This window comes from Eucalyptus grandis, chromosome 1 (assembly GCF_016545825.1).
Source record: "Eucalyptus grandis isolate ANBG69807.140 chromosome 1, ASM1654582v1, whole genome shotgun sequence".
Taxonomy (NCBI): domain Eukaryota; kingdom Viridiplantae; phylum Streptophyta; class Magnoliopsida; order Myrtales; family Myrtaceae; genus Eucalyptus; species Eucalyptus grandis.
This window is the reverse complement of record NC_052612.1, coordinates 20,736,457-20,808,545: the sequence shown is the minus strand read 5'-3', so window position 1 is coordinate 20,808,545 and position 72,089 is coordinate 20,736,457. Positions and strand designations below refer to the sequence as shown.

General features: G+C 37.4%; 2 protein-coding genes across 9 annotated transcripts; both read left to right on the top strand.

The window, feature by feature from the left end:
- Window positions 1–9,488: 9,488 nt before the first annotated feature.
- On the top strand, window positions 9,489–13,076 carry LOC104433146 (protein N-terminal and lysine N-methyltransferase EFM7). 2 transcript variants are annotated; one of them, XM_010045803.3, is made up of 7 exons: window positions 9,489–9,624; window positions 9,730–9,800; window positions 10,411–10,544; window positions 10,853–10,998; window positions 11,409–11,480; window positions 12,356–12,457; window positions 12,538–13,076. In XM_010045803.3, the coding sequence occupies exons 1-7, from the start codon at window positions 9,564–9,566 to the stop codon at window positions 12,693–12,695; spliced, it is 744 nt and encodes a 247-aa protein (XP_010044105.2). In that variant the 5' UTR covers window positions 9,489–9,563; the 3' UTR covers window positions 12,696–13,076. The 2 variants fall into 2 exon arrangements, with proteins under 2 accessions (XP_010044105.2, XP_010044103.2); XM_010045801.3 differs by having other exon boundaries at window positions 12,535–13,076.
- A 5,269-nt stretch (window positions 13,077–18,345) lies between these two features.
- On the top strand, window positions 18,346–39,061 carry LOC104433145. Of its 7 annotated transcripts, none has more exons than XR_005550169.1 (3): window positions 18,347–19,043; window positions 21,489–21,624; window positions 38,598–39,061. XR_005550169.1 is itself a non-coding variant. In XM_039309988.1 (2 exons), the coding sequence occupies exons 1-2, from the start codon at window positions 18,455–18,457 to the stop codon at window positions 38,756–38,758; spliced, it is 750 nt and encodes a 249-aa protein (XP_039165922.1). In that variant the 5' UTR covers window positions 18,346–18,454; the 3' UTR covers window positions 38,759–39,061. The 7 variants fall into 7 exon arrangements, 4 of the variants coding, with proteins under 4 accessions (XP_039165922.1, XP_039166949.1, XP_039166203.1 ...); XR_005550271.1 differs by lacking the exon at window positions 38,598–39,061 and adding an exon at window positions 27,054–27,627; XR_005550273.1 differs by lacking the exon at window positions 38,598–39,061 and adding an exon at window positions 21,816–22,257.
- Window positions 39,062–72,089: the final 33,028 nt, after the last annotated feature.

Here is a 72,089-nt window from a genome sequence, read left to right as displayed (position 1 = left end):
ACTTGATCCCACTATCATGAAGTGGTCTCTCCATAACCTCTACATACACCCTATTTAAAGGATTTTGCAGCCTACACTCCTAAGCATAATCCCACAACTGTCCATATTCACTGCTGTACTAACCAATGAGTATCTTCATCACATTTTACTTCGATTTTTTGCATTGATTCTTAGATATATTGATGCATACCTACTCATTCACTAGCATCCCGAACTCAGTACTATTCATCTGAGGCATTAGCTTAATCAGATCAAAGAAGTACTTGGACAACCATGCACTTGTTACCTTATTTTCAAAATTAACTAAACAAATATGTTTCTCTTGGTAGGCTTTAATCTAGAAGGATCCACTTCTCCTAACAAATGCAACATATATCTTCCATGGACAATTTTGCTATGAACACTTAGCTCTTACAAAGGTATTAGTGTTTCTAATGAAATCAATATTCCTTGGTGCATCAATGGAGTTTTTCAGTATAGCTTCCTTAAATTGTTTCGCATCTTGAAATTTCATATCTATCGACAAAGCGGTAGAAGCAACGGATGTATCATAATAAGGAAACTTACTTTTTCTTCTATGCACAGCTCATTGATCTTCTCCAAGCTCATCCTAGGAAGTAGCATTCTCGACGCTTTCTTCATAATCAGTCTCCTCACCAACAGCACCAGCATTTGTAGGGCCTTCGACCCTGTTTGGAATTTCATCAACTACTTGCAAAGCTACAAACTCATATGTCAAAAAAATCCATTTATTTTTTTCTTGATTGTACAAGCTCCTCGTAATTGTTATCACTTATAAAATTTTCAGCATGCAACCCTTCATCATCATAATCACTTGATTCGGCTACTTCTCAATCTAATCTAGTGATTGTGACATCACCTATGTCATCATCACTTTGGTGAACCGCATCTGCGCTCTTCTCCTCTCCATCATGTATATCTTGCCCTCCTTCAACCCTAACCTCAGTACTACCTTGAATACCATCTCATTCTTGTCCTACTTAGGCACTCTCTCCATCATCATCTTCGTCCTCACTTTTACTATCGTACTCAACGTATACTTTTACCTCTTCGCCATGAAGATAATGATATGGAACATCCCTAAAGCCATTATCATCTTCTAAGCATTTCAAACCATCTCTTAAGCTTTTCCTAGAAACACAATATATCAACTTCTGAACTTTACAAAGCAAATAAGTTATCATATCCATAACAAATTCTATATAAGATACCTTCTTTATATCAATAAAGATGGTGCCCTCATTTCCATCATCATACTCCCACCCATCCTCCCCAATTACAAAATCCCCACTGTAGCAAATCATGACAGCAACTAATCCTTGTCATAAGCCATTTCTACACCAAGAAAAAAATAATTAATTTTTGGGACCACATCCACAAAGAACAACAGATAATTGCACATAGGAGTCCTCCCATTCTCATAGACTTTATTAAAGAAAATGGAAGTGGGAAGAGATGCACATGTTAGGCCATTTACTAGAAAGATACCATCTACGACAAAAAGAGGTCCCAACACTGACAATACGCCCCTACATGACACTTTGATTATTTGTCTTCCCCTCCCTTAAAATATTAACCAAGAAACAAAGGTCCCTACGACAAGCACAAGTCCTCACGATAATCATTTCAACACTTCAATTTAAAAAAAGTGACCAGACGTTCCCACAACAACCACTCTGATGAGTCAAAATTGCTGCTGCACATCACATTTCACATCTAAACACTAAAAATCACTATCGCACATCACAATACCACATCCAAGCTCTAAACACACATCACAATAGCACCATTCTAAATCACACATCACAATAACACCAAATCTTCAAGGTTGAGCCTTAATTTTCCCCTCATCGAACCCTACATTTCGAGGTCAATCCCTAAATTGCCATTCCAAACCCCCATTAGGGTTCTAGTACCGCTTCTGACCCCTAAATCGCACATCAAAGTACCATCCAAGCCGACCTCTACATTTCCCCACCGAGCCCCAAATTTTCCATCGGAGCCCTAATAAAAGAATTTAAGCCCTAATTTCATCACAAGGGAGGGGGAAAAGGGGCCGAACGTAGAGGAGTGATGATAGTGAGCGGCGACGACGACTAACAACGGCAACTGATGATGGCGACCAATGACTACCTTTGGGCATGAACGACGACGGAGAGAAGGGCCTGAGGTCTAGTGTGAACGCGAGTGAACAAGGATGGCCATGTCTACTTAAGCCAAAATAACCTAAACAACGTCGTTTAGCACCAAGGAAAAACGACGTTGTTTAGGTCGGCTCAGTTAGTGTGGATGGTCGACATTGTTTTTGTCGTCCACATGTGCTTTTTTTTTAAAAAAAAATGTTTGCCACCTCAGTAAAAGATATCACCGGAAAATGCCATGTATGCAATTTGGCTGGATTTTCTCGCTAGTGGCACTCAAGTGATCCATTTTACTCCGATTTTGGCATTTAAGTATCACTTTCGTAACTTTTGGCACTTAAGTGTCCATGCCAACTTTTGGCACTTCAAGGGTCCGGGCGTCAATAAATTAATGCACTCTATTGAAAAACCAAGGGAAATTTGTCCAAAATATCCTAAATCCATTATACAATGACTAATTCAGTTCTAAAATTTTTAATTTAACTAATTTAGTTATAAATCTTTTAACAATTCAACAGTATGGTTGTTTCGGTTAATTTTAACAAAAAATTATTAACGTGAATGCCAGCCGTTTGACTCAAGCATTTACAAGGATAATTTTCGCAGTTTTTTTAATTTTTTTTTCCTTTTTCATCTTTTATTCTTATTTCCCTCCTTTGGCCATGGCCTTGGTGAGGGTATCACAACCCTCGCCTATGGTTGGCAACCTCTATCGACCATAGCCAAGGTTGCAAACTGGCAAAGGAAATAGGGAAAAAAGAAAAATAAAAGGAAAGAAAAGGATAAAAAAAAGGAAAAAAAACATTCATAAAATTTTAAAAACTGCAATAATTACCAATGTTAGTGTTGATCATGTCAAGTAGGATGGCCAATGTCCATATTAGCAATTTTCAAAAGGACTACATTGACAAATTATTAAAAAGTTTAGGATTAAATTTGTCAAATTGAAAATTTTAAAATTGAATTGGCTGATATATATGATATGTTTATGACATTTTGGACAATTATCCTAATATTTTGAAACTCATTTTCTCCATTGATAATCGATTCTCCGTCAATCAACATTTAATTGCATTGATATTGCATTGGCCTGGTAAGTTTCCAACAATTTTTGTTTAATTGATTTCTACACCTTAAATAGTCGGGTTCTTATCACATCAGTATAAGTTTGGGTGTTTTGGTGGCACACTAAGAAGTTTGGGCTATATAGTTAAGGATTCTCGATGAATTTGAGTTAGTGTCACAATGAACATAGTTTAGATTTTTTTTTAATGTTATTTACTTGCTTTTTTCAAACATTTTTTAGAGGAAAAAATTATTAATCTTGGTGTACCTGAATGTAAAAGTAGGGCAAAAGAACGCTTCAAGTGCCATAACTTGACACAAAGGGACACTTAAGTGTCATAACTTATGAAATGTACACTTAAGTGCCACTCCAGCCAAAGATTAATGCAGCATTTTTCCGACGAAGCGAGCCCAAAACAACGCCGTTTTGCACGCTGATGTGGCCAAATAATGTAAAAACGGCGTCATTTTGGGCTGACGTGATAAAAAAATGTTGGATGGTGGCTGAGGGTTAGCCGCCGCCGCCGCCTCCCCACCGTCGCCGGGAAAGGCCAGCGATGGAAGGGGGAGGGTCTGTCGGGGTCGCCAGCCCCTGGCCAGGGGTCGGCGACCCCAGCCGATCGACAGCAAGGCTCGTGAGCCCTCGCCCTAGATCGAGGCGAGGGTTCCAGCCCTTGCCCAGATCTAGCGAGTGGTGAGGGGTCGCGACCCTCGCCCGGCCGAGCCAAAGGGCTGCTCGGCGGGGTCGCCTCGACGAGCGGTGGCCCTTGGCCCGACTGAGCGAGGGCTGCTGACCCTTGCCAAATCTGGGCGAGGGCTGCAACCCTTGCCTCGATCTAGGGCGAGGGCTCGCGAGCCCTTGCCGTTAATCAGCCGATAACCCCAGCCAACCCTTCCCCCTCTGTCGTCGGCCCTTCCCGGCAACGGTGGTGGCTGAAGGCCGAGCCCTCAGCCACCGCCCGACCATTTTCTTTTTCTTTTTTTTTTTTAAAAATTTTAAAATTTTAAATGATTATTTTTTAATATTTTAACTAAATTTAATTTAATTATTTTTTATATTTTTTTTTTACCACGTCAGCCCAAAATGATGCCGTTTTTGCATTATTTGGCCATGTTAGCGTGCAAAACGGCATTGTTTTGGACTCACTTCGCCGAAAAAATGCCACGTCAGCCTTTTGGCCGGACTTTGGCCGGATTGGCACTCAAGTGATCCATTTGCTCCAATTTTAGTACTTAAGTGTACCTTTTGTAAGTTATGGCGCTTAAGTGTCCAGTTTTGCCAAGTTTTGACACTCTAGAGGTCCGTATGTTTAAAAGTAGAGAATGTGAAGTACGGGCACTAATTTTTTGTTGGCCCTAGGAACCATTTATATCTTGAAAATTGAGTGAACATACGTTACAAAATACTGTTTTTGGTTGATGAAGTGTAACCTTGTGGATATAAATAGTGGTTCACTCCCTATGTTTGATGGCGACACATATTAGTAATTGCACCACAAGTGCTAATTGTTATGCATGATATGCAATCAAGTCATAAATCTTCTAATCAATTCATTCAAATCCTATTCCTTTTATCAAAATATGTAATCAAGTCATGAAACTGGATTCTATTAAGTTCGAGATTCTAATAAACTTTTTGGATTATAAAGTCTTCATTAATTTGTAATGACCATGGATGAATGTCATGCTTTTGATTTCAAATTCATGTCAATTTTGGAAAAATCATCCCTATATCTTAAACTCTATCTCTAAAGAGTAGGAGCCCTAAGTTCAAACATTTCTAGACCACTTATTTGTCTCGCTTTTATATATTTTCACTCTTTTAGTCTAAGGCTAAAGTTCAACCTTTGAGGGAGTTGTTAGAATATTGATATTAAATTACGCATTTATCTAATAATTTAAGTTTTTAGAACAGTTGACAGTATATCTATAAATTCTTACATAAGATGATAAAGAAGACGTTTTAGAGGATTAAATGGACAAATTTGGGTTATGGAAGCCAAAGAAATTGATCTGAGCCATCTTCTTTTTCCTCAATCCCCATCCACATGGTTGAGCGAAATCCACAAGTGATGGCTACAAGCTGATTTGATCCTTAACTCAAATATTCTAGTTCAAATCGCTCGTTATGTCTCAATAGACACCACCTAATGTACTTGCTATTGCAAATATGTCCATGTTGCCTTTACTACATATTTCATCCAGCATATCACACATCTCTGCACAAGCCTCGGCTTCATTCAAGTTGCAAACTGTTCACATAGAAAGTGAGAAATTATGGTGCGTTTGATAACATTTTTTTTATGAGGAATAAATTTTTTTCAAAAATAATATTTTTATTTATATTTCTAGAAACAAACTATGAGTAAAAAAACGTATTTTGTAACTATACAAAATTTATATTATAGGAATAGAAAAAGAAGAAAAATGCGTTTGGTATGAACCATAATTTTTTTTTATAACATAGAATTTCTTTTAATTTTTTAATAAATTTTTTAGATTTTTCTTTTTCCTCTCTTCTTCTTCTTGCTCCTCCTCTAGCCGGCGGTAGTGGCAGTGGGTAGTAAGGAAGAAGTAAAAAAGAAAAAAAAAACAACTTATTTCTAAAAATTGTTCTCAAGAATAAGAAATTACTTTTTCTTATTTCTTATTTTGGTTTCAAATGTATGACCACTTTTCTATTTTGGAGAGCAAAAGAACAAAAGAACAAAAAAAGAGAAGTGTTACCATGCTGGCCCTTTTATTAATAGATTTTCTTTTGGTCCTTAGGTTTCTGTCATGTTGAGAATAAGGTTTCCCAAGAGCATTTCTCGTGCATAGATAAATCCATAGTTGGAGCTTCGCATTGAAGGGAAGATCGAAGCATGAAGACATTGGACCGATTGAGCTGAGACATTTCTTGTTTCTTGTCTCCATCGAACTCTCTCACGTGCAAAACTGAACTGTGCAACTGCTGCCTTGAAGATGGAGCTTTTATATATATATATATATATATAAGAGTTGGGGCTTCATCTAAGTTTTGCAGCAGTTTGTCTAGTAAAATATATGGCAAAACAATTTTTTGGGTTGATGAAGGTATGAACCCTTTTAACTGGTTGAGAATGTTTTCAATAATTTTAAAGTGGGTATAGAATGCAAGTATAAAGAAAATTATTGCATATACAATTATAGAAGGTACATCACGGATGGGAATTAAAAATTTATGACAACAAATCTACCACCATAAAGGTAGATTGTTTACAAATTATACACGAACGTTACGAACTAATTTCATGAACAGACGAGGTATTTTATGAATCCAAACATAATTTACAAACTTTAATAGTAATTATGATTAAAGACAGAGAATTAGCACTATCAACAAACCTCTATGTAGCATGGAATTTACGAAATGAATAGGTCATCTCTGAACAAAAATATGTTACATGCAAAACGGTAACTTTCCATGTAAATTTTATATCAAGTTTAAAAATTATGTTTATCCTTATATTTAACTTCTTCATTGGTCATAATTGTCCTTTACACTTCCTATCATTCTTTAAATGATAGTAAATTTTGTAATATTGATTGAGTTTGAGGAAGGGAAGGAGGTGGCTACGGTAGCCACTATCACCGATGGTCCCTTTTACTATCCCGCTTAGTCCTATTAAGCCCTCCCCAAGGTTACACGACCCAAGCAAGGGTCTCGCGCAGCCAAATTTTGCCTTAGTCGGGGCAAAGAGATGGGGCACCTATTTTCAGTCAAACTAAAAACTTTTTAAAAGGATGGTCGGTTCTAAGGTGGTAGATTTCAGATCTAGATTTAAGATCTTGAATTTGAAATCTATCTTATTAGTGCCATTTCCTATATTTGGAACGAAAAATCGATCCTATTGACCCCCGCCCCTCAAATCGAATCTGCTAGCTCAAGCATGTTCTAAGGTCTACCTAAGAACCAACCAATTTTTTTTTCTTCTTTTTATTTCCACTACAATCTACAATTGACAATAACTCTAGATGAGAACTATGGCTTGTATGTTGATAATAAATTAAACATAATTAAGTTATAAGTGTAGTTCGCATATTTAAAACTTCAATTGACATCTCAGATTTAGAAAAACTTAGAAAAAACTACACTAGTATGATAAAGTTATAAGTATGCGACAATAATCATCAAAGTTAGTCCATTCACTTCTGATAGGGCTGGTTCCTAGTTCCCAAATTTGGAACTCAGAACCAATCCTAGAGAATCTAGAACTAACCTACAAATCTAACCTGTCAGCCGAAGCTGTTTTCGAGGTCAACTTAGGAATTGACAATTTTTGTCTTTTAGGTGGTTTCTACTACAATTTGTAGTTGACAAAAACTTTAGATGAGAACTATGGTTCGCACGCTGATAACAAATTAAACATAATTAAGTTACAAGTATATAAGTATGGTTGGCATACTTTAAGACTTCAAGTGATATCACAATTTTAGAAAAACTACGTAAGTATGTTGAAGTTATAAGTATACTAATATAATCATCAGACTTATTCAATCCACCCCTTGTTAGGATCGGTCTTTAGAACTAAAAACCTATTTTGTTGACCCTAAAATCGACACTCGGACCGAACCTATCAGCCTAGGTCCTTTTCAGAGTTAACTTGGGAATTGGTCGATGTTTTCTCGTTTTTGGTGGTTTTCACTACAATATGCAGCAAACAACAACACTGGATGAGAACTTTGGTTCGCAGATTGATAACAATTTAGACCTGATAAACTTATAAGTTTTTAAAGTATTATCGGTGTACGTAAAACTTTAATTGACATCTCAGATCTAGAAAAAAAAAAACCTATGTATGATGAAGTTATAAATATGTCGCTATGATAATCAAACTATTCCATCCACCCCCTTGTCCCGTCCGATTCCCAGTCTTGGAATTGAGAAATGATCCTATTGACTTTAGGACAAACCCTCAAATTGAACCTGCCGACCTGGGTTGATTTTAGGTTCAATCGACGAATCGGTTGATTATTTTCCCTTTTGGTTGTTTCCTCTACAATTTGCAGCTGAGAACAACTTTGGATGAGCACTATGGCTTGCACGCTAATAACAAATTAAAATCATGGAGTTATATGTAGAATTGGCACACTTAAAACTTCAATTGATATATCATATTTAGAAAAATTGGGAAATATTATAAAAGTACGATGAAGTTATAAGTACGCCACTACAATCATCAAACTTATTTCATCCACTGCAGGTGAGGTTCGGTTCGGTTCCTAGTCTTGGAATTGAGAATTGATTTTGTTGATCCTAGAATCGACCATCACACCAAACTTGCTGACCCGAGCGGATTTCAAGGTCAACCGAAGAACTGGCTGATTTTTTCATTTTGGTTGTTTCCTCTACAATTTGCGGCTGACAGCAACTCTGGATGAGAACTATGGCTCGTATGCGGATAAGAAATTAAACATTATGAATTTAAGTATATAAATATAGTTGGCATACGTAAAACTTCAATTAATGTTTTAGATTTTGAAAAACTTACAAAAACTATGTACATATAATAAAATTATAAGTACACCACTATAATCATCACACTTATTCCATCCACCCTTGTTAGGGACGATTCCTAATTTTGGAATTGAAAACCGATCATGTTGACCTTAGAATCGACCCTTGACCGGAATTTGCTGGCCTCGGCCGATTCTCAAGTTGATCTAGGAACTTGATGATTTTTTTTTTTTTTTTTGTTGCTTTTAGGTGGTTTCCGCTACAATCTACAGTTGATAGCAACCCTAGATGAGAAATATGGCTGTCATGCTGACAGCAAATTAAACATAATGAAGTCATAAGCATATAAGTTTAGTTGGTATACTTAGAACTTCAATTGATATCTCATGTCTATAAATACTCAGAAAAACTATATAAGTATGATAAAGTTGTAAATATCTCACCATAATCATTAGACTTATTCCATCCACCCCCATCAAGGTTGGTTGTTAGTTTGACTGATCATGGTAATCCTAGAACCGACTCTTAAACTGAATCTGCTGACTTGGACCGGTTAGGGTCAATCCAAGAAGTGACCGATTTTATTTCATGATTACCCTACAATCTATAGCTAATGGTAACTTTGGATGAGAATTATGGCTTCCACGCGGATGACAAATTAAACATGATGATATTGTAAGTATATAAGTATAGTTAGCACGCTTAAAATTCAATTGATATCTCAAATATGAAGAATAATGTAAGTATAATGAAGTTAAAAGTATGCGATTGTAATTTATAAGACATTCCAACTCCTCCTGCCGCTGCTCGTCCGAGGCGAGATTTGGTCGTGCAAAGCCCCCCCAGCTCCCCTGAGGATGGACATAGCTCTCTTCTCGCCGTCTTCTCTCTTCGCCGACCCTGACGACTCTTCCTCTGGTTCTCTCTCTCTCTCTCTCTCTCTCTCTCTCTCTCTCTCTCTCTGGGCTTCTCTGGTTCAGCATCATCATCATCGATTGACAAGCTGCACAATTCGTGTCGCAGAGGAACAGCATGAGTCCGAGTCCGAGACTCCGCAGAGCTACGCGGAGAGGACGCACCGGTTTCCTGGAATGGTCGTACCTTTCGTTCTTGATCGCCCTTCTGGTGTTTTGACAGTTTTTGACCTCTCATGTATGAATCTGAGTGAAAGTTGGGTCCGTCAGCTCTTGCTCGGGGGCACGATTGCTCGACGGGATTATAATTTTTGTGGGTTTTATATTTGCGGGGGATAGAGATAAGCATTAGCAAGAACGGTCCGATTGGTGCCGGACTGCCTCATTGTGCCGGTTTGTGGATAGGAACAGAGATATGGTGGTTGTGGTTGATATGTTGAACAATTCTTTGGGATTGGGAAAATATGAAGGTTTCTGAATGATGGGCAAACTGGTTCTCGAGGCAATTTCTCTGATGCAGAAGTTTCTTATTGCCATTGGTGATGGGTCTGGGGGTTGTAGTCGGTATATGGAATAACTCGTTGGGATTGGGAAGATATGAAGGTTTCTGAACAATGGGCATAACGGTTCTCAAGACAGTTTGTCTGATGCAAATTTTTCTTATTGCAATTGGTGCCAACTTTTTGTGGACTCTATGCTCCTTGTTCTTGTTTTTGTTAGAGCGCTCTTTTCTGCAGCTTGCGAGGGTTTTACAGTCTTGAGCAGTTCCTCATGTGCATTGCTTGTGCAGGATTTGGTCATCCGGGAGTTTTCGTTCCACCAGCTGAATGCTAATCTTTTATGGCCAGGGACATTCGCATTTGCTGAATGGTTAGTTCAGCACCGGACATGGATAGAAGGACGGCACATCATTGAGCTCGGCAGGTGCATATTGATTGTCTTGTTGTCTAGACTATGTGGTTGCCATAATGAGCGAGTCTCTGAGCATTAAATCTTCATGTAACAAAATTGGTGATAATTGGTGCTTCTAATTCCCTAAAGTTCTGAGTTCCTTCATTATTTTCAAGAAATAATTTTCTCAAGTATCCGGGCAGTGTCCTGAGCTGTTGGTTTAGTATCCTTTGATTTTGTACCTGCAAATGATACAGCTGCTTTTGGTACTTTACATCTTCATACATACTCCAACACAAGGAGCTTTGGTTTTAGATCTTAATTTAGCGACTCAATGGCAGTGGAACTGGAGCTCTGGCCATCTTTCTGCAAAAATCTTTTAGTCTTGACATCACCACATCAGACTATGATGATCTGGAGATTGAAGAGAATATAGCGCATAACTGCAAGATTAACGGAATTACACCTGTCCTTCCTCATATAAAACGTGAGTGTCCCCTATCGAACCCTCAACAAAATTTCTACGTTTATCTTAATGGCTGTTAACCAGCCTTCAGAGGAAGTTATAACCTGGCATATTCTGACAGATAATGATTGTTCTGGGTAGCCAGTTTCTTCGTGCAAATTAAATTATTTATGCATGAATGCCCCCATTCTGTAAGTTCAGGAAAATTTATATCTGTTAGTGAGTTCTTTGGTTGCGTACTTTGATCATCATAGCTTTCTGTAAAGGAGATGGATTTGGCTCCCTGCCATACTCATCCTCTTCTCTCTTGAAAAAATTGTATGGAAGCTTCTTTTAGGCTCGCAATGCTGATACTCCTTAGATGTGATGCATCTTTTTTTTATCGGTTTCCATTGTTTCATTGAGGATGATGAATATGCTTTACATTTCAGATTCATGGGGAGACACCTTTCCTGTTGGTGAACCACATTGGGACCTGGTCATTGCTAGTGACATTTTGTTATGTAAGTTTCTAAGCTGTCTTTCATTAGGTAGTGGCTCTGTGGTTGTCATAATGTTGAATATATATGCCAAATGAAGACATGATGTAGCTATCAAGGTTAAGGGGCAAAGAGTATGGAGAAACCACCGCAAAGAGTAAGGGTTCTTATTTTTATAATTGATGGGAGCTAGCAGATGTGGCAACATTTTGCAAAGCAGGCTTGAGTTCTAAGTTGTTTTTTGCAGTTGAATGATCATCGTGTATTTTGATACTTGACTTTAGGGTTGGTTCAAACTGTCCAAATGCATGATAGGAACTTCCTAAGATGGTACAGCCAATCTGGAAATGTAGCATTCCAATTATATGTCATCTTGGGGAATTCCGTTTGATAAGCCACTGCCATGCCCTTTTGGCATTGACACCTGCAGCCCTGCTCATCATGGCTTCTCTTTCCCTTGTTTTCCATAAATTTGAGAGGAACTTAAAACTTCATTCTCTGGCGTACTTCTCCTTCCTGTAACACTGTAGTTTCGTGTTTAGCATATATGTGACAATGAAAGGTTCTCTTGGCTTATGAAATACCAACTCACTTTGTGATTGCGAACTATCCTCTCCCTTATATCTGACTAGAAGATTTTGTCTGTATCTTTTTCTCTTTTTTTTCCCCTAATTCATGGAGGAACATTGTCTTTACATCTGCAATTTTTGGCTTTAAATTCTTTTGATTCTAAAAAACCAGCAATCAGAGTATATCTTCCTAATTCACTGTTGTTTTATCTCTTGGGATAATTATTCTAGGGAAAATGTTTTTATTATCAATAGTGAATTATGAGCATTTTCCTGCACATTATTCAATACTACATGTTCAACCTATTTACTTTTTATGATTCTCTGAAGATGTGAAGCAGTACCAGAAACTGATAACGACTCTCTGCTTTCTCCTGAAAAATTATAAGCCAAGAGCTGACAGGGCTGATGTCATGGAGACCAGTCAGAAAGGTAATTATGCACATGCCTCTTCTGGTTTTAGCTGGGGTGTCATTTTTTTTCACTGGTTCTTCTGCATTTTTTTCCAGCAGGATCTTATGTTGGGATTCCACAGCCAGCATTTCTTATGAGTTGGCGACGCAGAATTGGAAAAGAAGATGAGTCTCTCTTCTTTAATGGTTGTGAGGATGCTGGACTAGAAGTGGAGCATATTGGCTCCAGGGTATACTGTATCAAACCTAGAGAATAGAGAATCAAAATAGGCTGAGGTTGACAGTTAATACTTGATAGACATGTATTGACAGGCAATACACTCAACGTGACTAGGTAGTATTTTGAGCACAAACAGCACCATTTCATGGATATTCTTTGACATTGGACACAGTGGGGACCTACTTTGCCCTTATGTTTACTAGCTTAGGACCAACGCGGAATGGTCTGGAGTTTTTGCACCTCCTAAGATGAAATGGAAAATCATGGGAAGGATTGTGGTTTACAAACTTTGGGCAATTTTTAGCTGTTAAAAGGAACTTTTGAGTCCTTTTAGTTTGTGCCTCTATCCCACTATTGAAAGATGATGGATAGTTATGTAGATATCATTTTTGTTTCTATTTACAGCATCTTGGCATTGCTATTGTGCGCAGAAAGGGCCATGCTTTTGGACAGTATTTAATATAACAGGAGGAAGAAGATAACAACGCAGCTGAATCTGGAGGATGGATCACAGGTTAGTCTCTACTGAGAAGAGGTGTGTGGCATTTTACTCTGTCGGCACTCAGGTTCTCAGTGTGGCTTAGTGTCGTTGAGTATAGTTACTTGGAAAAATGCCCCACTCTATATCTAAACATTTTCAGCTCTAAAGGGATGTGTGTGTGTGAGGATGCAAGCCTCGCCACTCTGCTAGCATACATTTCTTGTTAAATTTTACTGATGATCCTACGAAGTGTGTGTTTGAGGATGCAAGCCTCGCCACTCTGCTAGCATACACTTCTTGTTAAATTCTATTGATGATCCGACGAAGTTCCAAAAGATGGAACTGAATGAGGTCGGGTTTGATTAATGGGGGGCACAGACTCGAAGGAGTTTATGGGTGCTGCGTTCTTCTTTCTATGTTTCCTGTAACAAGTAAGTGACGCCTTGAACAATATTTTTCTTGTTGCACTGGTTTTTAAACATTTTAATATATAACGAGGAGGAAATACGGTCATGATAGTAAGCATGTACCCCCAAGAGATGTGGGAGTGAAAGTAGGCCTCATTAGCAAAGTCAATTGAATGTCATTCCTTGGGGGAGAAGAAAAAGAATATACTCTCCTCCACACCATGAACGGACTAGCAATTCCTTGGATAGATGTGAAGCGCGTTCTGTCTTGGTGTGACCTTTATCTCACGAGGAAATAATTTCCTGTCGAATTGTCTAATTTCGGCATCGATACATTTAGTCTTTATGATAACGATGGTGATAATCATTCTTCCTTTTATTCGGAAAACAAAACTTTGTTTCATGTCTACGTAAGATGGACAGTCTAATGCTCGGGACACCTTTGCATGTCTTCCTCCACATTGAGATCTAAAGTTCGAACACCCGACCTCCTTTCTTCTTGCTTGAGATCGAGTTAGATAATGGCCTTTTTGGCTTCAATGACAGTTCATCTGATTATAACTCGAGTCCGGCCTCTAAATGTAAATGAGTATCCGAGTCTTTATAGAGATACTAGTTAAAACTTTAGTGTGTTCGAAGATCCACTGACTCAATCCATGGATCCATACATCATAGTTTGCCATGAATTTTGTCCAAAAGTCCTAAATTAATTATATGGCAAACAATTCAATCCTAAATTTTCAATTTAATTAATTTAGTTCTAAATCTTTTGACAATTTTTTAATGTAGTTTTTACGATTAATTTTGGTCAGAAATTATGGACGTGGATGCCAATCGTTTTATGTGGCATGTTAGTTGGCATTAACGTGGACAATTGTACAAAAAAAAAATTTAGGTTTTTTTTAGAATTTTTAGAATTTTTCAATTTTTTTTTTTTCGTTGTTCATTTTCCGAGAAAGGCCGATAGGGGTCAATGGTCTACATGCTCTCACTTAGGTTTCGTTCGTTTCGCGGAAAATAATTTTCGAAGAAACGTTTTCCGGATTTTTTGGCATTCGTTTCACGGAAAATGAATTCCTTGAGGAAAATGTTTTTATTTTTGAAAAGTGGGAAACATTTTCCTCATTTAATCTCTCTTATCTCATACTTCTACAAATCCTCACTTCCTCCTCCCATTTCTTCTTCTTCTTTTCTTTGTTTATTCGAATTATTTTTAATTTTCCTTTTCTTTTTTAATTCAAATTATTTTTAATTTCCTTTTTCTTTTCTATTTCTTTTCTTTTTCTTTTCTTTGTTTCCTATCTTCTTCTTTCTTGGCTAGTCATCGGCCGTTGCTAGGCGAACCTCGAGCTCGTCGATCTCAAGCTCGCACTCTGCATTCTTGCTTATCATTTTTCTTTATTTACTCTACCCTATAGTTATACATTGCTCAAGTAAATGGATCTACATGTTTTACTTCTTTTTTCTTTTGTTTATTAGAACACAAAAGACGTGGGGGGAGAACATACCACTCAATTGGAAAATTCTCATTAGGGCTGACATGCTTTGCTTCTTTTCTATTTTGCTTCTTTTTAAAATCCATACGAATATTTTTTAGAATAGATGAGTGTTTGGCGACAATGAGGGAACAAAGATACGAAACAAGTTTGTTCGGATTTAAAGGCAAGTTCATATTTGATGGATTTATAGGTCGGTAAGTGATACGTGCCTAAGTGATGAAGTTTCAGAAAATATTTTCCTTAAAATATTTTCTGAAACATTTTCAGTTTTTAACCAAATACCAGAAAATATTGTCATTTTCCTGAAGAATGACTTCTAAAAAAATATTTTCCGGAAATGACCCATTTTCCGCAAAACAAACGAACTCTTAGATCTAAACAAGGCCCCCTGCCCTTACTCACAACTAGACCCATCAAAATGGATCATAAATTTACTCCTTTGACCCATATGTGATGGGCTAAGTTGTTACATGGGTTAGTTGTATTCAATATATGAGTCATAAATGGGTAAAATCAACTCTCTGATTCATAAATAGATTTAATACGGGTGTTAAATGGGTTCATAACTCATATTTATAATTCTTTCTCGTCCTCCCTCATCTTGTGCTCATTCATTCCATGCTCTTACATCAATTTGGGTATGCATTTTCCTAGATTGGCTTAATTTGCTCAATCCATAAATAAGATAAAGAATCCTCTTCCTCAGGAAAAAACTTCCTCTTAAAAAAGAACACATGATCCTAATGGCCCAACTAGAGACCAACCTCCCTTGTATCAACAACACCATCACTTCCTACTTCTACAGCATGAGCTTACACAGAGTCTTCTTCCTAAGATAAGGAATGGTAAGGCTGTATAGACTAGTGCACCTACGATTATAATCAAACTCACCCACACTAGCTGGACCATTAGTTTGAGTCTTTCCTTCTTGTATTGCTCCGACAAGTCCTCCTCAAGGAAAAAAACAAAAAACAACATTTTTTGGTCGAGAAAATGATTTTGTTGCGATCGAAAACCCTAATCTCAACATTTTACCTATTATTAACGCGTTTGTTAAAAATCCTGTATCAACTCATTTGAGTCCTAAAATTTGCAAAAAAATATAATTAAGCTCTAAAATTTATTAAATTGGTTCAATTGGGCCTTCCCGTCAACTCCATCCAATTTGGCTAACAGAAAATATTGACATGACTTATTTTATTTTATTTTATTTTGAAGACATGGCTAAAATGAAATCGTTTGGTCTAAATGTGATTTTTAATACAACTTTCATTTAAATTAAAATTTAAAATATGGTAAATTAAAAAAAAAAAAAGGATAAAGGGTGCAAGTCCTCACTACCGCCGGTGAGGGTGGGGGATGGTCGGTGGGGGACCCTGGGTCGCAACCGGTGGCTAGCAACTCTTGCCGATTGGAGGCAAGAGACGCTATTGGTGTGAACGATTCTCAGTTTTAGGATTTAATTAGCTAAATTGAAAATCTTAGAATTGAATTAACATCCGTATAATAATTTAAAACATTCTTGGTTATTATCCCCGACATTGTTCATAGTCGTAAATGCTTAAATATTGCCGACACTCGAGCAATTATATATTCACATATGATGCACGACTTAGACGCCACCTGGCTCTTATCAACGAAGTTGTTAAATCACTTAAGTTAAAAGATCCTCCTTCCTTTAACATGTCTCTATCTGCTCTGCATAGGTAAAAGCGGGTATGTGTTAGCATCGGCACGGGACGCGCTTCGAAGTCAAAGATCAGCATCTTGATGTAGAAGATCCACAAATTGCCTAAACACTCGGATCGAATTCTAAAGCCGATGGAGACAACAAGAAAGAAGAGAAAGAAGAATTAAGAGAAATATCAGACGGAAGTACGCAAGTACAGCTTCCACAACTTTCTGGCGATCTCTTTCATTGTCAGCCTGAGATACATCTTTGGGTGGTTGTGCCGACGGCATAAGTGATGGTCACGACCTCACGCTAGGACCGTCTTCCGATTTCAGCTCTATCCTACGAAGATTCGAGGAAGGGGCACTTAAATAATTCATTCATGACACGACAAAGACGTATGTAGAATGAAACACTTTTATTTTATATGTAAGGTTAATCGCAACTCTATATTCGAATGATTTGAGACACTTTGGCTCATTCGTATAAACTTGTTTGTTCACTCATTTAGAATCAAGCATACTTATAGATCCTATGGTCGTATTTTACATATTTCTCACGCACTTGGGTATTTTTTAAAGACATCACTACAAATCTTTACTATTCTCTCACATTGTTTTGGTTAGGATCCTATAGAGATCTAACCATCTAATTTTACCTTCACATGCTTGAGGAATATCATTGACAAGGGGCATTAGGAGTCTCCCATGAACCTCGAAAGGTTAGACTATTTAATAGAAAAGCTCTCACTTCACCGCATAGTGTGAGGTCAATAATAGACGCCCGTTGGCATTCAAGCTTTCCTTCTTTCGAAGCCCATTCTGACTATTATATAGAATAGAAGAAAAACAAAGAAAAGGTCTTGAATGGAAAGAGAAGCTATCAAACCATTTTGAAAGGAGAAAATACTATAAAAAAAATCTCAAACTTCACACAAATATCCCAATTTTTTTTTTTTTATGTTAGGGAAATTTAAAATTTTTACACACCTTATCACGTTTGTCACACTTGTATAAATTTGAAATTAAAATTAAGATATTTATATCACAGTAGATAACTTTTAAAATTTTAAGTGACACAGAAACATCTCAAGATATTTGTGTTAAAACAGACATGGTTTGGAGTTTGTATTATTAATCTTTTTTAAAAAATATTTCCAATTTGAAGAGCGTGTCACAACGATCAAGGTCAAACAATGCAGCTGAATTTGGAGGATGGATCACAGGTTAGTAGTCTCTACTGAGAAGAGTTGTGTGGCATTTTACTCTGTTGGCACTCAGGTTCTCAGTGTGACTTTGTGACATCCAAAATTTTGGGTTTTAATTTCTACTGGATAAATAAGGCCATTTTCGTTCAATTGAAGCCATGGATTATGAAATGGGGATGCAAGTGGGGCTACATTGGTAAGGGAAAAATACCAATTGGAATGATGAGGTGTTGGATAAATTAATGGGGGCCAATTTGATTTAATTCAAGAGGAATTAAGGCTCAATTGGAAAGAAAACCTAGCAAAATTCGTATGCCACCTCTACCCCCACATTTTGGCCTATCTAAAGCTTCCAGAAGGGGCATTTTTGGCAAGGAAAAGAGAGTGGAAGACAGCTGGTTCGGCTGACCTAAGAGAGAGAGAGAGAGTGAGAGAAAAGAAAGGAAAAATTGAGTTTTCTTCCTCCCTTCTCTCCTCCTCCGTCGACGGATCCCCCCCTTTCTTCCTCTTCTCTTCGGTTGCTCGGCACCATGGAAGCCGAAGAAGCCGAAGAAGCTCCGCCCGTCGCCGCTTCTCGCCGCCGTCGTTGCCCACCGAAGCCGGAGCCGCCGCCGCTGCTCCACGGTCGTCCGCGCATCTCAGCCCTCTCTCCTTCCTCTGGTTCGAACAGAACCGATCAGCAGGAGCAGAAGCAACGATCGGCGTTGCTTGAAGGAGCTGCAGTCGCGCCGCACGCCACCTCGCCGTTCCCGGCCCGCGTCGCCTCGCCGTTCGCCGTCCCGTGCTCTGCTTGCCTCGGCCTCTCCCTCGCTCAGCCCTCTGTTTCAGCGAAGTTTCAGATTTGGTGGAGCTCCGCCGGAGCCGTCCACCCCTCCTCCGGCCACCGTGAAGCCTCACCTTGGTTCGGTTCGGCCCCTCCGTCCATTTCCGACCCAACCCAGCTCCGGATCCGCCCTCATTCGCCCTTAACCAGCCGCGCACAGAGAGTGCAGGAAATGGGTTTCCAGCTGGTTCGGGCTCGTTTTGGGTCGTTTCCTGGCCCCGAACCCGAGGCCCACTTTGGGAACAATCGTTTCTCGCGTTGCCGCCGTCGGATTGATCCGATTTGCGCGCGATTTGGTGAGTAATCTCACTAATCCTGAATTAGTTGGCTAATTATGCTTTAGGTTGGTTTAGTTTTAATTAATTATGTGTAGGTTGTTAGATTAGAATTAATTAGCAATTATTAGTCAATTGTGATGCAATTTAGATAAATTGATTGCGTAATTAGCAAGTAGACGTGGTCTACTATTTATTGAAGGCATCTCGGGAATTTTCGGACCCCTAATTGAACTTCAATTTGGTGATTCGGGCCTAAGTGAGATTTTTGGCATTTAAATATTAATTATCGGAATTAAATTAAATAATTATTTATTTTCCGAAAATTTGAGGGAGATGGTCTGGAGCCGGAATATTATGCTGATGATCGTGGCGAAGTTCGTTTATTTGATCGGACTTTATTTTAAGCTAAATTGAATTTTTAATATTAATTAATTTCGAAAATTAATTAAATAATTATTTATTTCTGAAAATTCAACCGGGATGGCCGTGACCAGAAAATTATGCTGATGACCGTGGTGAAGTCCGTTTATTTAATCGGGCTTTATTTTGAGCTAAATTGAGTTTTTAATATTAATTATTTAATTCTAGAAATTAATTAATTAATTATTTATTTTTCGGAAATTAAGTTTGAGATGGCCGATGACCGGAATTTCATGCTGATTGTCATGGTGTGGTTCGTTTATTTATTCGAGGCTTAAATTGTGAGAAATTGATTTATTAGTGATTTTAGGATTTATTCCTAAATTGAATAATCTTTGGTTATTACTTGAAGAATAACCAGGGCATCGGTTGATAATGCCAATATATTGAAAAAGTTGCCGAGTGGGGCCGTGATACCACTACATATGATATTCCGAGTGGGGCCGTGATGCCACTACATGCCGAGTGGGGCCGTGATACCACTACATATAGCATTGCCGAGTGGGGCCGTGATGCCACTACATGCCGAGTGGGGCCGTGATGCCACTACATGCCGAGTGGGGCCGTGATACCACTACATATAGCATTGCCGAGTGGGGCCGTGATGCCACTACATGCCGAGTGGGGCCGTGATGCCACTACATATAGCATTGCTGAGTGGGGCCGTGATGCCACTACATATGATATTGCCGAGTGGGGCCGTGATGCCACTAAATCTAAGAAAGTTGCTTGGTGGGGCCATGATTACCACCTATAATTAAGTTGTGTCCTAAGGACCGTGATTCATAATTGGGATTTGAATTGGAATAGTTGAAATGACCTAGGAAGTGGTCTTGTTGATATGTAATCGACTAGGTCGATTGATCATTGCTTGATCTGATGTTGTGAATGGGCAGATTGATTGGAAATGACCATGAGATGGTCTGATTGACTTGTAATCGACTAGGTCGATTGATCGATTATTCGATCTCGAGTGTGACTTGATGTGATTCATTGCCTTGGTTGGATGTTGTGAATTGAATGATTGAATGGAGATGATCATGAATGGTCTTCCTGGCATATAATCGACTAGGTCGATTTGATCGATGCTTCGATAAGTGATCGATTGCTTGGGTGCCTATTATGAATTGTACTAACTCGCGGGTGGGATATGAGGCCAAGGTACGTCTTCCGCCCTATGCGTGTATAGGCGAGTCTATAGTATAATAGTTTACTAATTGGGCTTAGTGGGGTAGAACTCGCGAGACGTAGTCTCATCCCGGTTTGGGGAAAAACATTTCGGGACCCCGTTGAGGAGTTGAGGAGGAATCGAGAAGGAGAACTCGGAGGTGAAACCCGAGTAGAAGGACTTTTGGAAGAAGAAGATAATACCGAGAGAGATTTTGAGTATGACTGAAGGGATTGAGATTTCATCTTCTTTTGTGAACTCCAATTGATGTGAATAGTTATGAAGTTCTTTAGTGGATGTCATGTACAAAAGTTTGGTTATAAATTTCAATATGAAAAATATGACCCGCTTTTCTATCCCATCGTTTTATTGTCGGGGATTTTAATCGCTTCCGCATGTGCTAAAAAAATGAAAGGGTCGGCGATACATTGTCCTGGGATATCGCATTATAAAATCGACCAAGTGAGACGGATGTGTGCGTGCCTGAGGATCGGGGCGTGACAGACTTAGTGTCGTTGGGTATAGTTACTTGGAAAAATGCCCCCCTCTATATCTAAATATTTTCAGCTCTAAAGGGATGTGTGTGTGTGTGTGTGTGTGAGGATGCAAGCCTCGCCACTCTGCTAGCATACACTGTAAGAGTTTTTCTGATGTAGGCCACATTAATTGATATTGTAATTTACCATTTTATGGTTACTGTAAAACGAGGTTTGGTCTAAGGTGAAATAAAACGTTTCTTAATAATTCTAATATGGGGCTGGCTAGTGTGAGCCGAGTTGAGCCTGGCCCGTAATGAGAGGGCATGATTGGAAATTATATAAATAGTGTTCAAGTCTCTCATCTAACCCTAATTCTTATATGTATTCTCACATAAGGAGCGTTAACCTAATGCTAAAGGTGAGGGAGGCCGTCTCATTAAGCCAGTGATACGGAGGGCAACAGAGGAAAATGACTTGCATGTGGAACATCAGTTTCCGCTTCCGCTTCAAGAACAATGGATCCCAAAAACAGGTGCATTAATCTTTCTACTCAATTATGCATGTTCTTGTTCAGGTTATAGAGATCTTGGGATTGCACAACTGTGCATCCAACATGTGGTATCAGAGCAATCATAACCCTAGAACTCGAATGCATAGAATTTTTGCCCTAATTTGTGATTTTTTGTTCAATGAAAATAAAATTAAATCACAAATTCGAACTAGGCTCATCGAGACGAGCAAGACTGTGGATAGCGCGTCATCGGAGGAGATCGCACGCACCTCCACACGCCGCCAAGGCGTCGGAGACGCACCCCATGCACAGTCACGCACCCTCACGCGCGAGGCGCGACTCGCGTGTGCGACGCACACGTAAGGCTGACATCATTGATCAACCCGTGATTGTTAACTAACCCGACCCCATCAACAGTTGGTCGGACCGGACGGTCGAGCCGGGAACCGGTTGGACTGATCCTGGCCGGACCAGTTTTAACCGGTCAATTTCGTTCATGCGTGAGCTCCACACGCCGCACACTTAGGCGGCGCGTGCAGGCATGTGGAAGCTCCGATGGGCTTGTGGCTAGTGACGTTGTACTTTTATGGCCGTTCTCTATCTTGTGGTGTATTTATTTTATATTTTGTTGGTTTTATAGATGTGAAAATACATACAAAACCCTAAATACTTGTATTTTTAGTGTATTTTTCTTGTATTTTCTATGATTTTGGAAATACAAGTGTTGGGTTACAGGTATGTTATCACATAAATATTATAAAGATGTGATCATTAATTAAAAAAATAAACTTTATTACGAACTGTAGCTGACTTAATGAAATACAATCATTATGAGATAGTAATTGAACTATATATTGAAGTGATAAGAATATGAAACTTTTGTTGTTCAAGCATACTCCTTTACACGCTGGTAACCTTTAATGATGGACGTCTATAAAACTCGTAACCAAACTGATTATACTAATTAACACATCTGCTAATGTGGGTAATGCATGTCAGTTAAATTGAATATTGTACTTAAACTCATATGGTCACTGGTTAATGTTTATCAAGTTGAACATTTTTGTTCATGGTTAAGAAGTATGACAACATTTACACAGAGCAATAGTATCTACTGTTATAGTTTAGATATTTGGTTCTGTATTTTGACTCAATTTATAGGTCACTAGTTGATGCAATGATAATTTGTTACTTAAAATTGGCTAATATCAGCTATTGGCCTTGGAGTCATGTTTTGCCTTATGAAACTCATGAGCTATAGTGGATTAGCTGTCAAGTGTGTCGATCTGTGGTACCATGTGTTGCTATTGATGTTAACTTGTGAGAAATTCTCTAGATCAGCATTCTTTTATGTTGTTCTGGTAATCTGTAATCGAGGTACATAAAGAGATGTTTTCTTCTCTGTTATGAAAAGTTTCTTGTGTTGTTATAATCGGTGATCTCATTGAAGTATGTCTTTCAGATTCTTTATATATATACATATGATAGATTTTTATAAATGAATAAAGTAATGTAATTAGCATGATATGTTATTTTAGTGATTCACTGCCCCTATCACTAAAGTTAAAATCACATGTATATGGTATATGTGAGAAATAAAGTTTATATCCTTGGTATGAGAGAGTTTCAAGGATTCAATTGAGTAGTGACCGTTAAAGTGGCACGCTTGATTGAGTTTGAGAAATATCGGTCTTGTATAATGATTGGGATGTCTCCTGGTCTAATGCGTGGTCATACTCCCATAAAAGGTTATTGTGTATTAGTTTATGGATGGATACATGATGGTGTGGTGGAGAAGTGACTAATTCTAGTGGTTCATATGCCCAAAGGTAATGAATTCACGAAGATTAGAATATATTCTCATAAACGCTATCATGTGGGGAGTATACAACTGCATGTCATGGATTCTGCCCAAAAGTGATTATATAATTATGCTTGTAACTCTCTGGATGTGTACTTGTACGTTAAGTTACACAGTGCTCACATGATGTTAATTATATACATTGCTTGTTTTTTCAGTCACATTTTCTGTAATTAATAACTCCATTATTATTGAGATTTTTACTACTTCAAATTTTAAGTAATTGACATATGATTTGCTACTTGAAAAAAGAGCAATAAAATTTGCTTACTATCCATGAAGCGTTCCATTTAGGAACACTTGAAAAGTGGTTTGCCTGCAGGCTGCACTATTAGGCATATGATAAAAGCCTTAGTGGCTTGAAATTATGTCTTGTCTAATACCGAAATTATGACACATCTACAAAGATTGTGCTTAAGTCCTAATGATATATGTCTCATATAAGGTTGAAAATGTTGTTTCCACAAATTTTTGTTTAAGGAATAATTAAGTTAAATGACCAAAGTAAAGAATAAATTGGTTAAACTTAGTCTTAAAGGTGGTCAGGCTTAATAATGATCGTGCGTATTTTGACAAGTATGACAATGTGGAATAGCTTAAATGGTCATTTGTCGAATACTAGATAAATTATAGGGTAGTAAAATAATTTACTATGCTTGAAAATCTTAACAAAATGATTTTGCCTAAAGGCATAATTGCACATAATTAACACGGTGATGAGTAAGACTAATTTATTGGTCTACTGTGGATTGATATTTTGAAAGTAACATTTTCACATACAAAAAGTATTTCCTACAAAAGTTGTTCCCTAAACTTCTTTTGAATTATGGATTGAACATAATTTTAACTTAAATCATATTAAATTTAGAAGTGTCATGCAGAAGTGAGGTTATCTAATCCAATATTAAGTATGTTAGAATTTAGATTCACTCGGAATTATTTTGTATCTTACATAGATTGTTCAAAGGGGTATTGATTTTATGATCCTAAAGAATATACAATAATTATGAAATCACATACTGTAAAGTTTCTACAGTTCGATGTAATTGTAGAGGATAACTGCTCTCAGACTATTAAGGATGATAGTACGATGGAAAATCACTGTGTTTTTGCCTTTGCCTATACAGATAATTGCAGTACAAACAATTATGGAATCTCCTATACCATAGACTAAACTTGTTGAGGTTTAAGGTACTATTCTTGATATGGTTTATGATGAAATTTCCCAAACCTCTCAGTGCAAAACGAAGTGGTTGTAGCTTTATTCATAAGATTTGCTAGGGAAAAATGGTTAGTTATACCATCAGACTATATAGTCTATATGTGAGAGCATGACTGCAATATCCTCTACATAATTGATTTATCGACATATATATAAATGTTGTACCTTATCCTCAATGAAGTATGTGATTAGATGCCATAGAAGGCAATATGCAATTTATGAAACATTGTTTGGAAACTTACTGACTTACCTAAAGATCACAAGTTCATTAGTTCCAAATAGGCGTACAAAACTAAAAGGATTTCAAAGAAAGATTGTGGAGTTTATAACTAAACAAATAGTTAAAGTTTTCACTCTGAAAGAGGGGTAGATAGTTTATAGTGAAGAAATAATTATTTCTTTCTAATATTTTTAAAGATTATGTCAGAGTGAACGTGGTATTAATAGCTCTTATTGTTATAGACTTACGCTAAATAGATATAAAATCTATATAGTGCAACTAGAGGACTTTACAACAGATAATTTAAGTAAAATTGTGTGTAGATTGAAAAGTCGTATTCATGGTCTTAAGCAAGTTTCCAAACTATATTATTAAAGTTTCATAATGTTGTTGTTTTGTTCAATTTGAAATTATATATATACTGCGAGGTCAGTTGGAGGAAATTTTTTTTTTCATACTCTATGTACATGATATTTCGCTCTCTTATTCTTTACACTGCAATCCGTAAGGATTGTTCTCATCATATTTTATTAGATTTATCTCAGAGGACATTTGCTTATCGTATTTTGGAAATATTCAATATACATCATTGCAAGCTGGGAATTGCTCCTGTTGTTAAGGGTGATGGACTGAATCTATCACATTGTCCTTATTTAAATATTGAAAAAATGGTGTACCTTGTGTCAGTGCACTTAAAAGTATAATGTATGCTCGAATTTGCACTAAACTAAATATCGTCTTTGTGACAAGACTTCAAGGCAAATATCAGTCAAATCTAAGACGTGATCACTAGGTTGCTGCCAAGAAGGTTTCAAGGTATTTAAAGAGGACAAGGGATTATATGCTAATTTACAGACATGTTCAATTCGTGCAGTTAGTAGAGTATTTAGATGTAAACCGTGCTGGCTGTTATGATGACATTAGATCAATAACATAATACATATTTATGTTAATAGAAAGTACAATAAATAAAGTTATATGCCATCTTCGACTATGTAAGCAATGTTAGTAACATTATTTTAGGTTATTACTTGGGCTATAAGGCTCCGGAACCTTATGAAGGAGTTGACCGTTTTAACTTTATAGGTAGACCCATACGGTTGTATTGAGATAACAAATTTATAGTATTATTTATTCATTACAGAAGTCTCAAGGGGTCTAAATATATGGCAGTCAAAATTTTTGACTAAAAGGCAACGGTACAAAAAAGTAACGTAATAATATAACATATTTTCATAGATGATATGGTTGCAGATCCACTAATTAAAGGCCTACGCCCATGTGTGTTTGAGCGACATGTCATTAGCATGGGCCTAAAAGCATCATAAGATGATGGTGTTTAGTGGGAGCTATTTTGGCTTTACTTTGATAAATGTTTCATCTGTGTTCGTTACACTTTGTAACGGTTTGATATGTATTAACTTTTGCATTCAATAAAATATTTTTAATGTGTTGTTATTATGTTGAATACATATTGATAAAATCTTAAGATACTGTATAAACCTTGAGTGAAGGCTAGGGGTATCTGATTATTAGTCTTGTGCATGTGCCTTATTATACATAAAGAAATGTTAACTGTAAGGACAAGGCATATGTGGGTTCATTGGAACCATAAAGACATTCTCTAATGGTATAAGTTTTTGTGACACTTAAGGTAAGAGAATGGTGACTGACAAATAAGATATCTTTATGAGAGATATTATCAATTTGCCACACTACCATATTGAATCTATATCAATAAAATTGAGAGCACTCGTGACCATAGAAGGCTCTGTGTATATACATGAAGTTACCGCTATGATTCGGTGTTTGAGACTTTATGGGATAGGATTGACTATTAAGAATTATCTTTAGACCAATGTGCGCAGATACGGTACAATTTCAATTAATATAGCATAAGTGGGAGAATGTAAGAGTTTTTCTGATATGAGTTACATTAATTGATATTGTAATTTACCGTTTTACGGTTACCGTAAAACGGGGTTTGGTCTAAAGTGAGATAAAATGTTTCTTAATTAGTATAATATGGGGCTGGCTAGTGTGGGCCGAGTTGAGCTTGGCCCATGATGGGGGCCTGATTGGAAATTATATAAATAGTGCTCAAGTCTCTCCTCTAATTATAATTCTTACATGTATCCTCACATAAGGAGCATTAACCTAACGCTAAAGGTGAGGGGGGCCGCCTCATTGAGCCAGTGATACAGAGGGCAATAGAGGAGAAGGACTTGCGCATGGAACATCAGTTTCCGCTTCCGTTTCAAGAACAATGGATTCCAAAAATAGGTACGTTAATCTTTCTACTCAATTATACATGTTCTTGTTCTGGTTATGGAGATCTTGGGATTGCGCAATTGTGCATCCAACATACACTTCTTGTTAAATTTTACTGATGATCCGACGAAGTGTGTGTTTGAGGATGCAAGCCTTGCCACTCTGCTAGCATACACTTTTGTTAAATTCTATTTATGATCCGACGAAGTTCCAAAAGATGGAACGGAATGAGGTTGGATTTGATTAATGGGGGGCACAGACTCAAAGGAGTTTATGGGTGCTACGTTCTTCTTTCTATGTTTCCTGTAATAAGTAAGTGACGCCTTGAACAATATTTTTCTTGTTGTACTGGTTTTTAAACATTTTAATATATAACGAGGAGGAAATACGGTCATGATAGTAAGCATGTACCCCAAGAGATGTGGGAGTGAAAGTAGGCCTCATTAGCAAAGTCAATTGAATGTCATTCCTTGGGGAGAAGAAAAGAATGTACTCTCCTCCACACCACGAACGGACTAGCAATTCCTTGGATAGATGTGAAGCGTGTTCTGTCTTGGTGTGACCTTTATCTCACGAGGAAATAATTTCATGTCGAATTGTTTAATTTCGGCATCGATACATTCAGTCTTTATGATAACGATGGTGATATGTTGGACGCAAATTGCGTAACCCCAATATCTCCATAACTAGAACAAGAACATGCATGATTAAGTAGAAAGATTAACGCACCTGCATTAGGATCCATTGTTCTTGAAGCGGAAGCGGAAACACAATGTTCCACGCGCAAATCCTTCTCCTCTATTGCCCTCTGTATCACTGGCTCAATGAGGCGGCCCCCTCACGTGTAGCATTAAGTAAAGCCCCTTAAGTGAGGATAATGTGAGAATTAGGGTTAGAGGAGAGACTTGAGCACTATTTATAGAGTTTCCAGCCAGTCCCTCTCATTACGGGCCAGGCTCAACTCGGCCCACACTAGCGGCCCATATTAGACTAATTAAGAAACCTTCTATCTCACCTTAGACCAAATCCCGTAAAACGGTAAACGTTAAACGGTAAATTACAATATCAATTAATATAATCCACAATTAGAAAAACTCTTACATTCTCCCACTTGGACCATATTAATTGGAATCGTACTGTATGTGCGCACATTGGTCCAGAGATAATTCTTAATAGTCAATCATATTCCATAAAGTCTTAAACACCGAATCATGGCGGTAACCGCATGTATACACACAGAGCCTTCCATGGTCACGAGTGCTCTCAACTTTATTAATATTGATTCAATATGGTAGTGTGTCAAATGGATAACATCTCTCAAAGAGAGATCTCATTTGTCAGTCACCATTCTCTTACCTTAGGTGTCACAAAAACTTGTGCCACTAGAGAATGCTTTATGGTTTTAATGAACCCACATATGTCTTGTCCTTATGGTTAACCTTTCTTTATATATCACAAGACATATGCACAAGGCTAATAACCGGATGCCCGGATGCCCCTAGCCTCCACTCAAGGTTTAAGTAATACCTTGTGACTTTTAACAATATATATATTCAACATAATAACAATCCATTCAAAAAATATTTTATTGAATGCAAAAGTTGACATATATATATATATATATATATATATATATATATATATATATATATCAAAGTGTTACTAAATTGTAACAAAACAGATGTAAACTTTATCCAAGGAAAAATGAAACATCGCTCCCACTAAATAACAACATCCCAAGATGCTCCTAGGCCCATACTAATGACATGTCGATCAAAACACACGGGCGTAGGCCTTTAGTTAGTGGATCTCGCAATCATATCATCTCGTAGGAATATAATCTACTGCAACGTCACCATTCTGCACTGATTCCTTTATGGTCAAAAACTTGACCTCCATGTATTTAGACCCTTTGAGACTTCTGTTGTTATTAATAAACAACACTACAGAGTTATTGTCACAATGCAGTTGTATGGGCCTATCCACAAAATCATAAACTGATAACTCCCTAATGAGGTTCCGGAGCCAAATAGCTTGAGTAGCAGCTGAAAAACGTGCTACAAACTCTGCTTGCATGGTTGAAGAAGATATGGATTTCTGTTTCTCGCTCTTCCATGATACTACACCTCCTGCCAACATAAATATGTATCATGTTGTTGATTTCTTATCATCTTGACAACCAAAGACACCGCATTTGAATAGCCTCGCTAGTTGCAAGTCCGGAACATGTCTATACATCGGCATATAATCTTTTGTTCTCTTTAAGTATCTTAAAACCTTCTTGGCAAAGAACCCAGTGATCGTGTCCTGGATTTGACCGATATCTGCCTAGAAGCCCTGTTGCAAAAGCAATATTTGGCCTAGTGCAAACTTGAGCATACATGATGCTTCCAAGCACACTAGCATAAGGTACATCCTTCATTTGAGTTTTCTCAAAATTTGAATTAGGGCATTGTGAAAGACTCAATTTATCACCCTTAACAACAGGAGCAATTCCTGGTTTGCAATCCTACATATTGAATCTTTCTAAAACACGATCAATATACGCCCTCTAAGATAAACTCAATTAACGGCATGAGCGATCCCTATGGATCTCAATGCCAAGAACAAAAGACGCCTCACCAAGGTCTTTCATGTCAAAAATTTTCAATAACATCCGCTTTGTCTCATGTAGTAAACCAATGTCACTACTAGCAAGCAAGATATCATCTACAAAAGTATGAGAAAAATATATTTCCTCCCACTGACCTTGGTGTATATGCACTGATCTACTTTGTTCTCAATAAATCCGAATGAAGTAACAACACTATGAAACTTGAAATACCATTGTCTAGAAGCTTGCTTAAGGCCATAAATAGACTTTTTCAATCTATAAACAAGCCGACTCCGAGTCATTTGCTACAAAACCTTCAAAGCCGCACCATATAAACCTCCTCATCAAGGTCTCCATTTAGAAAAGCAGTCTTAACATCCATCTGGTGTAAATCCATATCGTAATAAGCTACCAATGCCAAGATCACTCTAAAGGAATCTTTAGAAGAAACTGGAGAAAATGTTGTTTCATAATCTATTCCTTCTCTTTGAGTGAAACCCTTAGCTACCATCGGCTTTAAACTTTTCAATCTTTCCTTTGAAATCCCTTTTAGTCTTGAATACCCATTTGCAACCAATAGGTTTACAACCTTGAGGGCAATTCAACAAGCTCCCAAACACCATTATGTTTCATAGATTGCATCTCATCTTTCATCGCATCTAACCACAAATCTGATTGAGGACATGAGATGGCATCAGTATAAGTCATGGGATCAACAACACAGCCTATATCATAATCATGCTCTCTTAGGTAGACTAGATAGTCTGGTGGTATAGCTGAACGTCTTTCCCTAGTTGATCTTCTGAGTGGAGCTACTTCAACCTCATTCTGAATTTGAGGGGCTTGAGGAATTTTATCAGGAACTGTCTTAACAACAGGATCATGCACCACAACAGGCTCAGTTTGTGGCGCAAGAGGCTCCATAATTGTCTGCACAGGATGAGACAGGGATCCAGTAATCCCCACCATACTATCATCTTCGATAGCGTGTGAGCAACTACCCTTTTCAGCTACATCAAATTCCAGAAATTTTGCAGTCTGAGATTCCACAATTCTTGTACCTCCATTAGGGTTATAAAACCGATACCCCTTTGAGTGATCTGGGTAAGACACGAAGTAACACTGAGTAATTTTGGAATCCAGCTTACTCAATGTTGGATTATATAACTTCACTTCTGCTGGACATCCCCAAACTTTAAGATGATTCAAGCTCGGTTTACAACTCAAAAGGAGTCAATGGAATCGCTTTAGTAGGAACGCGATTTAAAATATAAAGAGCTGTTTTCAAAGCTTCATCCCATAGAAAATTAGGTAAATTGGTCCTACTAATCATACTTCTCATCATGTCCATAAGAGTTCGATTGCGCCTTTCAGCTATACCATTTTGTTCAAGACTTCCGAGCATAGTAAACTGACCTATTATCCCAGAATCTTCTAAGTATTTAGCAAACCGCCCTTTAAGTTGGCCAGCATCACCGTGTCTACCAAAATACTCACCACCACGATCAAATCTGACAATCTTAATAACTTTTCCCAACTGTTTCTCCACTTCAGTCCGAAAAATCTTGAATTTGTCAAGAGACTCAGACTTTTCTTTAATCAAATACAAGTATCCATATCGAGAAAAGTCGTCAATAAATGTGATGAAATAAAAATTTCTGCACAAAGTAGCTGTGTATGGTCCACTAATATCAGTGTGAATAACCTCCAACAAGTCTAAACTTTGTACATCAGATTTCTTCTTTTTCTTAGTCATCTTACCTCTACAGCAGTCTACGCAAATCTCTTGATCACCTTTAAGAGTAGGCAAGATATCAGCCTTTATAAGCCTTTCTACTCTTTCTTTAGAGATGTGAACAAGACGTTTATGCTACAATGCATAAGACTGTTCCTTAGGTAAAGGTCTTTTGGAAACAACATTTTCAGCTGAATAAGCAACGTACATGTCGTTGGGAGATAAACTCAATCGATATAATCCATCGGATAAATTGCAACACCCAATCTTATTTGAATCATAAAACATAGAAATAGTATTACTCTTTATTTCAAAAGAGTATCAACACATGTCCTAACAAGACACAGAAACTAAATTCCACCTAAAAGAAGGTATGTAAAAAGTGTTTCTTAACATCATCCGAAAACCAGAATCTAAAATCAAAATAACATCTCCCACAAACTCAACATTAACCCCAACGCTGTTTCCAACAATGAGCTTTGATTCATCCTGAGTTGGCGTCCTTTGGTTTATGAACCCCTGAATGGTAAATGCAACATGATTAGTTGCACAATTATCTAGCCACCAGGAATTGGTCGGAACTTCAGATAGATTGGATTCATAAACAAATGCCAAAGAATCATTACCTTTAGGCGCTCTCTTATTTCTTTTAGACAACCAAGCCTTAAACTTGCTGCAACGTTTCTTCACGTGTCCTCTCTCCCTACAAAGTAGCAAAGAACACCATCCTTCTTGGTGAATGCTTTCTTAGGACCCAAAGTGTTAGAAGGACCTGCACCTTCAGAATTTCCTTTGTTGTTGGAAGGACCAGCAACTTCTGAATTGCCTTTATGGGTATAAGTTTTCACCTTCTTACCCTTGTCACTAGCAGAACTAGAAGCATAAAGAGCAATATGTCCTTTATCTTTCTTTAATTTCTCTTCCTCTGCAACCAACCTTGCAATCAGGTCATTAACAAACCAGGTTTCATCTTGGGAACTATAATTGGTCTTGATAATCCCAAAATCAGGAGGAAGAGTATTTAGAGTTTGATGGACAATGCAAGCAATAGGAATTTCAACATTGAGAGCCTGAAGCTTTGTCTGCAAATCAACCATTCTCATAACATAATCTCTAACTCCACTAGAACCATCATACTTCATAGTAAAAAGTGTTTGCATATGTGTCCCTATCTCAGCATTAGGCAACACACGGTTTCTAGCCATTAAAGCTTCCATCATCTGCCTAGCATTGCAGTCTGCAGGCAAACCACTTTTCAAGTGTTCATGAATGGAACGCTTCATGGACAGCAAGCAAATTCTATTACTCTTTTCCCATGCAGCAAAATTTGCCTTTTGAGCCTCTGTACTCTCGGCAATCAAATCTGCCGGCCGATCAGCAGTAAGAGCCATATGAACGTCTACCATCTCCATAGCAAACAGAAAATCCTCTCTCCATCTCTTAAAATTCGAACCAGCAAGAACCTCAATGGTGACGGAGTTACCATTTACAAAAAAAGTAACTGAAAAACAAGCAATGTATATAATTAGCATCATGTGAGCAATGCGTAACTTGACGTACAAGTACACCTCCAGAGAGTTACATGCAAAATCACATAATCACATTTTGGCAGAATACATGACATGCAATTGTACACTCCCCACATGATAAGGGTTATGATAATATATTTCAATCTTCGTGAATTCATCACCTTTGGGCATATGAACCATTAGGATCGGTCACTTCTCTACACAATCAAATATACAATATCAAAATTTCTCAAACCCAATTAAGTGTGCCACTTTGGCGGTCAACACTCAATTGAATTGTTGAAACTCTCTCATATCAGGAATATAAAATTTACGTCTCACATAAACCATACATATGTGATTTTAACTTTAGTGATAGGGGCAGTAAATCACTAAAATCACATATCATGCTAATTACATTGCTTTATTCATTAATAAAAATAAAATTTATCGTATATTATCAATGAATAACACTCATAAAGTTCATATGATAACATACCTGTATCCCGGCACCTGTATTTTCAAAATCATAGAAAAATACAACAAAAAAATACGTAGAAAATACACTAAAAAGCCACGTATTTTATGGCTTTGCATGTATTTTCACATCCATACGAGTCCTTCGCTGCCGGCCACGCGCAAATTGGAGTCTTCACGCGCCCGCACGCGCCGCCTGAGTGTGTGGCGCATGGAGCACACACGCGGCGCGTGTTCAACGCGCAGGAGCGTGTGTCCGCGCGTGGGGGCGCGTGCGGCCTCCTCTGGCAACGCGCCGCCCACTGTTTTCTTCGTCTCCTCGAGCCCAATCCGAATATATAATTTAATTTAATTTTTATTGAACGAAAAGTCTCGAAAATCGCAAATTAGGGCAAGATCCGCACTAATTAGGGTTAATCCGTACAAATTAGGGCAAAATCAATTGGGTTCGTGTTCTAGGGTTATGGAGGCTCTGATATCACATATTGGACGCAAATTGCGTAACCCCAAGATCTCCATAACTAGAACAAGAACATGCATGATTGAGTAGAAAGATTAACGCACCTGTATTAGGATCCATTGTTCTTGAAGCAGAAGCGGAAACACAATGTTCCACGCGCAAATCATTCTCCTCTATTGCCCTCCGTATCACTGGCTTAATGAGGCGGCCCCCTCACGTGTAGCGTTAGGTAAACGCCCATTAGGTGAGGATAATGTGAGAATTAGGGTTAGAGGAGAGACTTGAGCACTATTTATAGAGTTTTCAGCCAGTCCTTCTCATTACGGGCCAGGCTCAACTCGGCCCACACTAGCCAGCCCATATTAGACTAATTAAGAAACCTTCTATCTCACCTTAGACCAAACCCCGTAAAACGGTAAACGTTAAACGGTAAATTACAATATCAATTAATATAGTCCACAATTAGAAAAACTCTTACATGATAATCATTCTTCCTTTTATTCGGAAAACAAAACTTTGTTTCATGTCTACGTAAGATGGACAATCTAATGCTCGGGACATCTTTATATGTCTTCCTCCACATTGAGATCTAAAGTTCGAACACCCGACCTCCTATCTTCTTGCTTGAGATCGAGTGTAGATAATAGGCTTTTTGGCTGCAATGACAGTTCATCTGATTATAACTCGAGTCCGGCCTCTAAATGTAAATGAGTATTCGAGTCTTTATAGAGATACTAGTTAAAACTTTAGTGTGTTCAAAGATCCATTCACTCAATCCATGGATCCATACATCATAGTTTGCCATGAATTTTGTCCAAAAGTCCTAAATTAATTATATGGCTAACAATTCAATCCTAAATTTTCAATTTAATTAATTTAGCTCTATATCTTTTGACGATTTTTTAATGTAGTTTTTTCGATTATTTTTTACCAGAAATTATGGACGTGGATGCCAATTGTTTTATGTGGCATGTTAGTTGCGGATGATCGTACAATCTTTTTTTTAGGTTTTATTAGAATTTTTTATAATTTTTTTAAAAAAATTTCCCTGTTCATTTTCCGAGAAAGGCCGGTAGGGGTCAATGGTCTACATGCCCTCACTTAGGCTCAGTTTGTTTTTGTGAAAAATAATTTCCAAAAAAATATTTTCCGGATTTTTCAGCATTCGTTTCACAGAAAATGAATTCCTTGAGGAAAATGTTTTCCATGAAAGGAAAAAAGTCTTCTAAATCAGGGGAAAATGTTTTTACTTTTGAAAAGTGAAAAACATTTTCCTCACTTAATTTCTCTTATCTCACACCTCTACAAATCCTCCCTTCCTCCTCCTATTTCTTCTTCTTCAAATTATTTTTTAATTTTCCTTTTCTTTTTTATTTGAATTATTAATTAATTTCCTTTTTCTTTTCTATTTTTTTTCTTTTCTTTGTTTCCCATCTTCTTCTTTCTTAGCTAGTCGTTGGCCGTTGCTAAGCGAACCTCGAGCTCGTCGATCTCAAGCTCGTACTCTGCATTCTTGCTTATCCTTTTTTTCTTTATTTACTCTACCCTGTAGTTGTACATTACTCAAGCAAATGGTTCTACATACTTTACTTCTTTTTTTCTTTTGTTTTTTAGAACACAAAAGACGCGGGGGGAGAACATACCACTCAATTGGAAAATTCTCATTAGGGCTGACACGCTTTGCTTCTTTTTTATTTTGCTTCTTTTTAAAATCCATACGAATATTTTGTAGAGTAGATGAGCGTTTGACAATAATGAGGAGACAAAGATATGAAGCAAGTTTGCTCGGATTTAAAGACAAGTTCATATTTGATGGATTTATAAGTCGTTAAGTGATGCGTACCTAAGTGATGAAATTTTAGAAAATATTTATTTTCAGGTTTTAACCGAACACAAAAAAATATTATCATTTTCCTAGAAAATGACTTCTAAGAATATATTTTCCGGAAATGACCAATTTTCCGCGAAACAAATGAACCCTTAGATCTGAACAAGGCCCCCACCCTTACTTACAGCTTATGTAGCACCGATACGGACACGTGACACGCGACAAGACACAACACGACACGACACGCCGACACGTCATTTATTAAAAATAGAGAATTTCGACAACACGTTATATATTAAATATATTTTTATATATAAATACATAAATAAATAATAATAAAAATAGCCTACAATTAATTTACACTAAAAATATTTAATAATATCATTCATTATTTTAATTTGTTACAATAATACATAAAACTTAGAGGAAAAAAACGTTGTTTAAAGAAAAATGCTGAAATGATATTTTTAAATTTATTTATTTATCATATATAGCATTTTTTTATTACTTCTTTCATAGTAAAAGACTTTTTAAAAAACTAAAACAATTCTAAAAAAGCAAAACTGAAAAAAAAAAAATTGACCCCGTGCGCGTATATTTATAGCATTTTTATTACTTCTTTTATTACTTCTTTTGTGTATTTATATTTTGACCCCATAATTATTAGAAATTTTTAAAATTGACCCCGTATGTGTCGGAATCACGTATCAAAATTCTGGACTCGGGTGTCGGATTTTTTGACACTTATTGACCGTGTGTTGGGACGTGCTGGAGCATGTCGAACACGTGTCGGAGTGTCAGACACGACACGAAAGCTTCCGGAGAATGTCCGTGCTACATAGCTTATAGCTAGACCCATCAAAATGGATCATAAATATACTCCTTTGACCCATATGTGATGGGCTGAGTTGTTACATGGGTTAGTTGTATTCGATATATGAGTCATAATTGGGTAAAGTCAACTCTCCGATTCATAAATTGATTCAATACAGGTGTTAAATGGGTTCATAACTCATCTTTATAATTCTTTCTCGTCCTCCGTCATTTGGTGCTCATTCATTCCATGCTATTACATCAATTTGGGTATGCATTTTCCTAGATTGGCTTAATTTGCTCAATCCATAAATAAGATAAAGAAACCTCTTCCTCAGGAAAAAAAGTTCCTCTTAAAAAAGAACACAGTAATCCTAATGGCCCAACTAGAGACCAACCTCCTTTGTATCAACCTATGTAGCACGGACACTCTCCGGAAGCCTTCGTGTTGTGTCCGACACTCCGACACGTGTCCGACACGTGCCGACACGCGGTCAACGAGTGTCGAAAAATCCGACACGTGGTCAACTCTTTTCGACACGCTCCGACACGCGAGTCCAGAATTCCGACACGTAATTCCGACACGCATGGGGTCAATTTTAAAAATTTCTAATACTTGAGGGGTCAAAATATAAATATACACAAAAGAAGTAATAAAAGAAGTAATAAAATTGCTATAAATATACACATACACGCACGGGTCAATTTTTTTTTTCAGTTTTGTTTTTTAATAATTTTTTTAGTTTTTTTAAAAGTCTTTTACTATGAAAGAAGTAATAAAAAATGCCATATATGATACATAAATAAATTTAAAAATATCATTTCAGCATTTTTCTTTAAATAATGTTTTTTCCCTCTAAGTTTTATGTATTATTGTAACAAATTAAAATAATGAATGATATTATTCAATATTTTTCGTGTAAATTAATTCTAGGCTATTTTTATTATTATAAAAATAGTTAATATATAACGTGTCGGAACGTGTCGAAATTCTCTATTTTTAATAAATGACGTGACGGCGTGTCGTGTCGTGTCGTGTCGCGTGTTGCGTGTCCGTGTCGGTGCTACATAGGTATCAACAACACCATTACTTCCTACTTCTACAGCATGAGCTTACACAGAGTCTTCTTCCTAAGATAAGGAATGGTAAGGCTGTAGACTAGTGCACCTACGATTATAATCAAACTCACCCACACTAGCTGGACCATTAGTTTGAGTCTCTCCTTCTTGTATTGCTCCAACAAGTCCTCGTCGAGGAAAAAAAATAAAAAAACGACATTTTTTGGTCGAGAAAAGGATTTTGTTGCGATCGGAAACCCTAATCTCAACATTTTACCTATTACTAACGTGTTTGCTAAAAATCCTGTATCAACTCAATTGAGTCCTAAAATTTGCAAAAAATTATAATTAAGCCCTAAAATTTATTAAATTGGTTCAATTGGGCCTTCCCGTCAGCTCCATCCAATTTGGTTAATAGAAAATATTGACATGACTTTTTCTTTTTTTTTATTTCGAGGACATGACTAAAATGAAATCGTTTGGTCTAAATGTGATTTTTAATACAATTTTCATTTAAATTAAAATTTAAAATATGGTAAATTAAAAAAAAAAAGAGGATAAAGGGTTGCAAGTCCTCACTGCCGCCGGCGAGGGTGGGGGATGGTCGGTGGGGGATCTTGGGCCGCAACCGGTGGCTAGTAACTCTTGCCGATTGGAGGCAAGAGACTCGATTGGTGTGAATGATTCTCGGTTTTAGGATTTAATTAGCTAAATTGAAAATCTTAGGATTGAATTAACATCCGTATAATAATTTAAAACATTCTTGGTTATTATCCCTGACATTGTTCATAGTCGTAAATGCTTAAATATTGCCGACACTCGAGCAATTATATATTCACATATGATGCACGACTTAGACGCCACCTGGCTCTTATCAACGAAGTTGTTAAATCACTTAAGTTAAAAGATCCTCCTTCCTTTAGCATGTCTCTATCTGCTCTGCATAGGTAAAAGCGGGTATGTGTTAGCATCGGCACGGGACGCGCTTCGAAGTCAAAGATCAGCATCTAGATGTAGAAGATCCACAAATTGCCTAACCACTCGGATCTGTTGGAAGATATGCCGAAGATATGCACAGATTGTGATGGATATATTCTCCAAATTGTAATTGATTATTTTTGTATCAATCTAGGATTAGATCTGATATACTTTCCTTTTATTAAACATCCTCCGTAACTTTCTGGCGATCTCTTTCATTGTCAGCCTGAGATACATCTTTGGGTGGTTGTGCCGACGGCATAAGTGATGGTCACGGCCTCACGCTAGGACCGTCTTCCGATTTCAGCTCTCTCCTCCGAAGATTCGAGGAAGGGGCACTTAAATAATTCATTCATGACACGACAAAGACGTATGTAGTATGAAACACTTTCGTTTTATATGTAAGGTTAATCGCAACTCTACATTCGAATGATTTGAGACACTTTGGTTCATTCGTATAAACTTGTTTGTTCACTCATTTAGAATCAAGCATACTTATAGATCCTATGATCGTATTTTACATATTTCTCACGCACTTGGGTATTTTTTAAAGACATCACTACAAATCTTTACTATTCTCTCACATTGTTTTGGTTAGGATCCTATAGAGATCTAACCATCTAATTTTACCTTCACATGCTTGAGGAATATCATTGACAAGGGGCATTAGGAGTCTCCCATGAACCTCGAAAGGTTAGACTATTTAAAAGAAAAGCTCTCACTTCACCGCATAGTGTGAGGTCAATAATAGACACCCGTTGGCATTCAAGCTTTCCTTCTTTCGAAGCCCATTCTGACTATTATATAGAATAGAAGAAAAACAAAGAAAAGGTCTTGAATGGAAAGAGAAGCTATCTATATCACAGTAGATAACTTTCGAAGCCCATTCTGACTATTATATAGATAACCATTTTGAAAGGAGAAAATACTATAAACAAAATCTCAAAGTTCACACAAATATCCCAATTTTTTTTTTATGTTAGGGAAATTTAAAATTTTTACACACACCTTATCACGTTTGTCACACTTGTATAAATTTGAAATTAAAATTAAGATATTTATATCACAGTAGATAACTTTTAAAATTTTAAGTGACACAGAAACATCTCAAAATATTTGCGTTAAAACATACATGATTTGGAGTTTTTATTATTAATCTTTTTAAAAAAATATTTCCAATTTCAAGAGCATGTCACAACGATCAAGGTCAAACAACGCAGCTGAATCGGAGGATGGATCACACGTTAGTCTCTACTGAGAAGAGGTGTGTGGCATTTTAGTCTATAGCACTTAGGTTCTCAGTGTGACTTAGTGTCGTTGAGTATAGTTACTTGGAAAAATGCCCCCTCTATATCTAAACATTGTCAGCTCTAAAGGGATGTGTGTGTGTGTGTGTGTGAGGATGCAAGCCTCGCCACTCTGCTAGCATACACTGTAAGAGTTTTTCTGATATGGGTTAACATTAATTGATATTGTAATTTACCCGTTTTCGGTTACTATAAAACAAAGTTTGGTCTAAGGTGAGATAAAATGTTTCTTAATTAGTATAATATGGAGTTGGTTAGTGTAGGCTGAGTTGAGCCTGGCTCATAACGAGGGGGCCTAGTTATAAATTTTATAAATAGTACTCAAATCTCTCCTCTAACCATAATTCTCACATGTATCATCATATAAGGAGCGTTAACCTAACGCTAAAAGTGAGGGGGGCCGCCTCATCGAGCTAGTGATACAGAGGGTAATAAAAGAAAATGACTTGCGTGTGGAACATCAGTTTCCGCTTCTGCTTCAAGAAAGATAGATCCTAAAAACCGGTGCTTTAATCTTTCTACTCAATTATGCATGTTCTTATTTTGGTTATGGAGATCTTGGGATTGCGCAATTGTGCATCCAACATGTGGTATCAGAGCAGCCATAACCCTAGAACTCGAACGCATAGAATTTTTGCCCTAATTTGTGATTTTCGTGATTTTTTGTTTAATAAATATAAAATTAAATCACAAATTCAAACCGGGCTCGTCAAGATGAGCAAGACCATGGGCGGTGCGTCACCGGAGGAGACTGCACGTGCGGCCAGGGCGTCGGAGACACGCCCCACGCGCGGTCACGTGCCCTCACGCGCTCCCACGGGCGAGGCGCGGCTCGCATGTGTGACGCACGCGCAAGGCTAACGTCATTGACTAACTCGTGACCGTTGACTGACCCGACCCGACCTAACCGAGGATCCGACCCAACCCGTTGACCGACCCAACCCGATCAACTGTTGACCGGACCGAATGGCTAGACCGAACGATCGAGCCGGGAACCGGTCGGACCAGTCCTGGCCGGACCAATTTTAACCAGTCAATTTTGTTCGCACTTGCGCTCCACACACCGTGCACTTAGGTGGCACGTGCGGGCGCGTGAGAGCTCCGATGGGCACGTGGCTAGTGGCATTGGACTCGTATGACCATTCTCTATCTTGGAGTGTATTTATTTTACATGTTTGTTGGTTTTATAGATGTAAAAATACATACAAAACCCTAAATACTCGTATTTTTAGTATATTTTTGCATATTTTTCTTGTATTTTATGTAATTTTGGAAATACAGGTGCTGGGTTACAGGTATGTTATCACATAGACATTATAAAAATGTGATTCATTAATAAAAAAAATTAAACTTTATTATGAACTATAGCTGGCTTAATGAAATACAATCATTACGGGATGGTAATTGAACTATGTATTGAAGTGATGAGAATATGAAATTTTTGTTGTTTAAGCATACTCATTTACACGCTGGTAACCATTAATGATGGACGTCTTTAGAACTTATGACCAAACTGATTGTACTAATTAACACATTACTGATGTGGGTAATGCATGTCAATTAAATTGGATATTGTACTTAAACTCATCTGGTCACTGGTTAATATTTACCAAGTTGAACATTTTTGTTAATGGTTAAGAAATATGATAACATTTACACAGAGCAATAATATCTACTGTTATAGTTTAAATATTTGGTTCTGTATTTTGACTCAATTTATAGGTCAATGGTTGATGCAATGATAATTTGTTACTTAAAATTGGCTAATAAATCAGCTATTGGCCTTAGAGTCATATTTTACCTTATGAAACTCATGAGCTATAGTGGATTAGCTGTCAAGCGTGTCGATCTGTGGTACCATGTATTACTATTGATGTTAACTTGTAATAAATTCTCTAAATCAACATTCTTTTATGTTGTTCTGGTAATTTGTAATTGGGGTGCATAAAATATGATTTCTTTTCTGTTATAAGAAGTTTCTTGTGTTGCTATGATCGATGATCTCATTGAAATCTATCTTTCAGGTTCTTTATATATATATATATACACACAAATGGTTGATTTTTATTAATGAATAAAGAATGTAATTAGCATGATATGTGATTTTAGTGATTTATTACCTCTATCACTAAAGTTAAAATCACATATATATGATGTATGTAAGAAGTAAAGCTTATATCCCTACTATGAGAGAGTTTCAAGAATTCAATTGAGTAGTGACCGCCAAAGTGGCACGTTTGATTGAGTTTGAGAAATATCGATCCCGTATAATGATTGAGAAATCTCCTGATCTAATGCGTGGTCATACTCCCAAAGGAGATGATTGTGTATTAGTTCATGAATGGATACATGATGGTGTGGTGGAGGACTAACTGATCCTAGTTGTTCATATGCCCAAAGGTGATAAATTCACGAAGATTAGAATATATTCTCATAACCGCTATCATGTGAGGAGTGTACAACTGCATGTCATGTATTCTGCCCAAAGGTGATTATATGATTATGCATGTAACTCTCTGGATGTGTACTTGTATGTCAAGTTATACAGTGCTCACATGATGCTAATTATATACATTGCTTATTTTTTCAATCACATTTTTCTGTAATTAATAACTCCATTATTATTGAGATTTTTACTACTTCAAATTTTAAGTAGTGAACATATAATTTGCTACTTGAGAACAGAGCAATAAAATTTGCTTATTGTCCATGAAGCATTCCATTCATAAACACTTGAAAAGTGGTTTGCCTGCGGGCTACATTGCTAGGCAGATGATAGAAGCCTTAGTGGCTTGAAATTATATCTTGTCTAATACTGAAATTATGACACATATGTAAAGATTGTGCTTAAATCCTAATGATATATACATCTTATATAAGGTTGAAAATGTTGTTTCCACAAATTTTTGTTTAAGGAATAATTAGTCTTAAATGAATAATTAAGTAAAATGACCAAGGTAAAGAATAAATTGATTAAAATTAGTCTTAAAGGTTGTCAGGCTTAATAGTGATCGTGCGTATTTTAGCAAGTATGATAATGAGGAATAGCTTAAAAGGTCATTTGTCAAATACTCGGTAAATTATGGGATAGTAACGTAATTTACCATGCTTGAAAATCTTGATAAAATGATTTTTCCAAAAGACATAATTGCACAATAATTAATATGGTGACGAGCAAGACTAATTTATCGATTTACTGTAAGTTGATATTTTGAAAGTAACATTTTCACATACAAAATGTATTTCCTACAAAAGTTGTCCCCTAAACTTCTTTTGAATTATGGATTGAACATAATTTTAACTTGAATCATATTAAATGTAGAGGTGTCATCTAGAAGTGAGGTTATCTAATCCAATATTAAGTGTGTTGGAATTTAGATCCACTAGGAATTATTTTATATCTTACATAGATTATTCAAAATGGTATTGATTTTATAACCCTAAAGAATGTATAAAAATTATGAAATTACCACCGCCCTTAGCGGCGCAGCTGGCTCGGGCTCTTTCCTCCTCACGAATGGGAGAAGTTCAAATCCCAGATGCATCGTTAGGGATTCTTACTTGGAGTACTATGGTGGTGGGTCCTGCAGTCGCTCCCCCAAGGTTTGCTCGCCGGCTGGCTTACAGGGTTCCTTAGGTTACCAAAAAAAGAAAAAAAAAATTATGGAATCACATACTGTAAAGTTTCTACAGTTCGACGTAATTGTAGAGAATAGCTGCTCTCAGACTATTAAGAATAATAGTACGATGGAAAATCACTGTGTCTTTGTCTTTGCCTATACAAATAATTGTGGTACAGACAATTATGGAATCTCATATACCATAGACTAAACTTGTTGAGGTTTAAGGTACAGATGATTCAAGTAAACTTGTGTGTAAATTGAAAAGTTTTATTCATGGTCTTAAGCAAGTTTCCAGACTATTATTAAAGTTTTATAATATTGTTGTTTTGTTCAATTGGGAACAGAGTAATTAAATATATATACTGTGAGATCAGTGAGGGGAAATTTATTTTTCTCATACTCTATATACATGCTATGTTGCTCTCTTATTCTTTGCACTACAATCTGTAAAGATTGTTCTTGCCATATTTTATTAGATTTATCTCAGAGGACATTTGCTGATCATATTTTAGAAATATTCAATATACATCATTGCAAGCTAGGAATTGCTCATATTGTTAAGGGTAATGGACCGAATCTATCACATTATCCTTATTTAGATATTGATAAAATCTAATTAAATTGTGTACCTTGTGTCAGTACACTTAAAAGTATAATGTATGCTCGAATTTGCACTAGACTAAATATCGTCTTTGTGACGGGACTTCTAGGCAAATATCAGTCAAATCCAAGACGTGATCATTGGGTTACTGCCAAAAAGATTTTGAGGTACTTAAAGAGGACAAAAGATTATATGTTAATTTACAAACATGTTCAATTCTTACAATTAGTAGGGTATTTAGATGTAAACTTTGCTGGTTATTATGATGACATGAGATCAATAACATAATATATATTTATGTTAGTAGGAAGTGCGGTAAATAAAGTTGTATGCCATTTTCTACTATGTAAGCAGCGTTAGTAACATTCTTTTAGGTTGTTACTTGGGCTATTAGGCTCCGAAACCTCATGAAGGAGTTGACCATTTTAACTTTATGGATAGACCCATACGGTTGTATTGAGATAACAAATTTGTAGTATTATTTATTTACTACGGAGGTCTCAAATGGTCTAAATATATAGCGGTCAAAATTTTTTACCAAAAGGAAATGGTACAGAAAGGTGATGTAATAATATAACATATTTTCATAGATGATATGGTTGAAGATCCACTAATTAAAGGCCTATGTCCATGTGTATTTGAGCGACAGGTTATTAGCATGGGCTTAGAAGCATCATGAGATGCTATTGTTTAGTAGGAGCTATTTTGGCTTTACTCTAATAAAGGTTTCATCTGTATTCGTTACACTTTGTAATGATTTGATATGTATCAACTTTTGCATTCAATAAAATATTTTAAATATGTTGTTATTATGTTGAATACATATTGATAAAGTCTCAAGGTACTGTATAAACCTTGAGTGAAGGCTAGGGGCATCCGGATAGTAGCCTTGTGCATATGCCTTGTTATACATAAAGAAAGGTTAACCGTAAGAACAAGGCATATGTTGGTTCATTAAAACCATAAAGGCAATCTCTAGTGGCACAAATTTTTGTGACACTTAAGGTAAGAGAATGGTGAATGAAAAATGAGATCTCTCTATAAGAGATGTTATCCATTTGCCATACTATCATATTGAATCAATATCAATAAAGTTGAGAGCATTCGTGACCATGGAAGGCTCTATGTGTATACATGCAGTTACCGCCATGATTCAGTGTTTGAGACTTTATGGGATATGATTGACTATTAAGAATTATCTCTAGACCAATGTGCGCACATACGGTACAATTTCAATTAATATAGCCTAAGTGAGAGAATGTAAGAGTTTTTATGATGTGGGCTACATTAATTGATATTGTAATTTACCGTTTTACGGTTACTGTAAATGGGGTTTGGTCTAAGGTGAAATAAAATGTTTCTTAATTAGTCTAATATGGGGCTAGCTAATGTGGGCCAAGTTGAGCCTAGCTCGTAATGAGGGGACCTGGTTGGAAATTCTATAAATAGTGCTCAAGTCTTTCTTTTAACCATAATTCTCACATGTATCCTCACATAAAAAGTGTTAACCTAACACTAAAGGTGAGAGGGGCCGCCTCATTGAACTAGTGATACGGAGGACAATAGAGGAGAATGACTTGCGTGTGGAACATCAGTTTTTGCTTCCGCTTCAAGAACGATGGATCCCAAAAACAGGTGCGTTAATCTTTCTACTCAATTACGTATATTCTTGTTCTGGTTATGGAAATCTTGGGATTGCGCAATCGTGCATCCTACACTTCTTCTTAAATTTTACTGCTGATCCGACAAAGTGTGTGTTTGAGGATGCAAGCCTCGCCACTCTGCTAGCATACACTTCTTGTTAAATTCTATTGATGATCCGATGAAATTCCAAAAGATGGAACTGAATGAGGTTGGATTTTATTAATGGGGGGCACAGACTCGAAGGAGTTTATGGGTCCTATGTTCTTCTTTCTATGTTTCCTGTAATAAGTAAGTGACGCCTTGAACAATATTTTTCTTGTTGTACTGGTTTTTAAACATTTTAATATATAACGAGGAGGAAATACGGTCATGATAGTAAGCATGTACCCCAAGAGATGTGGGAGTGAAAGTAGGCCTCATTAGCAAAGTCAATTGAATGTCATTCTTTAGGGGAGAAGAAAAAGAATGTACTCTCCTCCACCCCACGAACGGACTAGCAATTCCTTTGATAGATGTGAAGCGCGTTCTGTCTTGGTGTGACCTTCATCTCACGAGGAAATAATTTCCTGCCGAGTTGTCTGTATCTTCTTCTTTTTTCCCCCAAATTCATGGAGGAACATTGTCTTTACATCTGCAATTTTGGCTTTAAATTCTTTTGTTTCTAAAAAATTCAGAAATCAGAGGATATCTTCCTAATTCACTGTTGTTTTATCTCTTGGGATAATTATTCTAGGGAAAATGTTTTCAATATCAATAGTGAATTATGGGCATTTTCCTGCACATTATTCAATACTACATGTTCAACCTATTTACTTTTTATGATTCTCTGAAGATGTGAAGCAGTACCAAACCGATAACGACTCTGCGTTCTCCTGAAAAATTATAAGCCAAGAGCCGACACGGCTGATGTCATGGAGACCAGTCAGAAAGGTAATTATGCACATGCCTCTTCTGGTTTTAGCGGGTTGTCATTTTTTTTCACTGGTTCTTCTGCATTTTTTTGCAGCAGGATCTTATGTTGGGATTCCACAGCCAGCATTTCTTATGAGTTGGCGACGCAGAATTGGAAAAGAAGATGAGTCTCTCTTCTTTAATGGTTGTGAGGATCTTTGGACTAGAAGTGGAGCATATTGGCTCCGTGGTATACTTTGTATCAAACCTAGAGAATAGAGAATCAAAATAGGCTGAGGTTGATAGTTAATACTTGATAGACATGTATCGACAGGCAATACACTCAATGTGACTAGGTAGTATTTTGAGCACAAACAGCACCATTTCACGGATATTCTTTGACATTGGACACAGTGGGGACCTACTTTGCCCTTATGTTCACTAGCTTAGGACCAATGTGGAATGGTCCGGAGTTTTTGCACCTCCTAAGATGAAATGTTTTTCCAGATGTTGTAATCCTTTCCATCAAAGTAGGGTGGTCTGGTATTGCTTTGCCCTTCCACCAGCCCTGGTGCTAGCATACTAGCCATGGATCTTTTACTCTGAAGTAAAACACTTCAAATAAAGTAAAAACACAGGCTCTGATGCCAATTGATAATGCTAGTACGAGTACCTAGAGGGGGTGAATAGGTTTATAAAAATTTTCTTGAAGATTGCACAATACTTAGACAGATGAAGGATTAAAAAGATCAATCGTAAGACTGAGTAAGGGAAAGAGAGAATTAAACATGAGGTTTATAGTGGTTCGGCTTGATTCAAGCCTACGTCCACTCTTCGCACCGACAGCCGATTGGCTGGATTCCACTATGAACAAAGAGATGTTACAAAGTGTTGATCTTCCTTGATTTCTCGATGTAGATGATCTACTACACTCGCTCAAGGTATCACCAAGTATAAACACTCTCGTGTATACAATTTCGCTCGAACCGTATCGACTAACAATCAAGGTTCTTCAGACTACTGGAATTTTTCTATCGATCACACACTTAAAACAACTATAACGTCTTCCTTTTATACTCCTTTATGCCATCATAGCCGTTGGCACTTACCAAAGGAATTCCTCCAATCTACCCGTTGGACGGAATCAATTAAGAAGATCATCCGAGCTATTTAAGGAATCTGATGATAGCCCATCAATCCTATTCGCCCATACAATCAGGATTTTGGTTTCCAAGAATAGAACATTCCAAGAATGTTTCGTCGAACATTGGATCTTCAATTGATCTTAGATAAGAATCAAAGAATCCGAAATGATTATCCAACCAAGGGATCTTTTCCAGAGGATAGGATCAAATCCTCAACCATATACTTCAGTTTTGGATATCCTTCGTCACTGGATTAGAAAGACTGTCAGTGAGAATAATCTTGAGTCTTGAGTCTTGAGTCTTGAGTCTTGAGATTACAAAGTCTTGAGACTTTAACTATCGATATCCAGACTAGACTGATAGAAACGTTTTGTCACTTCAAAATATTCTAGAAAGATTTCTCCAACAATCTCCCCTTTTTGATGGTGACAAAACTTTCTTGTAGATTTGAACAACTTTGACCTGCAAAAACATTTCTCAAGCAATATGGGTAACTCATAAAGATTAATAAACAACCAGACTCTGCATCCACAAAGAAATAGGTTAGTCTTTCATGAGTAATACCATATAACAATACTTGATATAAATGCAAACAAAGTCAAGCATCAAAATCCACAGCCAATTCAGTCTCACACCCAAGTTCAAGTTCTCAAGTCATAAACATAACCACAAAAGTCAAAGTTTTAAAATAATGTTTGTTTGTTCAAATTGGTTCTCCCCTTTTTGTCATCATTAAAAAGAGGGTGAGAAAGGAGTCATGTCCGCTTGGGAATGCGCACGATCCGGAATTCTCCCATTGACGGACTACGCCTTCTAGCCTCTTGAAGTCCTGCCTTAGATGAGCTACCTCTTCTCCTTTGGCATTGGCTTGAATTTGCAGAGCGAGGTCTTTCATCTTGTCCTCCAAGCTGACTGAAGATGCTTGTCCAGCATTCTTCATGGCTTGAATTTCACATTCCAGAGCATATATTTGACCACGCATTTCCAGAAGAATATCCATGATGCGATGAAAATCTGCAGAATTGTCCGTCTGTGTACTGGCTTGAGCTTTTTCAGATGGAGTAAGAGTATATGAAGGCGCTTCTGTATAGTCTTGCAGATTTGGTGTCGACGTATCACCTTCTTCAGGCAATTGAGAAGCCTGAAATTCTTCTGGGTCTACTGGAGATTGTCTTGGACCTTCACTATTTGCAGCATGAGGTGTAGACTTTTCTTGCTCGCCAACTCCCCCTGTCTCTAGGACATCCGAAGGGGAAGAGTGATGATCATGCTCTAGATTTCCCTTCTCTCCAGATTCAGCAGCAGACTTTTCTTTCTCTTCTTCGGCTTCGTTCTCCTTCTCTCTCTGCTCTTCTTCTTCTCTCTGGTTCTTTTGAAATTCTCTCGGCTGAGACACAGAACGTCTGGTTCTTGTCAGTGCTTGGATAGTAGGATCTTCATCCTCTAGGATGAGAGATCTTTTCTTCTTTTTCGATGGGGCTCCAATGGCCTCCTTTCCTTTTCTCTTTGAAGCGGACTGAACAGGAGATTTCACTCTGAATTTCTCCATTTCCTTGGAAAGTTCTTGCAGACGCATCTTCATTAACATCTTCAAGCCTACCACCATCTTATCACACGGTTGAACACAAAGAGTTTGAAGCGGTTCAATATTCATGTGTCTGAAGATCTTGGTCACTGCCAGGATAAGGCAATTGTCCTTTGTCTTTCGACATTGTTCTGTACATATGGAAGAGAATAGTGTGCGGAAGAGAGAACTTCCGTCCTGTGTTGATCGCATACATCAACTTTGCTTCAGAAAGAGACACAGAAGTCTTTGACGTAGACTTTGGTCTAAGACAGTTGATCACAATCTTATGAAGCACGATGTTGATGGCATTCATCCTGGAATAGGTAACTTTCTTCTCTGCGTCCCTATCTTTGACCGGTTCCGAGTAGTGCGAGCGGGTGAGACTTTGATTGGTAGATAGCGTCCTCGTTCAACTCCAACTATATCAGCCAACATATTCACATCTACCAAGTAGACTTGGTCTCGTACACTAAATGATATTCTATTCGCATCCAGAAAGCTAATATTTGAATAGAAATAAGCGGTCAGATGAGCATACCCGTTCGTAGAGTCAGAGCAAAAATTCTCAAGTTGAAACAAATTCAACTTTTCTCTTAAGTTTATGTTGATGGCGTCCAGGAAGTCAAAATCGACACTTCTAGGGTTTATCACCCCTCTTTTCAACAGCCTGAAATACACTTTTTCTTGATCCTTGGATTTGAACAAATCCATCCGATTTCCTTTCACCTTTGCTGCCACTCCCATTTTCGGTTGAAATTCAAGGAACATTCTGTCATCATCGTTCCCTTCAATTAAATTTTGTCTCGGCATACGAGGATCACTTGGAATGTTCGCAAGTGCTTCCTCTCGCTTTTCCTTTCGGGGCAATTCCCCATTCCTCCATTTTCTTCAAAAAAGATACTCATTCCCATAATTTTTGTCCTTAAGGAATTCATCTATATAATTCAATGGAGTACCTGTGCTTTTCAACGCACGATAAAGTTTATACAAAAAGGAGGGCTTTTGAACTCTTACTAGGTCGGCATCCTCGATTATCTCTTCTTCCAGAAAATGACTTTCACCTTGTGGGGCAGGAGGTGTTGAATGACGTGGATGAGAGTGAATCGGACTTTGTCGCTGACTTGCTAAGTCTTCTTCCTCAGTGAGATCGAAGTGAGTCGGTCCCTTCTCCATTCTTTGTGGTCCCCTGCTTGCGATTCTTGATGATTTCCTCGAAGAAGACATCTTTCTTTGTCGATTGGAAGATTCCTTCACTTGCTTTCCCAAGTAAAATGACCACTTTCTCGATAACGAACAAGCAAAGTAGAAACAGTATCGGGAGGAGAGTGCCTTTTAGGGTTTTGAAGATTGGGAAGAGAAAAGCGTATATATATATAACTCAGTTTTGAAAAGGGAAGTTCAATCGGTGCAAGGAAAGTGAACGATCACTTCTTTTCAAAATCAATAACTGCCAAAATTATTCTTAAAAAAAATCTTCAAATTTCATTCGGATTATAGAATATCTGAATAAAAGATCGTACCTTTTCGAGTTAAAATAACTAAATGAAAATTCGTACCTCTTAGATGAAATACAACTTACGTCTATAGCCACGAATGTCCGAGTCCGAGGATTTAAAGTCCGAAAGATTAGAGTCTTAGAGTTGGTGAGTCTCTAGACTTTAACTTCTTCAAGCTTCAAAATGTTGAGTCTTGAACGGATAAAGTCGAATTGATTTTTCTCCAAAGGCTTTGTGAATATATCCGCTAGTTGACTCTTTGAATCAACAAATTTAATCGAGATTTCTCCATTTTGAATATGATCTCTAATGAAGTGATGTCGAATCTCAATATGCTTTGCTCTTGAATGAAGGATTGGATTTTTGGTGAGATTGATCGCACTGGTGTTGTCACATCTGATTTCTGTGCATGAGTCTTCAATCCCAAAGTCTTATAGCTGTTGTTTTATCCATAGAATTTGTGAACAGCAGCTTCCAAGAGCTACATACTCGCTTCATTTGTAGAAAGAGCTACGGTGCTTTGCTTCCTCGAAAACCAAGACACCGTTCTGTTTCCAAGTAGTTGACAAGTTCCAGAGGTGCTTTTTCTATCGACTCGCAACCGGCCAGATCTCGCATCCGAGTATCCTAGAAGATTAAAGTCTCCCTTCTTGGGATACCAGAGACCGATGCTTGAAGATGAGGCAACGTATTTGATAACACGTTTTACAGCACTGAGATGGGATTCTCTGGGATCTGATTGAAACCTAGCACAAATGCAAACACTCAACAAAATATCAGGTCTAGAAGCAGTAAGATAAAGAAGTGAACCGATCATGCTCCTGTACAGCTTTTGATCTACTTTCTTCCCTTCTTCATCCTTGTCTATCTTCTGAGAACATGACATTGGTATGTCGGTCTTTTTACACTTTACCAATCCAAACCTTTTGACAAGATCATTCGCATATTTTTCTTGATGGATAAAAGTTCCTTCCTTCATTTGTTTCACTTGAAGTCCAAGAAAGAATGTTAACTCTCCCATCATACTCATTTCAAACTCATCCTGTATAGACTTAGAAAATTTCTTGCATAGACTTTCATTAGATGATCCAAAAATAATATCGTCCACATATATTTGAACAAGTAAAAAGCTTTTGCTTTCCTTTTTGATAAACAATGTAGTATCTACTTTACCTTTGACAAAACCATTATGTAATAAGAATTTACTTAGTCTGTTGTACCAAGCTCGAGGTGCTTGCTTTAAACCATACAAGGCATTTTTCAGTCTGAAAACTGAGTCTGGCTTCTTTGGGTCTTCAAACCCAGGTGGTTGTTCCACATAAACTTCCTCATGGATGAATCCATTTAGGAATGCACTTTTGACGTCCATTTGGAATAACCTGAAATTTTTATAACAAGCAAACGCAAGTAATAGACGAATAGCTTCTAACCTTGCTACTTTTGGAGCGTAAGTCTCATCATAGTCTATTCCTTCTTCTTGCGTATATCCTTTGGCTACGAGTCTTGCTTTGTTTCGTACGACTTTTCCTTCTTCATTCATCTTGTTCCCGAATACCCATTTGGTTCCAATAATGTTTTACCTTTTGGTTTAGATGTCAATTCCCAGACATCATTGATGTTGAATTGTCTGAGTTCTTCTTGCATAGCCTCGATCCAACTTTCATCAGATAAAGCTTCTTCTATGCTTTTTGGTTCGATTTCAGAAATAAGAGCCACAGCACTAGATTCTTCACGCCTTTTTGATCTCGGTGCGGATTCCTTCATTGATTTCACCAATAATGAGATCTTTAGGATGACTGGATTTATGCTTCCAGTTACTGGTTGATCTGCCTGGTTGATGATCTCTTCCTTTATTTGAATCTTCATGAGATTCTTGATGTTGGACTTCCAGAAACTGAGATGCTTCTTGAGTTGTAAGCGATGGAGGGTCTGGAGTAGGTTCAGATTCTTCATGCTGAATCTGGCTGGATTCATCTTGCATTGAGTCTTGGAATTTAACATTCGTTGATTCCTCCACTGACTGGCTTTTCTTGTTATAGACTCTGTAGGCTTTGCTTGATATAGAATATCCAAGGAAGATGCCTTCATCTGATCTTTCTTCAAACTTACCAACTCGATCATTTGCATTTTTCAAAACAAAGCATTTGCAACCAAACACATGAAAGTATGAAACAATAGGCTTTTTACCTTTGAACAATTCATAGGGGTTTTCTCTAAAATAGGTCTTAAAAAGACTCTATTTATAATATAGCATGCTGTTGAGACAACTTCCGCCCAAAATCGTGAAGAAATTTTGCTTTCAATTAAAAGTGTTCTAGCCATTTCTTGAAGAGATCTATTCTTTCTTTCCACAACTCCATTTTGCTCTCGGAGTATATGGAGAGGAAAACATATGATTAAAACCAAATTTATCACAAAATTTCGTAAAATCTTGATTTTCAAATTCACTTCCATGATCTGTTCTTATGCTTGAGATTGCACATCCTTTTTCATTTTGAACCTTTTTAGCAAATTTTTCAAAATACGAAAAGGTTTCGACTTACTTGCAATGAAATATACCCAAGTAAAGCGGGAGTAATCATCCACAATTACTAGGCAATATTTCTTACCTCCAATGCTCACGGGTTTTGGTTGGTCCGAAGAGATCCATATGAAGCAACCGTAGTACATGATTAGTAGAAACATGGTTTATTTGCTTAAATGAATTTCTTACCTGCTTTCCCGAATGCATGGAGTGCATGAATCAGACTTTTGGTATGGCAATTTAGGTAGACCTCGAACAAGCTTCTTTGATGAGATTTTGGCTAATTGTTTCATGTTGACATGGCCAAGCTTTCGTGCCATAAGACTGCTTCATCTTGAATTGAGATTAGGCATTGTGCTTCATTTGGTTTTACATCAAGGAGGTAGATATTTCCATGCCTTCGACCCATGAAAGGCGAGTTGAGTCTTTGCTAATTCGAGAACATGTGCCTTCTTGAAAGGAGATCTTGAAACCAGTATCACACAATTGGCTAATACTTAGAAGATTGTAGTTGAGTCCTTCCACTAGAGAGACATTGCTTATTGTGAGATTTCCAATTTTCACAGTTCCAAATCCCACAATGCTTCCTTTGTTGTTTCCTCCAAATGAAACTTTTCCACCATTCACTTGAACAAGCTTTATGAAGCAATTTGAGTCTCTGTCATGTGTCTTGAACATCCGCTGTCAAGATACCACTTTACTTTCTTTTGACAGAGACCTGCATTCAAAAGAGAGTCTCAAGCTTTCTTTGGTACCCAAATTTTCTTGGGTCCTTTGGCGTTAGTAGAATAAGCATTACTAGGCCATACTTTCTTAAAAGGCTTCCAAACCATAGGACACTCTTTTTCAAAATGATCCCGATTTGTTACACTTTGAACACCTTAAAGCACTTCGACCTACGAGACTTTACAAAGACTTTCTTGAAATGATTTTTGTAAGCCTCTTTTGACGGTCTTTTCTTAATTCTTTCTTTTACTTTTGGAAAATCAATTAAAGGAATTGTTTCGCTGTCATACCCAAACCAGACTTATTAAAGTAAGGTCTTTCGACTGAAAGAACTTTTTCAAGTTTTTCAGACCCTATTGAAAATTTCTTTGAAATATTTGATAAGTCAGTTTTTAAGAAAACATTTTCTTTTGAAAGTTTATCTTCATTCTCCTTAAGAGTAGAAACATTCAAGTCTAAACTTTTCACTTTTTCTTTTAAAATATTTTCCTTTTGTTTTAACACTGAGTTTTCCTTTTTAAGTTCGGAAATCCTTTTTAGAGAAGTCTTAAGACTAAGACATAATTCATCAATGTATTTAGAGACTTTGACAGGGATTTTATAATCACTTACCTCAAATTCACTATCAGAGTCTGATCCAGAATCTGAGTCTGATTGTGCCATTAGACACAGGTTGGCATATTCCTCATCACTTTCTTCACACTCTGTATCGCTCCAAGTTTCGGCTTTGAGAGCTTTTCGAGACTTTTCAGCTTTTCCTCTTTTCTTCTTCAGAGAGGACAATTTGGTCCGATGTGTCCCTTTTTCTTACATTCGAAGCAAACTACATCTTTGTTTGGTTCATCATTATCAACAAACTTGGTTTGCTGTTTCTGAAGACTTTGTTTCCTCGAGTTGAACCTTCTTCATTTTCTATTCAGCTTTCTGAACCTTCTAATCATAAGTGCAAGCTCCTCATCGTCCAGATCTTCTTCAGAGTCTGTATCATCGGAATCATCGTTAGATTTTAATGCAATGGATTTCTTACCTCTTGGATCTTCGTCTTCATTAATTCGTTCCATTTCATAAGACTGAAGAGTTCCAATCAGCTCGTCTACAGATAATGGCATAATTCTTTGCGTCTCTCTTATTGAAGTCTTTATATGATTCCAATCCTTGGAGAGTCCACGCAGTAGCTTGTTCACCTTCATAGGATCAGAAATTTTCTGTCCTTGATTCTCAAGACCATTGACAATATCTGTAAAACGGCTAAACATGTCAGTTATAGATTCTCCTTGTTTCATTTTGAAGGCTTCATATTGACCAAGGAGAATGTTAATTCTGGTCTCCTTCACTCGGTCTGTCCCTTCATAAGTGATATGTAATCTGTCCCGAGACTTCTTTTTGCTGTATCACAAGAAGATATTCTGTTATATTCAGTTGGTGATAAAGCACAATATAAAGAGTAAATTGCTTTTGCATCGAGTGCTTGTCTCTTGTTTATCTCTTCTTGAGACATTCCGCTGGTTTCAACAGTTTCTTTCCCTCTTTCGGATGCGATGCAGAAGTAGGAGTAATTCCTCTTTCCACCACATCCCATTCCAGAGGATCCTTTGATCGTAGAAAAGCTTTCATCTTGTTTTTCCAGATGTTGTAATCCTTTCCATCAAAGTAGGCTGGTCTGGTATTGCTTTGCCCTTCCACCAGCCCTGGTGCTAGCATACTAGCCATGGATCTTTTACTCTGAAGTAAAACACTTCAAATAAAGTAAAAACACAGGCTCTGATGCCAATTGATAATGCTAGTACGAGTACCTAGAGGGGGGTGAATAGGTTTATAAAAATTTTCTTGAAGATTGCACAATACTTAGACAGATGAAGGATTAAAAAGATCAATCGTAAGACCGAGTAAGGGAAAGAGAGAATTAAACACAAGGTTTATAGTGGTTCGGCTTGATTCAAGCCTACGTCCACTCTTCGCACCGACAGCCGATTGGCTGGATTCCACTATGAACAAAGAGATGTTACGGTGTTGATCTTCCTTGATTTCTCGATGTAGATGATCTACTACACTCGCTCAAGGTATCACCAAGTATAAACACTCTCTGTGTATACAATTTCGCTCGAACCGTATCGACTAACAATCAAGGTTCTTCGGACTCTGGAATTTTTCTATCGATCACACACTTAAAACAACTAGAACGTCTTCCTTTTATACTCCTTTATGCCATCATAGCCGTTGGCACTTACCAAAGGAATTCCTCCAATCTACCCGTTGGACGGAATCAATTAAGAAGATCATCCGAGCTATTTAAGGAATCGATGATAGCCCATCAATCCCTGTTCGCCCATACAATCGGGATTTTGGTTTCCAAGAATAGAACATTCCAAGAATGTTTCGTCGAACATTGGATCTTCAATTGATCTTAGATAAGAATCAAAGAATCCGAAATGATTATCCAACCAAGGGATCTTTTCCAGAGGATAGGATCAAATCCTCAACCATATACTTCAGTTTTGGATATCCTTCGTCACTTTGGATTAGAAAGGCATCGGTGAGAATAATCTTGAGTCTTGAGTCTTGAGTCTTGAGTCTTGAGATTACAAAGTCTTGAGACTTTAACTATCGATATCCAGACTAGACTAATAGAAACGTTTTGTCAATTTCAAAATATTCTGGAAAGATTTCTCCAACAAAATGGAAAATCACGGGAAGGATTGTGGTTTACAAACTTTGGGCAATTTTTAGCTGTTAAAAGGAACTTTTGACTCCTTTTAATTTGTGCCTCTATACCACCACTATTGAAAGATAATGGATAGTTATGTAGATATCATTTTTGTTTCTATTTACAGCATAAGGGCCATGCTTTTGGACAATATTTAAGGAGGAAGAAGATAACAACGCAGCTGAATCTGGAGGATGGATCACAGGTTGGTCTCTACTGAGAAGAGCTGTGTGGCATTTTACTCTGTCGACACTCAGGTTCTCAGTGTGACTTAGTGTCGTTGAGTATTGTTACTTGGGAAAATGCCCCCCTTTATATCTAAACATTTTCAGCTCTAAAGGGATGTGTGGATGCAAGCCTCGCCACTCTGCTAGCATACACTTCTTGTTAAATTTTACTGATGATCCGACAAAGTGTGTTTGAGGATGCAAGCCTCGCCACTCTGCTAGCATACACTTCTTGTTAAATTTTATTGATGATCCGACAAAGTTCCAAAAGATGGAACTGAATGAGGTTGGATTTGATTAATGGAGGGCACAGACTCGAAGGAGTTTATGGGTGTTGTGTTCTTCTTTCTATGTTTCCTGTAATAAGTAAGTGACGCATTGAACAATATTTTTCTTGTTGTACTGGTTTTTAAACATTTTAATATATAACGAGGAGGAAATACGGTCATGATAGTAAGCATGTACCCCAAGAGATGTGGGAGTGAAAGTAGGCCTCATTAGCAAAGTCAATTGAATGTCATTCCTTGGGGGAGAAGAAAAACAATGTACTCTCCTCCACACCATGAACGGACTAGCAATTCCTTGGATAGATGTGAAGCGCGTTCTGTCTTGGTGTGACCTTTATCTCACGAGGAAATAATTGTTGGAGAAATCTTCTTGAAGTGTTTTGAAGTTGACAAAACGATTCTATCAGTCTAGTCTGAAGGCCTGCAGACTCTGCTATTTAAAGTCTGAAGACCTCCGGACGGCCAGACTCAAGACTCAAAGTCTATCCTCATTGACAGTCTTTAATCCGTTGAAGAAAGGTTATCCAGAACTGGATGTTTCGTTAAGGATTTGACCTTATCAACTGGAGAAGATCTCGTTCTTTGGAGAAGACATAACGGAGTCCTTTGATTGATCGAAGATTGACTCGATAAATTGAAGATCCGGTGATTGCCTAAATATTATTGGAAGGTTCGCTTATGGAAACCGAGATCCCGATTGTATGGGCGAACATGATTGATGGGCTATCAACACGTTCCTTTAATAGCTTGAACAATCTTCCTAATTGATTCCGTCCAACGGGTAGATTGGAGGAATTCCTTTGGTAAGTGCCAACGGGTATGATGGCATAAAGGAGTATATAAGGAAGACTATCTTAGTTGTTCAAGGTGTGCGCGATAGAAGAATTCCAAAGTCTGAAGCTCCTATTTGTTTAGATAAATCCTTTGAGCGAATACTTGTATACAAAAGAGAGTCTATATTTGTGAGAGACCTTGAGGAAGTGTGGTAGAACGTCTACACTATGGAATCAAGGCAAAGCTGTGTTGTAACTTCTCTTTTGATCATAGTGAAATCCAGCCGGTGGGCTGTCAGTGCGGAAGAGTGGACGTAGGCTTGGAATAAGCCGAACCACTATAAATCCTATGTTCAATTTTCTCTTCCTCATTCTCTCTACCTCGATCGTATTTCATTTTGTTAATTAAGAGAGAATTTACCTTCTATCATATGCTAAGAATCGCTTCCGTATTTCAATAAATTGTTTATGCACCTATTCACCCCCTCTAGGTACCGATACTAGCAATATCAATTGGTATCGAGCACTGTGTACTTACTTTATTTGAAGTGTTTTACTTCGTAGTAAAAGATCCATGGCTAGTATGCTAGCACCGGGGGGCTGATGGAAGGGCAAAGCAATACCAGACCACCCTACTTTGATGGAAATGATTACAACATCCGGAAGAACAAGATGAAAGCTTTCTTACGATCAAAGGATCCTCTCGGAATGGGACGTTGTAGAAATAGGAATTACTCCTACCCTTTGCATCGTCTCGAAAGAGGAAAAGAAAGCGATGAAACCAGCGGAATGTCTCGGGAAGAAATAATCAAGAGACAAACACTCGATGCAAAAGCAATTTACTCCTTATATTGTGCTTTATCACCAACTGAATATAATAGAATATCTTCTTGTGGTACAGCAAAAAGAAGTTTGGGACAGATTGCATATCACCTATGAAGGAACAGATCAAGTGAAGGAAACAAGAATCAACATTCTTCTTGGTCAATACGAAGCCTTCAGAATGAAACCAGGAGAATCTATATCTGACATGTTTAGTCGTTTTACAAATATTGTGAATGGTCTTGAAAATCAAGGTCAACCAACTTCGATCCCATGAAGGTAAACAAGCTACTGCGTGGACTCTCCGAGGATTGGAATCACATAAAGACTTCGATAAGAGAGACGCAGAGAATTATGCCACTATCGTCGCCGACGAGCTAATTGGAACTCTTCAGTCTTATGAAGTGGAAATGATCAATGAAGATGAAGATCCAAAAGGTAAGAAATCCATTGCGTTAAAATCAAATGATGATTCGATGATACAGATTCGAAGATGATATGGACGATGAGGAGCTTGCTCTCATGATAAGAAAATTCAGAAAACTGAATAGAAAAGGAAGAAGGTTCAACACAAAGAAACAAAGCTTTCAAAGATAGCAGACCAAGTCTGTTGATGATGAGGAACCAAACAAAGACGTAGTCTGCTTTGAATGTAAGAAAAAGGGACACATCGGACCCAACTGTCCTCTTCGAAGAAGAAGAGAGGAAAAGCTGAAAAATTTCGAAAAGCTCTCAAAGCTAAAACTGGAGTGACACGAGTGTGAAGAAAGTGATTTTAATGAATATGCCAATCTATGTCTGATGGTACAATCAGACTCAGACTCTGAATCAGACTCAGACAGTGAATTTAAGGCAAGTAATTTTAAAATTCCTGTCAAAGTTTCTAAATATATTGATGAACTATGCTTTAATCTTAAGACTTCTCTCAAAAGAATTTCCGAACTGAAAAAAGAAAACTCAGCTCTAAAACAAAAGGAAAATGTTTTAGTAGAAAGAGTTAAAAGTCTAGACTTGTCTGTTTCCAATCTTAAAGAAAATGAAGACAATCTTTTAAAAGAAAATGTTTTTTTAAAAACAGACTTATCAAATATATCAAAGAAATTTTCAATAGGGTCTGAAAAACTTGAGAAAATTCTTTCAGCACAAAGACCTTACTTCAATAAGTCCGGTCTAGGTATGACAGAATAAACAATTCCCTTGATTGATTTTCCTAAAGTGAAAGAAACAATTAAGAAAAGACTCTCGAGTAAGGTTTACAAAAATCACTTCAAGAAAGTTTTTGTTAAATCTGTAGGTAGAAATGCTCTAAAATGTTCAAAATGCAACAGTCCAGGATCACTTTGAAAAAGAGTGTCCTATGGTTTGGAAACTGTTAAGAAAATATGGGCTAATCGCTTATGTTACTAACACCAAAGGACCCAAGAAAGTTTGGGTACCAAAGAAAGCTTGAGACTCTTTTTTTAAATGCAGGTCACCATCAAGAAAAGGTAAAGTGGTATCTTGACGGTGGATGCTCAAGACACATGACGGGAGACTCAAAATGTTTCATAAAGCTTGCTCAAGTAAATGGTGGAAAAGTTTCATTTGGAGGAAACAAGTAAAGGAAGTATTGTGGGATTTGGAACTGTGAAAATTGGAAATCTCACAATAAGTAATGTTTCCTTAGTGGAAGGACTCAATTACAATCTTCTCGGCATTAGTCAAGCGTGTGATCTTTGGTTTCAAGATCTTCTTTCAAGAAGGAATATGTTCGGAATCGGTAAAGACTCTACTCGATCTTTCATGGGTCGTAGACATGGAAACATCTATCTTCTAGATGTGAAACCAAATGAATCGCAATGTTTTATCTCAATTCAAGACGAAGCAAGCTTATGGCACAGAAAGCTTGGTCATGTCAACATGAAGCAATTAGCCAAAATCTCATCAAAACAGCTTGTTCGAGGACTACCCAGTTACCTTATCAAAAGACTGATCCATGTACTCCATGTATTCGGGAAAACAGGTAAGAAATTCATTTAAGCCAATAAATCATGTCTCTACTAATCATGTACTACGGTTGCTACATATGGATCTCTTCGGACCAACCGAGAACACGAGTATTGGAGGTAAGAAATATTGCCTAGTAATTGTGGACGATTACTCCCGTTTTACTTAGGTATATTTCCTTGCAAGTAAGTCCGAAACCTTCTCGTATTTTGAAAAGTTTGTTAAAAATGTTCAAAATGAAAAAGGATGTGTTATCTCTTGTATAAGAACAGATCATGGAGGTGAATTTGAAAATCAAGATTTTACAAAATTTTGTGATGAATCTGGCTTTAATCATGTGTTCTCCTCTCCATATACTCCTCGGCAAAATGGAGTTGTGGAAAGAAAGAACAGATCTCTTCAGGAAATGGTTAGAACTCTTTTAATAGAAAGCAAGATTTCTTCACGATTTTGGGCTGAAGCTATTTCAACAGCTTGTTATATCATCAATAGAGTCTTCTTAAGACCTATTCTAGAGAAAACCCCTTATGAATTGTTTAAAGATAAGAAGCCTATTGTTTCATACTTTCATGTATTTGGTTGCAAATGTTTTATATTGAAAAATGCAAAAGATCGAGTTGGTAAGTTTGAAGAAAGATCATATGAAGGTATCTTCCTTGGATATTCTACTTCAAGCAAAGCCTTCAGAGTCTATAGCAAGAAGAGCCGATCTGTGGAGGAGTCAATGAATGTCAAATTTCAAGACTCAACACAAGATGAATCAAGTCGAGACTCATCAAGAAGAGTCCGAACTGCTCCGAGACCTTCCAAAGCTTACAACTCAAGAAGCATCTCAGACTCTGGAAAACCAGCATCAGGATGTTCGTGAAGATTCAAACAAAGAGAGAGATCATCAAACAGACAAATCAACAAGTAACTGGAAGCATAAGTCCAGTCATCCCAAAGATCTTATAACCGGCGAAATTAATGAAGGAATTCGCACCAGATCCAAAAGGCAAGAAGAGTCTAGTGCTGTAGCTCTTGTTTCTGAAATTGAACCAAAAAGCATAGAAGAAGCTTTGTCTGATGAAAGTTGGATTGAAGCTATGCAAGAAGAGCTCAGACAGTTCAGCATTAATGATGTCTGGGAATTGACATCCAAACCAAAAGGTAAAAGTTATTGGAGCTAAATGGGTGTTCGAAACAAGATGAATGAGAAAGGAAAAGTCGTACGAAACAAAGCAAGACTCGTGGCCAAGGGATATACGCAAGAAGAAGGAATAGACTATGATGAGACTTACGCTCCAGTAGCAAGGTTAGAAGCTATTCGACTATTACTTGCGTTTGCTTGTTATAAGAATTTCAGGTTATTCCAAATGGACGTCAAAAGCGCCTTCTTAAATGGATTTATCCATGAGGAAGTTTATGTGGAACAACCACCAGGGTTTGAAGACCCAAAGAAGCCAGACTTAGTCTTCAGACTGAAAAAGGCTTTGTATGGTTTAAAGCAAGCACCTCGAGCTTGGTACGACAGATTAAGTAAGTTTTTAATACAAAATGGTTTTGTCAAAGGTAAAGTAGATACGACTTTATTTATCAAAAAGGAAATCAAAAGTTTCTTACTTGTTCAAATATATGTGGATGACATTATTTTCGGATCTTCAAATGAAAATATGTGCAAGAAATTTTCTAAGTCTATGCGGGATGAATTTGAAATGAGTATGATGGGAGAGTTAACATTCTTTCTTGGTCTTCAAATAAAACAATTGAAGGAAGGAACTTTTATTTATCAAGAAAAATATGTTAACGATCTTGTCAAAAGATTTGGACTGGAGAAGTGCAAAAAGACCGACATACCGATGTTAAGTTCTTTGAAGATAGACAAAGATGAAGAAGGGAAGAAAGTTGATCAAAAGCTGTACAGGAGCATTATTGGTTCACTTCTTTATCTTACAACTTCTAGACCGACATTTTGTTGAGTGTTTGCATGTGCTAGGTTTCAATAAGATCCTAGAGAATCCCATCTCGGTCTGCGAAACGCATCATTAAATACGTGGCTTCATCATCAAGCATCGGTCTTTGGTATCCTAAGAAGGGAGACTTTAATCTTAAGGATATTCGACGCAGATCTGGCCGGTTGCGAGTTGATAGAAAGAGTACTTCGGGGAACTTGCCGGTTGCTTGGAAGCGGGGACGGTGTCTTGGTTTTCAAGGAAACAAAGCACTTGTGTCTCTTTCAACAACAAGCGAGTATGTAGCCACGGGAAGCTGCTGTTCACAAATTCTATGGATAAAACAACAGCTAAGAGACTTTAAAGTTGAAGACTCATGCACGGAGATTAATTGCGACAACACCAGCGCTATCAACCTCACCAAAAATCCAATTCTCCACTCAAGAGCAAAGCATATAGAGATTCGACATCACTTTATTAGAGATCATGTTCAAAATGGAGATGTTTCAATTCAATTTGTTGACTCAAAGAATCAACTGGATGATATATTCACAAAGCCTTTGGAGAAAAATCAATTTGAGTCTATACGGTCCAGACTCAACATTCGAGGTATGAGGATATCAAAGTCTAAAGACTTTCATACTCGAGACTTACAAGACTTTATCGAAAGACAGTCTTGGTACGTCCGTCGACCTGTAAGTCTTTCTCCCTTGAATCTCATCTTGAAAAGGTACAATCGTCAGACTGTGTTTAAATTGTTGCTATATTTAATTGACGTAAATATTGCATTGTTTCATTTTCAAAAGGGAAGTTATTTTTGAAATAGCTATTTTTTGCGGAAAAAGACAGTTATTTTGAAAAGGCATATTTTTATTTCCTTTATGACGGTTCGTTTATCCCTCTTTTAACCGATCGTGCACTGTCGATTCCTCTTCACTTTTCTCTCAAAAAACCCTAGAAAGCATCGATCCTCCATTCCCGTTTGTCTTCTTCGTTTAATCCTCAAAAGTTGTCATCTTTCTGGGAAAGTCAAGCAAGGAATCTTCCAAAACTGAGAAAGATGTCATCTTCAAGAAAGTCCTCAAGAATCGCAAGATGGGGACCACGGCGGATGAGTGAGGGCCTACGCACTTCGATCTTGCGAAGATGAAGTGACTCCGGCAACAGCAAGCGAGCCCACAACATTCTCAATAGCGTCATTCTCCTCCATCTAGTCCTCAAGGAGTTGATCATCAACAATAGGAAGAAATCATCGAGGATGCAGACCCTGTAAGAGTTCAAAAGCCCGCTTATATTTACCAGTTATATCGTGCCCTAAAAGGAATTCGTACTCCTTTGAAATACATTGATGAGTTTCTTAAAGACAAAGGACATGGGAACGAATATATTTTTCTGAAAAAAATGGAAAGTTTGGGAATTGCTCGAAAAGGGGTGGCTGAGGAAACCCTTGCAAATATCCCAAGTGATCCTCGTGATTTGGGGGCCGAATCTCGTAGATGGGAATGATGATGATAAATTATACGGAGTCAATTTCAACCGAAAATGGGTGTTGCGGTTGAAAATCAAGGAAAAAGGGGAGATTTGTTCAGATCAAAGGAGCAAAAGGATCGTACTCGAAATTGCTGAAGCGTGGGGTAATAAACCTAGGAGTGTGGATTTTGATTTTCTGGATGCAGTGAATGTGAACTTAAGGGAAAAGTTCAGTTATCTTCAACTTGAAAAGTTCTGCTCCGACTTTACAGAGGCATATGCTGAATTAACTGCATATTTCTATTCAAATCTAAGATTTTTGGATGCGAATAGATTCTCTTTCAGCGCAAAAGACCAAGACTATGTTGTGGATATGAATATCTTTGTGAGATGTGTTAGAAGTCGAAAAAGGAAGATATCAAACAATCAAAGTTTCCATTGCTCGGGCCACACTTGAACTAGTGAAGGACAAGAGAACAGATGAAAAGATCACCTACTTAAGGATGGGTGCATTCAACATCTTGCTTCACAAGATTGTGATTAATTGCCTTCAACCGAAATCAACTTCCAAGACAGATGTTTCAAGTTCAGAGGCTAAGCTGATGTATGCCATTCTTTTTGGAAAAAGGTTTTCTCTCCCTCACACTGTGATGTTTCACATGTATAGAGCAATGATGAAGGGAGAGGTCAGCTCCCTTACCCAAGCCTTGTTACGAAGTTATTCGGACATCTGAATATTCAGCCTCCACAAATCTTTTGTGTTCGACCATGCGATCATATGGTGGTAGGTCTGAAAATGGTGACCAAAATGCGTCGGAAGGAGGCGAGTAAGGAGTTGGAGAAATTCAAGGAGAAGACTCTGCAAAATCTCATCAAATATCTTCTGCAGCTAAAAGAAAAGGGAAGGAGCCCATGGTTGCTCCATCCAAGAGAAGAAGAGCTCTCCTCATTGAGGATGAAGATGATGAGGAAGACATCACCATCTCTCGCATTGGCCTTGAAGAATTTAAGTCGTCTGTTCCACAAACAAGATTCGGAACAAATGACAAAAGAAGCGAGAGGAGAAGGAAGCAGAAGAATTAGAAGCTGAAAAAGAAACGAGAGGAGGAAAGACCAGAAGAAGAAAGAAGAGAAGAAGGAGAACATGAGGAACACTCTTCTCCACCTGTAGGCATGAAAACAGGGGGAGATCAAGAGAAAGGAGTAAAGTCTTCATGTCCTGATGCAAGTGAAGGAGTTAGTCGCTCACCAGCAGACCTAGAGGATGTTTATGCATCTCAGTTTCCAGAAGAAGGTCATGAAGTTTCATCGCCAAACCTGCAAGATTATGCTGATCTACCATCGTCTGCATTTACTCCATCAGATCGAGCCGAAGCAAGTACTCAGACTGATAATGGAGCAGATTTTCGCATAATCATGGATATTCTCTTGGAGATGCGAGGTCAAATTTATGCCTTGGGATGCAAAGTTCAAAGCTTGAAGAATGAAGGTCAAGCTTCTTCTGTTCATTGAATGATAAAATGCAAGCCCTCTCTATTCGAGAATCAGTCCAATGCCAAAAGTGAGGAGATTGCACAACTAAAGGAAGACTTTAAAAGGCTGGAAGGCATCGTTCAATCTATGGAAGATTTCCAGCTTGTACGCATTCCCAAGCAATCTTGACTTCATCTCGTCCTTTTTAATGATGACAAAAAGGGGGAGAGATGCAAGATTTGATCAAAAACTTTTCATTCATTAAACTTTTTGTTTGTTGGATTGTTTTGTGGTTTGTGGTTTGAACCTGTTTGACTTTGTTTTGTGTCTGGATGAGAACTGATCTAGACTTGGACTTGACTGCTTCTATTAACCAATATTGATATCTTATGAATGGCTTAATCATATACTGGACTAACCTATTTTTTGTGGTTGCAGATTCTAGTGTTATTCTGTTAGCCATTTATCTCTATAAGATATGCATATGTGTTTGAGAAATTTTTTGCAGATCAAAGATATCCAAATCTGCAAGAAAGTTTTGTTACCATCAAAAAGGGGGAGATTGTTGGAGAAATCTTCTTGAAATGTTTTGAAGTTGACAAAACGATTCTATCGAGTCTAGTCTCGAAGGCTGCGGACTCGCTATTTAAAGTCGAAGACCTCAGGACAGCCGGACTCAAGACTCAAAGTCTATCCTCATTGAGTCTCTAATCCGTTGAAGAAAGGTTATCCAGAACTGGATGTTTCGTTAAGGATTTGACCTTATCAACTGGAGAAGATCTCGTTGCTGGAGAAGACATAACGGAGTCCTTTGATTGATCGAAGATTGACTCGATAAATTGAAGATCCGGTGATTGCCTAAATATTATTGGAAGGTTCGCTTATGGAAACCGAGATCCCGATTGTATGGGCGAACATGATTGATGGGCTATCAACACGTTCCTTCAATAGCTTGAACAATCTTCCTAATTGATTCCGTCCAACGGGTAGATTGGAGGAATTCCTTTGGTAAGTGCCAACGGGTATGATGGCATAAAGGAGTATATAAGGAAGACTGTCTTAGTTGTTCAAGGTGTGCGCGATAGAAGAATTTCAAAGTCTGAAGCTCCTATTTGTTTAGGTAAATCCTTTGAGCGAATACTTGTATACAAAAGAGAGTCTATATTTGTGAGAGACCTTGAGGAAGTGTGGTAGAACGTCTACACTGTGGAATCAAGGCAAAACTGTGCTGTAACTTCTCTTTTGATTATAGTGAAATCCAGCCGGTGGGCTGTCAATGCGGAAGAGTGGACGTAGGCTTGGAATAAGCTGAACCACTATAAATCCTGTGTTCAATTTTCTCTTCCTCATTCTCTCTACCTCGATCGTATTTCATTTTGTTAATTAAGAGAGAATTTACCTTCTATCATATGCTAAGAATCGCTTCCGTATTTCAATAAATTGTTTATGCACCTATTCACCTCCCTCTAGGTACTCATACTAGCAATATCAATAATTTCCTGTCGAGTTGTCTAATTTATCGATACATTCAGTCTTTATGATAATGATGGTGATAATCATTCTTCCTTTTATTCGGAAAACAAAACTTTGTTTTATGTCTACGTAAGATGGACAGTCTAATGCTCGGGACACCTTTGCATGTCTTCCTCCGCATTGAGATCTAAAGTTCGAACACCCGACCTCCTTTCTTCTTGCTTGAGATCGAGTGTAGATAATAGCCTTTTGGCTTCAATGACAGTTCATCTTATTATAACTCGAGTCCGGCCTCTAAATGTAAATTAGTATCCAAGTCTTTAAAGAGATTTAAAACCTTAGTGTATTTGAAGATCCATTCATTTAATCCATGGATCCATACGTCATATTATGCCATGAATTTTGTCCAAAAGTCCTAAATTAGTTATATGGCGATTAATTCGGTCCTAAATTTTCAATTTAATCAATTTAGTTTTAAATCTTTTGATGATTTTTTAATGCAATTTTTCCGATTAATTTTGGCCAGAAATTATGGATGTATATTTCAATTGTCTTACGTGGCATGTTGGTTGGTGTTAATGTGGACGGTTGTACAAAAAATTTTAAGGTTTTCTGAATTTTTTAAAATTTTTTAATTTTTTGCTGTTCATTTTCCAAGAAAGGCTGGTAGGGGTCACTAGAGAATCGTGATGGTCTGCATGCACTTGCCTAGATCTAAACAAGGCCCGCTGCCCTTGCTTATAGCTAGACCCATCAAAATGGATCATAAATTTACTTCTTTGACCCATATGTGATGGGCTGAATTGTTATATGAGTTAATTGTATTAGGTATATGAGTCATAAATGGGTAAAATCAACTCTCTAAGTCATAAATAGATTTTTTTTTTTTTGGTCATAAGTCATAAATAGATTTAATATGGGTGTTAAATGGGTTCATAACTCATCTTTATAATTCTTTCTTGTTGTCCCTTGATCTCGCACTCATTCATTTCATGTACCTTGATCTTGCACTCATTCATTTGATGCTCTTACATCAATTTGGGTATGCATTTTTCTAGATTGGCTTAAATATATATATATACATCTCTCTTCTTTCATATAGATCTGTTAATCTCTATACTTCCTTGTTCTCTCATATAGTACTCCGATCCTAACCCCTTTATGGTATCAGAGCCAAAAGGAAAGTATAGATAGTCTTTGTAAAAACATACACTTAGATCGAGAGCCATTCGTTGGCATCCTTCTTGCTTCTACAGAGTGGTCCAGGCCGTAAGTCCCTGAGAGGCTGTTAGACCGTTGGTTTAGCTCTGTAACGGTTCTGAAGAAGGAATAGTTCCGATCTTAAGTATGAGTTTACATAGAAGATCTACATCTTCCTCTAGTTCTTTATCACAAATGGACTCAGATCCAAGTCCTATACATAGAGAAGAAGTAAGAATAGAAGATTTCAACAAATCTATAGAAAATTGGGAAATTCCTAAAATACAGCTTAAGGAAATATACAAACAATCAAAATTGAAATTTTTCAAAAAATCAGACTATGTCATAACTACTGAAGAAAGAGATGTTCCTCTTTCTAATTCTTATGAAAAAATACATCTTTTGAACAAAGAGTCCATTCAAAAGCATAAACAAAAATACAACTACATTCATATAGGACTAGTCCAAGTAGGAGTCAAACCTCTTACTAAAGAAGGCCTTAATACTTCCATTCTCTTAGTCTTACGTGATGCACGTCTTTTAAACTACGATGAATCCATTCTCGGTACTGTAGAGACAAGTCTCTGCAAAGGACCCATACATTTTGACTGTTATCCTAATTTTTCTGTATCCCTCAAAGATAAGAACATCCTTAGAGCCCTAACACTCCAAATCAAAACCCATAATTAGAAAGTAGCAGATGGTTCTATTCCTTTAGCCCTTGTTTATAGAATTCATTATAAAGCCATGTCCTCCGCCTTTGGAGAAAATGCTTTCAAACATAGTCCCCGAGGAGAAACACTTCTCCTCCAAACTGACATTTCTAGAGCTAATACAACAATTCCTAGGTCTATTAATTGGAACCAAGTTACTTTACCAGAACAATGGGAATTAGAAAACCAAATTCCCCAACAAGTTGTTCAAAATACAGATCCGACTAATGTCATTCAACATCCGGAAGGAAGAGTGACCATTAGCTTTCCTAGAAGATCTTTCGATTCAAGATCTAGTCCTTCTTTTCACAATTCTTATACAAGGTCCATAGATCTTAATCCTAATCTTCCTCCTATAATCACCATTCCTCCTAGTACGCACAGGAACACTCCTCCTCCTAGTATACATAGAGATACTCCCACACACGATACAACACCTTTACCTCCTTCCACCAGTAGAATTAATCAAGAGACACCTCCTGAACCAGAAATTAGTGGTTTAGATAATAGATCAGGGATTTCCAGGCCAGTTTATCAACAAAACCAGCCTGAACCAGTTCTAGAAAGTATGGACTCCCCTCATCATTCTCCTACTTATTCTCAAATGATAGATGCTGAGCTTAATATTCTAGAAAAACATTTTGAACCAAACAAAACTTTTCTTAATAAAGAATTTAATTCTGAAGACAACAAACAAATCAGAGAATGGTTCTTCAAAACTTTTGCTGACAAAGCAAAAGACGTCAAAAAAAAATATTACGACTACATATACGAATATGAAGTCCACATATTCTTCTTTGATTGGTTAGAAGAACAATTCCTTGAACCAAAAGAAATATTTGTTTTAGATCATCATTATAAGTGGAAACTTGATAATGGTGAAACCATAGAATCCAATCATCCACCCCTTAGGAGAATAAAAATACAGCATGGAGATAGCGGGTTAGGATCGGAGTACTATATGAGAGAACAAGGAAGTATAGAGATTAACAGATCTATATGAAAGAAGAGAGATGTATCTAAAAGCCAAAATGGAGTATAAGAACAAGAAAATAAATGACTTAAATAAAATCGCGAGAATTAAAAATAATATAAAGACAGAAAGCAATATATAAGATATAAAGTAAGAGTATGCATAAACAAAAACCAACGATGAAGGTGGTCTGAACTTGTATTAAATAAAGCTGAAAAGTTGAAATTACATGTATTGAAAGATGCAGAAACTTAAAGCATCAAGTCATCCACTAGGGCGGTAATCCGCACTCCAGGGAGTATTGATGTGTATTACAAGAAAAGATTAACCAACTATCATGTAAGTTGGTAACCCTGTATAAAACTATGTATGTGAAAACTAACTTACTTTGAAACCAGGGGATACAAGGTAAGAGAGCTTGGAGGTGGAAGAGATGAGGATGGAGATGGAAGAGATGAGGGTTTACAAGTGAGAGAGAGAGAAGAGAGAAATCTGGAAAATTTCGGTCCCCTTCTTCTATGTCGAGAGGGTGTATTTATAGGGGGTGCTACAGTGAAAGTGCTACAGTGCTGAACAGTGTAAAGTGAACAGTACTGAGTGAACAGTGTAAAGTGAACAGTGAACAGTGTATGAACAGTGTCTGTCTACTACGCTCCGGTGTGTAGCCTTTGCGCCGTTTGTAACAGTATCTGCATGTGATGTCTTTGAATTTAATCTCTGTCTAGGTTGATCCCGTAGCAGTCGTCTTCATTGGTGTTTCCACTATGATGTGACTTGTGAGGATCCGTCTGAATTGTCTTGAGATTTGGAGGATCCACATTGTGATCCTTCCGCTTACGAGAGCATTGTTCGAGGATGTTGCGGTATTCTTCTTTGCTTTGGACCGCGGCAAGTGCTGCACTTGCCATGGATTTTTCCTGTAAAAACGATGTATTTGATGGGGCTGCAATTATTTGAGTCTTCTGGCTGTTTAGCCATGTTCTAACTGCAGCTTCGGATCCCCATTCAAGTCTATTGAATCCATCCCACCATTTTGTTTTGTATTTACGAACAAGTACTGGTACACCAGGTTTCGTGGATGTATTGTATTCAAACCCCCATCTTTGTTACCCAAGAGATTCTGAATATTATAAAGAAATGCATAAGGCATGGGAACCTTATATCATGCGGTGTTGGTTTGAAGTGTTCATGAAGATCTTGTATCCTTGTTTGACTGTGGGGTGTAATATTATGTCTAAGGGACCAAAGAGATCCCACCAAGAGTCAAACCAGTTTGGTAGACTTTGTCTTAGGAAGTTATCTTTAAAAAATAACAACCAAGTGTGTTGGAAATTTGTATTTTGTCTGAAGAAAACGTTCCACCAAGCTTGTTGGTAGTCCCAGTAGGTGTATGAGGAAGAATATGGTAGGTTTTGGGTAAGTCTGGTTTGAAACTTTCTGGGTGTATGAGGTGAGGCTCCCCAATGTGAGGGATGTATGACTTTGCTGATGGATATAGTGGAGTATAGAATGTTTTCTGTATTGTTTTTGTCAGCAAAATGGGTAAATCTTGCTGATTCTGTCTCCACTAGAATTTGCTCATAATAAGCAAGGGTTTTGTTTGTATTATGTGGTTTGAATAACCAGTCTTTTGGAAAGATGTTTTTTGCAAATTTGATTGGATCTTCGTCGAAGAATCCATCTTCTACGGTTAATATTTTTGAAATGATGTTTTAGGAAAGAATTTTGATTTTTGAGATTGAGGGGTTGCTGTGGCCTAGTAACCACCTCATTCGAAATTCTTTTGTATTCTACTGGGTTTTGTGTAACCAGCGGGGAAGGATTGTTGCTTACCTCGATGGTGTTGGATGGCTCTTTCTTTTCCTTGTTTTGTATAGATTGTGCAAGTAACAAAATGGTTTCTTT

Excerpts from the sequence above, each read along its gene's own strand:
- LOC104433146 (XM_010045801.3), top strand. The coding sequence starts at position 9,564 with ATGGACATAGCTCTCTTCTCGCCGTCTTCTCTCTTCGCCGACCCTGAC. Across the intron at positions 9,625-9,729 it reads CCCTGACGACTCTTCCTCTG|AGGAACAGCATGAGTCCGAG; the intron begins GTTCTCTCTCTC and ends TTCGTGTCGCAG. Across the intron at positions 10,545-10,852 it reads CACATCATTGAGCTCGGCAG|TGGAACTGGAGCTCTGGCCA; the intron begins GTGCATATTGAT and ends ACTCAATGGCAG.
- LOC104433145 (XM_039309988.1), top strand. The coding sequence starts at position 18,455 with ATGGAAGCCGAAGAAGCCGAAGAAGCTCCGCCCGTCGCCGCTTCTCGC. Across the intron at positions 19,044-38,597 it reads TCCGATTTGCGCGCGATTTG|GTAAAAGCGGGTATGTGTTA; the intron begins GTGAGTAATCTC and ends TGCTCTGCATAG.